Consider the following 72089-nt stretch of genomic DNA (forward strand, 5'->3'; position numbering starts at 1 on the left):
CAAGCATCTTATTTTGTGCAAAGCAAGCCTTTAGGAAAACCAGTGCCTAGATTTAGGAAAACTAGTACAAAATAAAGTACAACTTTTGCATATTAGAAAAAAACTCCATGTTCCAATCAACCCCTGAGCCAAAACATTTTCTCACTAAGCGGTAGCCTAATTAAAAATGTTTCCACTCATTTGTGTGTTCATATGATTTCACCCAGAGCGGTAGGCCAAGGCAATGATCTTCAGTGGATTTGCTCTCTCCCTGTACCTAATGATGATGACCCTCTTCAGTGGAAGCAGACGGGCAGAAATTCAGTGACCCATTGTGACTCAAATTAACCCTACAGAACAGGAACAGAGGGCAAGGCCTCACCTCCATGCAGGCCATAATTAAAGCCTTTTGAAGGGGATGGAATCAGGGGAATTGAGTCAGAATTAGTGCTTTTGGCAGACAAACTGCTCAAGTGGAATCCCAGTTGACTACACTTGCTGGACATCAATGTTACATTTAATGAGAGTCCATTGACTGGTTCAACTATTTCCAGTTTGCTGTTACGAGTAATTTTAAGGGCTTGGGAGATATACAGTTGAAGTCGGAAGTTTACATCCACTTAGGTTGGAGTCATTAAAACTCGTTTTTCAACCACTCCACAAATTTTTTGTTAACAAACTATAGTTTTGGCAAGTCGGTTAGGACATCTACTTTGTGCATGACACAAGTAATTTTTCAAACATTTGTTTAACGACAGATTATTTTATTACTGTATCACAATTCCAGTGGCTCAGAAGTTTACATACACTGAGTTGACTGTGCCTATAAACAGCTTGGAAATTTACAGAAAACTATGTCATGGCTTTAGAAGCTTCTGATAGGCTAATTGACATCATTTGAGTCAATTGGAGGTGCACCTATGGATGTATTTCAAGGCCTACCTTCAAACTCAGTACCTCTGACATCATGGGAAATTCAAAAGAAATCAGCCAAGAACTCAGAAATAAAATGTAGACCTCCACAAGTCTGGTTCATCCTTGGGAGAAATTTCGAAACGCCTGAATGTACCACGTTCATCTGTACAAACAATAGTACGCAAGTATAAACACCATGGGACCACGCAGCCATCATACCGCTCAGGAAGGAGGCACGTTCTGTCTCCTAGAGATGAACGTACTGTGGTGCGAAAAGTGCAAATCAATCCCAGAACAACAGCAAAGGACCTTGTGAAGATGCTGGAGGAAACCAGTACAAAGTATCTTTATCCACAGTAAAAAAGAGTCCTATATTGACATAACCTGAAAGGCCGCTAAGCAAGGAAGAAACCATTGCTCCAAAACCCCCATTAAATAAACAGACTACGGTTTGCAACTGCACATGGGGACAAATATCGTACTTTTTGGAGAAATGTCCTCTGGTCTGATGAAACAAAAATATAACTGTTTGGCCATAATGATCATCGTTATGTTTGGAAGAAAAAGGGGGAGGCTTGCAAGCCGAAGAACACCATTCCAACCGTGAATCACGGGGGTGGCAGCATCATGTTGTGATGGTGCTTTGCTGCAGGAGGGACTGGTGCACTTCACAAAAAAGATGGTATCATTAGAAGGACAATTATGGGGATATATTGAAGCAACATCTCAAGACATTAGTCAGGAAGTTAAAGCTTGGTCACAAATGTGTCTTCCAAATTAACAATGACCCCAAGCATACTTTCAAAGTTGTGGCAAAATTGCTTAAGGACAACAAAGTCAAGGTATTGGTGGCCGTCACAAAGCCCTGACCTCAATCCTATAGAAAATGTGTGTGCAGAACTAAAAAAGTGTGTGCGTGCAAGGAGGCCTACAAACCTGACTCAGTTACACCAGCTCTGTCAGGAGGAATGGGCGAAAATTCACCCAACTTATTGTGGGAAGCTTGTGGAAGGCTACCCGAAATGTTTGACCCAAGTTAAACAATTTAAAGGCAATGCTACCATATACAAATTGAGTGTATGTAAACTTCTGACCCACTGGGAATGTGATGAACGAAATAAAAGCTGAAATAAATCATTCTCTCTACTATTATTCTGACATGTCACATTCTTCAAATAAAGTGGTGATCGTAATTGACCTAAAACAGGGAATTTTTACTAGGGTTAAATGTCAGGAATTGTGAAAAACTGAGTTTAAATGTATTTGGCTAAGGTGTATGTAAACTTACGACTTCAACTGTATACTGATTAACTCTAAGCAGCCAGAGTTACTGTTAATGACAAATAACTAATATGTAATCTGAGGTGACATGTACTGTAACTACAATGGTTAAATGTCATTATTTTTTACATTCATCTAATGAGGCCATGTTGGCACCAGTCATGAGGAGTGACTACAGACCAGAACAAAATGTTATTTATCTGAGGGAAGAATATGAGAATACATATGTTCCCTTAATGATTCAGAATGCCGGATTTATATTTCATGAGATCTAGGCCTATCGAACGTGGTGTACACTGCCAGCACATTGTCTGCTAATTCAGTGATATTAAGGATATCCGAGTCATTAGCAATAACGTTTGGTGTGCTGTGGTTAAACACAGTCTGTGGTTAATTGTCAGAGTGAATTAAGATGAGGCTAATGTGTTGTTAGTGGGGTGTGGTTTGTAAAGGCATTGTGGAGAAGTGGGAAGGAATGTTAGATTTCTGTTGAGAAAAAAACATTACATTGTGGATAGGAATAAAGCATTTAAATAGGGATGCACTTGTGTTAAACAGTAGAACAGTACTGTGTTCAACTGAACGCTAAGCAGTATACCGTGACGTGTGACTGATAACTAGGTACAAATAAGTGGATAACTATTGGTAACACACTGTAGGAATAAGTGGATGGAAAGGTCAAATAAGAATAAGTACATAACTCTGTAGATAGGTATAAAGGCCCAGTGTTTGACCCAGAACAGTACTCCATTACATAATTTGACTGTCCACACACACACACACACACACACACACACACACACACACACACACACACACACACACACACACACACACACACACACACACACACACACACACACACACAGCCCCATGCAGGATAACAAGGTCAGTAATATTGTCAGTGGAGCAAGTCAAGGAAAAGTACCTGTTCAGTACATCTATTGACATGTAAAATACACTCTTCTTCGTATTTATTTGGACAGTCAAGATTTGTTCTTTTTTTGCTTTATACTCTAGCATTTTGGATTTGAAATCAAATGTTTCATATGAGGCGACAGTAGATGATGTCACCTTTAATTTGAGGGTATTTTCATAAATATATGTTAACTAGGCAAGTCAGTTAAGAACAAATTCTTATTTTCAATGACAGCCTACTAGGGAACAGTGGGTCAACAGCCTTGTTCATGAGCAGAACGACAGATTTTTACCTTGTCAGCCAGGGGATTCAATCAAGCAACCTTTCGGTTACGGGCACAACGCTCTAGCCACTAGGCTACCTGCCGGCCCATATCTAAAACGCCCATTTGAAGAAGTCATAAATATTTGGACAAATTCACTTATAGTGTATTAAAGTAGTAAAAAGTGTAGTATATGATCCCATATGTATAGCAATGACTACATCACGCTTGTGACTCTACAAACTTGTTGGATGCATTTACATCTTGTTTTGGTTGATTCTGATTATATTTTGCTCAATAGGAACTGATTGGTGAATGATGACTGGAGTACTGTAAATATGATTTTTCTGAACAGTAAATTAGTCCTGACAATGCCATGACTAAGAAAAATCATAAATGAATCATGAATAATGATGAGTGAGAAAGTTACAGAGGTTACAACAAAACATGCTAACCTCTCACCATTACCAATAACATGGGGTGTTAGCATTTTTGGGGGGGGGTATGATCTTTGCGACCCAACACGTTTGTAGTCACAAGCTTGATGTACCCATTGTGTACTAGGAATATGCGACCAAATACTAAACTGTTGACTAATTTAATACACCGTAACTAAATTTGTCCAAACACGTAAAGTGTTTTCTTTACTAAATGGTAAAACAGATATTTATGAAAATACCTTCAAACAAAAGGTAATACTTTCGCATTGATTACAGAGCCAAACAAATGAAAAACGCTTCACTGTCCAAATAAATACGGAGGGGAGTGTAAATTATATGTTTCAATGAGCCTATAATCTTCTGACTGAAATGACAATGAATGATATCAAATCACATATCACATAATGGCTCTTTTATTTGCAAAAAGCTTAACTTCTATATTTACATTTTGTGCAAAAACATTTAAAGGTTTCAAGGACTTTACATCGTAAGTTAACCTCAAGGCACATACATGGGACAACAACAATATTTTATCATGAGAAAAAAGAAATGTAACTTTGGTTCCTAAGTAGCATATTAGTTTATGTTGTTAAAGTCAAAACAACTCAATGTCGAAATGAAAAGCCATATTAGCCGTGAACCCCAAGCCAAATGACATGCATTGTTAATTTTCAGCATACTTTCTTCTGTCAAATGATACATGAACAAATAACCTGTCGTTGTTCATATTATTTCCATTCATTCGACCCAGCAGCTGTAAGAGAAAGTGTTCATTATCCAAAACACAGAAAGTGTAATTGCTGAAGACTTCTAGTTTGCTGAGGACTTTTATGTTGGTCTACAAGGTGTATTTCACATGAGGGATTTGCCGTCAAACTGAACAAAGACAACTAAAAAATGTATTCAATTTTATTCACTTGGGTGCTTATTTTGATTCGACCTCTCAGTGATTTAACATAATTATTCCAATGAGAATGAATGAGCTTTAAGGAAATTACCATCAAAGCCTGAAACTAATAAACAGAGGTTACAGTCTCTCTTTTTCTTTCACTCTTTCTCCCTCTTTCTCGAATGTGTTCGGTCTAATTCCATTGGTCACGCCATTGCGTTTTGTGTACTTTCTTCAAATGAGGGAGGGAATTAAGAGTAATGTACTGCCACAAATAAACAACAAGGCTTGTCAGTCACTTTGTATCATTACCCAGCACCACTCAAGGCGTCGTTACGAATGAACAGGCTTTCATTATTAACTATGTGTTGGGTCTATTGCCGTCTGTCACTCGTCGTTTTTTTCCACCAATATGAAAATATGTGCTTTCCATACAGTAACTATTCAATTACTGTCATTGTCTCTTTCACAGTTTAAACATTGCTTCTTCTCTGAAAAAAGTCCTTGAACAAACTAAGTGCAGTTAGCCGGTACAGTACTGCATAAAGGTAAGGCAATAAATGGACCTCTATCACTTCTTGGAACATTCTTTAATTTGGGGAATAGTGTTGCAACAGGTTGGCCTGAAAGACTAACATTACATTTAAATCCTAATCACGAGTGAAAATAAAGATACTTTGCTGTGTGGGATTATTGTCAGACAGGCTGACTTTGCCACAGGCAGGTAGGAAGTGTTCAGTGGATACATAACCTGTTAAACCACTCCGGCCATGTAGCAGTCTGACCTTAGGTCAGTAAATGTCGGTGGGATGTTTTACATAACTTGCCATGCAGCAGTGTCAAACTGACCTTAGGTTAGCTTACGCCAGTGGGGATTATTGGACGTAACTTCTAATGTGTATCAAACTGACTTCAGGTCAGCTTCCGCTGGTGGGGCTTTAACACAGGGTGATAAACCGATATGTGTACGTTCGTAGACAAAGTGGAGACACTTTGATAACCACAGAAGAGCAACTGTTATTTATAAATATATATTTGACTCAAAACCCCATGAAAGCTTAAGCATCAACGTGAATAATGGCATTATAGTGTCTATTGCGTCATAAGTTCCCTACCTACTATTTCTGGATCTACTAAAAGGAGTTATTACTAACGGCAGATATGCACTGGCATGGCAATTCTTCAAAGAGAGACAAGACAACAGAGAATTTTGTCCATTAACGCCCGATCGCAAAACGAGCGTTCCACCCTTAAAATGGTGTTTACTATTGATACTTTCAAATTCTAGCCAAACCAATGCAATGTAGTGGTTTTTACGGTGTATTTAAGCCAGTGACTTGGTGCCCTGTGAATGGTTAAACTCTTGTCATTTGACCTTCCCCTCTCTCTCTCCCTCTCCCAGCTTGTGATTCGAACTGCCAAGTGAAAAATAACGTCTGCATATTTTCTCCCTTTTATGGATGAGGATTATGAGTGGGGCAGAAGGGGGGGGGGGGGATTCTTTGAACTCGGTCTGCAAAATAAAATCTTGTCAAAGCAAATAAAGTCTGAGTAAGAAGTGCATGATAAAGAATCCTCAGTGGCACCAGACATTCCTATCTGAGAGCCAACATTGTTTGGAATTGATGATGAATGTGTAGCTCGAACCAATCAATCAATCAATCGACAGAATAGTCCATCCCATGTAGACAATAAAACACATCACATGCTACAGTTGGAAAGTCCTTCTATCAACACATTGTAAAGCAGATAACAGATAAACGCCTTGATTGTTTATTGTGATTCACTCAATTTTCATTTGAGTACTTAACAATGGAGGACAAAAGAAAAGGCAGAGGAATGTACATCTGTGAGTGTATCTCCTACACATTCATCATCACGGCAGACACCACCCGGCAAAGACAAGACACGCAACACAACCTCATGGACCTCGGCCATGATAATATCCGTATCATTTAGCCGCTGAACAACAGAGCTGAGCACTGTTCATTTTAAATGATTCCATAAGTAGCTCCGCGACCATTAATACTCTAAACAATGCCATTTGAGAATGAGTAATGTAATGCATCTGAGGTAATGGACTCATGGGATGCTGGAGGTAAGGGATCTCAGACTACCGCTACCTCTCTCTCTACTCTATACTGACTGAGAAAACATGCCCCCTAGTGGCCACAACTGGGAAAACCTCCTGTATCAATGGAGGCAAACCTATATCCCTCCCATCCCTACCACATTGAAAAGTGTTCACTTAGTCCTGTTAAGGTAGTCTCCCTACCATCCCTTCCACATTCAAACGTGTTCACTTAGTCTTGTGAGGGCAAAAGGGGGTGTTGAAAAGTGTGCCCATTCCTCTGATGGGATTTCCACAAAAAGCTCATTTGAATGGCTGCTTACACTCTCTGTTGCATTTGGAAGTGCACTTTGATTCTTTAAAAAAATACCACCAGTGCTTATTTTCCACTGCAGTCTAATCAGCAGTGTTAGTTTTCCCAGCCCACTGTGTTATCTTAACTAGTGTTTCTGTGAGGGGGTGGCTCTGCACAAAGGCCATATTTTTGCTTCTGTGGTTAGCAAAGAGTCCCAGCCCTCATAGCGCCCAACAACCCAAAAACCTGACAGACAGGACACCGTTCGTCAGAACCAACCCAGCGTGCCGTGATTGTACAAATTTCTATGTACAGACAATACTTGAGCAAAAACCACTTACTGTATTTAAAACCCGCTGATTAGAAAAAACATATGTATTCCTTTTTTACTAAGAATAAAAAAGATTGCAGATAGAATTCCACATTATTGTCCACAGTATAAATTACATCGTAGACAGAACTTGGAAATATATATGGTACAGTATATTTAACTAGTTTTTTTTTCTTTTTCTGTCAGACAACCGGTGTGGGAATATCCTGTGAGAAGCATCACGTGTGGCAGAACTCGGTGCTGGGAACATTGCTGCTCTTGCAGTAGGCTAAGCTATTGTCACTGAGGTGGCAGTCTCTGAAGCCGATGCCTCCGTTGGGTGTGTAGATGGGCTGAATCCTGAAATCCCCTTTCAAAAGTTGCTCATTGTTCAGCGAGACTATCTGAAAGCTGGTCTCAGTCATTTCCAGTATAGAGTTATCCTTTTTGGTCCCTGCCTCGCAGTAGTCGTCTTTTCTCCTGCCCCGGTTGTATTTCCACTTGGACGACTCCGAGCGGCTCTTCTTGTGCATGTGCCAACAAAACAGGCTCAGCAGTATTACCAGGACGACCAGGACGGCCCCACCGATCACCCCGGCCAAAAGGAGGGTGGAGTGGGCGTCCTGTTGGGCTTGCTCTGACCCTGTGGCCTTGTTGTTATTGGAGTTGGATGAGGACGACTTGGTCCTGGCCTCGGAGCATATTGTATCCTCGCCTGGGCGGTAGGAGTTGAGGGTGTCCAGTACGTACACACAGATCCGGTACACTGACTTGGGCTCCAGGTTGGTCAAGCTTAGCTTCCGCCTGTCCCCACTCAGCGTCCTCTCGCGGCTGACGTCGCTCATTAGGCTCTTGCCCATCTTGACCCAGGTCACCTTGTAGGCCGTAACGGTGAAGTAGGAAGCCCAGCTCACCTCGATGCAGGAGGCGTTGACCACGTGGAAGGATATCCGTAGGGGATCCTCGTAAGGGGGCAGGGGTCCAGCGGGGTGGGGAGGCAGGGCAGGGGGAAGGGAGGGCGATGTGAGGTAGGAGGAAGATGTGGAGATGGGGATGGAAGTGGTCATGGCGGTGGTAAGGAAGGTGGTGGAGGCGGTGGTGGGGAGTTGGGGGTGTGGGGGCGTAGAGCGCAGGGTGGGCCAGAGGTCGGGCTGGAGGTCTGTCCCGCCTGAGCACTGGATAGCATCCAGGGTGAGTTCTCTGATTGCCATGCCGCGCACCCTCTCAGGGCTCTGGCACATGAATCCGCGCACGTTGATGGAGCCTGGCAGCGACTTGAGCCACACCACCACCCATTTGACAGTGCAGTCACAGCGCCACGGGTTGTTCCGAACGGTGAGCTGTCTGAGGCTGATGAGGCCGTCAAAGACCCCCTGTGTCAGCGTCTGCAACTGGTTGTTGGATATATCCAGTCTCTCGAGCCTCTGAAGGTCAGAGAAGGCCATCACTGGAATATGGTCCATCTGATTATCCTGCAGGCTGAGCTTGACCAGGGACTGGGTCGGGAGGAGTGGTGGGGGGAACGTCAGAGAGTTACGAGCCAGCGCCAGCTCCCGGAGGGTGGACATCTCCTGGAACGTCCCCGGGGCCACGCCCTCGTCCGTCAACAAGTTCCCATCCAGCAGTAGGCGTTGGAGCCGCGTCACGTTCTGAAACGCTTCCTCAGCGATGACGGCGATGCGGTTCTCGTCCAATCGCAGCTCCTTGAGGTCCTCCGGAAGACCAATGGGGACACTGCTCAGGTGGTTCTTGGTGAGGAAGAGCAGCTTGAGGCTGACGGCCTCCCGGAACGCCCCCTCCTCCACCCCCACGGTAGAGATGGAGTTATCATCCAGGTGGAGCTCCTCTAGGCGGGGAAGCTGGGCCAAGGCAGCCCTGGAGATGGTCTGGATGTTGTTCTCCTGCAGGTGGAGCACCCGGATGTTCTTGGGCAGGTTGAGAGGAAACTCATCCAGCTGGTTGCCGTAGAGAAATACAGTCTCCACGGAGGCCACATTGTGTAGTTCCCATGGGAACCCAGCGTTGTTGATCTGGTTATTGTGGAGGTAGAGGATCTTGTAGCCCTCTGTCACCCCCAGAGGTACCGATGTCAGGCTCCGCTCGTTGCAGTAAACAAATGTTTTGTCGCAGCGGCACTCCTCCGGGCACGAGGCTGCGGGGCGGCTGAAGTGCAAGTTGAGGCTCAGGAGGACTGTCAACCAGAAACGCAGAAATGACCCCCAATTTTTATTCCACAGCCTGACATGAAACTCCATAGTGGAAAAACAGAAGGAGAGGAACGGCCTCAAAAAGCAACAACAAAAAATGTATTAAAAAGGGAAAAGGATTGAAGGCGATGAAGTAAATCCCCCAAAATAGTCGACAAAAACGAAAGTCCTCTAAAATAGTTTGACAATGCTCAGTTCACTTCTTCACGGGGTGGTAGAACAGGAAGCCGTAGGGTTAGGCTTAATCCCCCTGTAATTGGTTAGTCCTCAGCTTTAAGAGGAAGGAGTGTCGCATTAGGAAGAGCAGGTCCTCTGACTGAAGCTGACTCTGACTCCATCCATGCTGATATATTAGACCATGGCAGGGCTCCACAGTCTCAGCTCCTCCTCAAAGCCCAAGCCTGGGCCAATTTAATGCCAAGTCGCAGCTGAGAGCTACCGTGTCCGGGGCCTCCTTCTCTCCTCTCCTCGCCACACGCCCGTCAACGTCACACACTGCTGGTCCCCGCCCGGGGCAGCGTCCAGGTGGTGTGACATTTGGATCCAGAGACCTGTTCCACAAGACAAAAGAAAGGTGAGATAAGTGGGGGGGGGGGGGGGGGGGTTCAGGGCAGGGGTGGTCTGTTTTTCTCCGTGAGAAAAAAAGAGCTGTCTATAACTCACGTGCACACATATTCAGACCCATAAACACATAGATCGTAGACACACACTCACACACACTCTCTCTCTCTCTCTGTCTCGCTCACACACACAAACATACTTAACCCGCACACAGATCCACACACACTGACACTCTCACACCTTTGAAATTTATGCACAGGCTATTTCTTTCACAATTTCAAACCGTCTGATAAAAATGCAGGAGCGTTCTAGCACATCCGGTTTAGCAGACATAAAGGGGCTTTCATTCCTTCCTCTCGGTCAAAGAGGAGAGAATATAATAGCTGCTAGAACAGCATGGACATTCTGCGCTTTCTACAACAACAAGTCAATGCCTCAGTGCTGAACAACACGCTAATACACACATTGCAATTATTTTGAGCTGTCTGAAACATAAATTAGACATAACGGAGACATAAAAGGAGAAAAAGCAACAGAAAGGAGATAAAAATACTGCCCGAAAGCAAAACTACTGCCTGAAAGACTTATTGGGCAGCCCTTTGACTTGTGTGAAAACAGTCTCTTCTTTTTCTTTGCCTTTGTTAGAGCAGACAGTGCTTTGAAGTGAGAGCTGATAAACACATTGTGCTTACAGTAGACAGAGAGAGGTGTTGTTTTGCCTCTTAAGGTGCACCATGCACATTACATAAGTAGGCCAGACACACCACCAACCATCTCCAGCACATATACATGATATAAGGCACCGCAAAATGAAATGAAAGGGGAGTGTGTGGGTTGGCGGGGTGGGGGATGTATAGTGGGACTTTATACCAATCCCAGAGTGACAAACACAGCCTGTCAAATGAAATGGGATTGGAAAATAATTTAGCTCCTCCACCTGCGATAAATGATCGATACTGGACTATTTCTCAACATGGTTTAGAGGTTTAGAGTGGGCACAAGGCCACCGAGTTACAGTAAGGCCTCAGCTCCCCACATCCCAGTATTCGAGTTGCCCATCACACATGTTCCATCCAGAAGACTGAAAGATACTGCTTGTCATCAGTGCTTTTAACTTAACAGGAGCACTGCACATGTCAATGCTCAATAGGCCCATACATTTAATAAATAATGGGTTTGATGGTCTGCATTTTATATAGGTCATATAGGATAGGAAGAATGGGCATAGGGGGAGATTAAGGTTATCTGCATTCGTAGGTTGCTCTGTAGCCTGATGAGTGATGAGATGTGGCACCACTGCTCCTTATAAGGACGAAGCAAAACAATATGAAATAAATCTGTGATCTACTTTTCTAAATTGAAAAGAGCTCAATTTAATCAAATAAGCTTCAGGGGAAATAAGGAGATACCACAAGCTGCAATAAATGTGCTGCCACAGCAAAAACATCTGAAATGATTATAGCTGCATAAATAAAGACTGTGGACATTGGAATTAATTGTGGAGTAAAAATACATCTAAGCACTGAACAAAATTCTCATATGGACACAATAAAGTTGGCCTTGCATGTGTCCAAATCCAAAAATGACATGGACAGAGAGCAAGGTGTATGTGTGCACAGATAAAATAACGTTTTTCGTTTGAGGCCAGGTTCAATCCGATTAGGACTGGATTAAACGACAGAAATGCAATTAAAAGTTTTAAAAGGATAGGCTATTTAAAAGGCGATAAGAAGCGGATCAGGTGTAGGCTACTTCAAAGGCAGCGCAGTGAGTGGTGTTCAATTGAATGAATTATTACAAAAGGGATTGAGAGCCGTGCTGAGCATTGAGATTGCAAATGCAAACGAAGGCTTTGCTTTTCTCTGAAAAGAAACACAAAAATCTAAAGCAGTGCGCTTTGTAGCTAAGCATTGATCTTTGACATCTAATAATGGATTAATAAATTATACAACTGATAAATAAACGATAAAAAACGAACTGAGAATGTACAAATTGACCATATTTCCTTTAGAGATAGCAGAGGGTTGTGAGGAGAATAGAATATATTAGGCAGCAGTTTGGCTGGGAATAAAATTAGCACCATAGCTCTTAACAATGGCAGTGCTTCCATGTATATATATCCATAATAAATCACATCTAGTTCAATCTACTCATACAGCCTAACAAACTAGAACTCTATATAAACTATTTAAATAAGTTGTAGTATAGTTCTTTATATAGCCTTTATGATGCTATAAAACATTTGGGCTACTGTAGCCTACCTTAGACGAGGCTTTATCCATATTCATTGTATGCCCCTTACCATGTTCAACTTTTTTCTTTATCCTTCATGCAATCCTAGAATATGACTGTGCGCAATGATCCAGCGCCATTCGGTATTGTTTGTGCGAATCGCTTCCAAGCGCCCTGCCACCCGTGGGTCTACCGGACAGCATGCTGCCTGAGTCGGGGAACAATCTTCTGCTCTGTCCGCACTTTTCTGCAATTCCGGGGCATGCAGCTCAACCTATGACTACACTCAGCTCAGCCCGCCTCAAAACCCTGGGCAATGCATTCGAGCGGGAGAGTGGGACTATATGGACCAGAGGCAGCACCGACTTCTCTCGAAACAGTGAACACGAACTTGCCAAGGTATCCGAGTTGTTTTGGGGACGCTAAACGTGCCTTCTATGCTCGGAATCCCAAAGAGATGTTTGCTAAAATGAATTCCGTTGATAGTGATGTGTGTGCAGTGCACCGCTCACCTCTGTCTTGCGCTCTCTCTCTCGCTCTCTTCTCTCCCTCTCTCATCGTCGCTCAGGTCCCTCCTACCCTACCCTTCCCTGAATAAAGAATGCGTCTCCCGGTGCAGCTCGGAGAGAGATGGCTAGGAGCCACGTACTGCTCCTCCCAACACTGCTGCCCTCATACTTCCTCTGTTATCAGGGAATTTCAACTTTCTTGTTTTTCTGGAGAACTTTATATTCAGCCTATGCATTTGTCACTATATATTTTTCCTATACACAATAGTTTATTAGCAATGGTCCAAAACGCAACGACTAGACTGACCTGGATAAAGTAGCCTACATTTCCAAGCTCACTTCACATTTCTATTCGGTTTTCGGGACGGCAGACCTCTGCTTAATTCTGTCTACATTTACAGTCAAAGGTTTGGACACACCTACTCATTCAAGGGTTTTTCTTTATTTTGCCTATGTTCTACATTGTACATTAATAGTGAAGACATCAAAACTATGAAATAACAAATATGGAATAATGTAGTAACCAAAAAAGTGTTAATTAAACAAATATTTTAGATGTTAGATTCTTCAAAGTAGCCACCCTTTGCTTTGATGACAGCTTTGCACACCCTTTCATGCTAATTTTTTCTAGTTTGCGATTCATATTTTTTTTATTGAAAGTGAATTACGCTGGTAAACACATTCTTAACTGCTCTGGTGACAAACACTTTTTGCCTTATCTCCATTCATCCACATGGCTGTTGGCTGCCCAAAAACAGAGGCTGTGGGAAAACCTATTCAAGTCAATAAATGCATTTATAAAATGTTATAAAACTATGTATTATTTGCTCGCTAGCTAACTAGATTGCTGGCTACAGTAGGCCACTTTGTAGGCTAACTCAACTGAGGAGCTATTTAGCTAACTAGGTAGCTAACTTCATATTAGCTATAGATCTTGATGTAATGATTGTAAATTAAAAACAAAAATTGCAGCTCCGGCTGTCAGTAAAGGGAAAGTGTAGGCTACTGGATTGGACGAGTCATTTTGTGAGAGGAGATTATGAAAAAATTTAAATAGTCCGGGTGGGCATTTGATTAATTGTTCAGCAGCCTTATGGCTTGGGGGTAGAAGCTGTTAATAAGGAGCCTTTTGGTCCTAGACTTGGCGCCCCGGTACCACTTGCTGTGCAGTAGCAGAGAGGACAGTCTATGACTATGACAATTTTTTGGGCCTTCCTCTGACACCGCCTATTATAGGTCCTGGATGGCGGGAAGCTTGGCCCCAGTGATGTACTGGGCCGTATGCACTACCCTCTGTAGTGCATAACTCTATTACAATTGGAGCAGGCCTGCTATAGATCTGCTGGGTGTGCAGGGTTCTGTTTCAACCCAGCAATAACACACCAGATTCAACTTATCAAATTTAATGAGTTGATAATCAAGTGTGCTATTGCTCGGCTGGAATAGAAGTCTGCTCACCCAGTAGATCACGGATCAGTGGACCAAGGTTGGCCACCGCTGGTATGGAGTTTTATTTTTTCACCTGAAAAGATGCTTCAGTAATAATTGCTTACTTGTTACTACTCAATGATCTATTGTTGTTTAGACTAAGATATCTAATCTTTACATACGAGTTATCTTTTTTTGTACATTTTGAAGTATTGATTCTTTAAATGTGAAGTGTTTAAACTTGTTTTATTTCTTAAGCTATTATTCAAAATTAACTAGTGTCAATGTTGATAAATCACTTATCACAATCCTGCAGTAAAAGGGGTTCTGTCGCTAATGTGTCTGTTTGTGTTGTTTTCTCAAATTAACATTTTATTTTTGTTTAGCTGTAAGATGTCCAATCGTTTTATTTGATTTTTACGCTCTCTCAGTATATTTATTTTTGATCTATGTTTTAAACTCTTACTGACAGTTGTGCCTGCTTTACTTGATGTATTGTTGTCTCTACCTTCTTGCCCTTTGTGCTGTTGTCTGTGCCCAATAATATCTGTACCATGTTTTGTGCTGCTGCCATGTTGTGTTGCTACCATGTTGTTGTCATGTTGTGCTGCTACCATGCTGTGTTGTCATGTGTTGCTGCCATGCTATGTTGTTACTGGCCTATGGGCACCTGTCATCTGAGGCAGAGAATAGCTAAACTCACACATTTACATGTTGAGAATTTACATATTCTTAATGTAAAATGATACCAGTAGACAATGTATATAAGGCAAACCTTACACCAGATTTTGTACATGCTTTTAAAGTGCTGACATATACAATTGTTTAGTGCAAATCCAACCTTGTAATTTAGTTTCAAAATATAAAACATTTGGTTAATTTTATTCTATTTCAATAATTTTTCCAACGTTGCTAGCAAAAAAAATTGCAGTTGTTCCCATAGATAGACAGTACATCGTTTCTCTATGTGTCACTGACCTTGGATAAGCTAGCGACTGGGCTAACACAACTAACCTTTCAGGTCAATAATATGCTGTTTTTATAAAAAAATTGTTGGCTTTAGAATTGTGAGAGAAATTGAACTAGCTAGTAGCTAGCTGGTTATACCTAGCAGCATACAAAGTTAGCAGACATTTCTCAAAAGAAACCTCTTTGTGGCTAGCTACTTCTTGTCCCTCATGCTAGCCTTACAGCCAAATATCACTTCTGAAATGTAAAAATAAAAAATATTGATATGGCCATTATTGTATACCATTTCTCTGCCCTTGCTGCAGATTTAGCTAGTCTCGAAATAGCAGAGAAATGCCATGAAAACCAGAATGCTGCTGTGTTTTGTCACCAGTGCTGGCTGACATTTTTAGTCCTAACGCAATGATGCGCCTACGGCACTAATCAGAAGTGCACCTTTGGAGCTCCGCCCAAACAAGAAAAGTCAACTCGAAGCCAGCAGATGGCGATTCCATTGGTTTTCTCTATTATCGACTCTCCATGAGACAATTTTGTGAGTTTCATTCTGCCTTTCATGTTTAATTTTGTCAGCAACATCCCAAAGACGGACTGCCTTGCCATGTCCTGTCCACAACATGTTATTTATCCATAAATCATGCAACTGTACACAGCATGAATTATATATTAGACATGAAGAATGCAGGGGAAAATAGACCATTTTAATTTGCAGCATGTTTTGCAGCACAATTCCAATGGATGGAATTTGGCATTATGGAGTTGTAAAATGTTTCTTTAAATTCAAGAAAGGTTTTTACAGTTGTTTGATATACATTTGATTTAATGTTTAATGTATGTATGTTTGTGTAGGCCAGTGTTAATACCAGTTTACTGTTAACTACTATTGAGCTACTATGCCCATCTGTGTGAATTAAGGCGTGGATCAGCTTTAATATTGGAAATAGATTTTGGCCTCTATCAATGTCATTGTCTGCATCATTTCCAATCCCCCATATATATATATATATATATTATAAATACATTATTTACAATTATTTAAAAAAAAATATATATATATACACTACCGTCTGTTTCTCAAACTAGACACTCTAATGTACTTGTCTTCTTGCTCAGTTGTGCACCGGGCCCTCCCACTCCTCTTTCTATTCTGGTTAGAGCCAGTTTGCGCTGTTCTGTGAAGGGAGTAGTACATAGCGTTGTACGAGATCTTCAGTTTCTTGGCAATTTCTCGCATAGAATAGCCTTAATTTCTAAGAACAAGAATAGACTGACGAGTTTCAGAAGAAAGTTATTTGTTTCTGGCCATTTTGAGCCTGTAATCGAACCCACAAATGCTGATGCTCCAGATACTCAACTAATCAAAAGAAGGCCAGTTTTATTGCTTCTTTAATCAGCCCAAAAGATTTCAGCTGTGCTAACATAATTGCAAAATGGTTTTATAATGATCAATTTGCCTTTAAAAATGATAAACTTGGATTAGCTAACGCAACGTGCCATTTGAACACAGGAGTGATGGTTGCTGATAATGGGCCTCTGTACGCCTATGTAGATATTCCATGAAAAATCAGCCGTTTCCAGCTACAATAGTCATTTACAACATTAACAATGTCTGATCAATTTGATGTTATGTTAATGGACGAAAAATTGCTTTTCTTTCAAAAACAAGGTCATTTCTATGTGGTCCCAAACTTTTGAACAGTAGTGTATGTATGTATATTTTTTATTTTATTTTTAATCTTCCCCTAACCCTACCATCCCTACTCTAATTGTGGTAAACTAATGGACAACAACACTTACAGTAGGCTTCTACTTCAATCTTATACATACTATATACATTTTCTGGACACAGTATATTTTACATTAGTTAACTTATGTTTGTTTTTAGTCCCATCCTTCAGCTATCCTCAACCCCTCCCATCTATCTCTGAAGACCATCCAGTTGTGATTTCTATTTGACATATATTTTTCACTGTACTGTGATGTTTCACAAACGTTTTTAACCTTTCTATACAGATTATAAATGAAAGATTAACATTTTTGCTAAGAGTATTATTACAGTATATTATTGATTTGATTGGCTGTGACTTTTTAGATCACCCAGCAGTGCTATTTGCAGAGTAAACTCCATTTGAATGTTGCAATTCTTCAGCCATTCCTGAACCTGCGACCAAAAACAAGCTACACATGGACAGTAGCAAAACAAATGATCTAATGATTCTGTCTCTTTGCAGCAAAATCTGCAGAGCTGGGATGGTTGTATTCCCCCATGTATATATTGTATTTGTTATTGGTTGCAAGAGTTTTGTAGAATCACTTAAATTGTAAAAACCTGAAGTTTTGAATCCGGAGTCGTTTTGTGTGTCAGTTCATAAACCATGTGCCATGGAATAGGTACATCGTAAATCTCTTCCCAACTCTTTTGCAATCTGTATGGCACAGCTGTCAATTTTTGGTCCTTAAATTAAACAGGATTCTTTTTTTTTTTTTTTCCCGCAATTTTCTTAAACCAATTTTGGTATTTTTTGCAGAGCTGACAGATTAGTTTCTTACTTTCTCCCCTTAACATTTGCCTCTTCCATTTTTGCAGTAATACTGCAATTCGTTTTTTGTAATTTTGGATAGAGCAGACATTTCAATATGTTTTTGTTAGCTGCATGTGCAACGTAACTCCTCCAGTCCTATTTATGATATCATTTACAAAAGATTATACCGTAATCTTATATTTGACTTTAACCATAATATTTGAAGTAATGTTTGTTCTGTCTTTTCTGGTGGAATAAACTGAAATTGCAAGCAACTTTCTGTTTTGGAGATGATTTAATTTCGAAAGTGAGAGGTTGTAATCTGAATAAAGGAAAAAATGTCCATTCTTGAACACGGGGTGATCCATTCTTGCTAATCTGCTAGAGAACCAGGTCGGATTTAACTATAGCTTTTGTATGACTGAAGCCTTTACTGAGAGTTCTAATGCTTTAACCTCTTAATAGTTAAGAATTTCTTCATATGAATTATATAAATAGGCCTGTTTTAATTTGTGTGGGTTTGATGAGTAGGATTTATTGGTGCAGTGTGGTGGTCCAATCATTATTACTTTCAAAGTAGAATTTTTGACAGATCGTAATTTCAATTTCCAATGCAAGACAAGTAAAACATCTCTAATCTGGGGAAATCTCCTAAACCTAAAGTATTTCCATTCCTCTTGGCAGCTTTTAGTTCTTGAAGACAGATGGAGGAGATCCAGTGAACCCCCACACATCCATTTATTGTTCTTTATAGACTAATCATCATTGATTAGCTGAACCTGCTTAACCTGCTGATATTGTGTTTCACTTCTGTTTAACTTTGATACTTTCAATTCCCGTCACTCTGTGTACCAGACTGTGACCCTGACACAGGTACTGATATCAAGTTGCGTGTCCACAGAACCTAACCGCAAACTTCCTGATATTCGACTGAAGGTTTCTGTTCCATTTGAAACGCAGAAGACTTAAGAGAAACAATGCAGCAGATGGAGAACATTTACCATAATAGGCAGAAAAACTAACTTTGTGACAAAATTTCATCCCCCTCAGGTCTCCTCCTTTATCTTTACACACTCGTATCTGGAATTGTCTTCAATACCATCGTCCATCTCTCAGTGATAGAATAGCATAGAGCCTAACTGGGTCGTGGGTCATGTTGGCCACACATTATAATCTCAACACTGATGCTCAACACTGGGAGAAACGCTGAACACTGTTTCTAAGCTTACAGTTGATAAATACATACATGAATTACATTTTTCCTTCGTCATTTTTATGCCTGTCAATTATAAATGTACCATTGTTACATTTTTACGGCACAACTCCCACCAAAGAAAAGCCCCATTTTCAAAAGTCAACTGTAAAATTCAAAATGTGTGCATGGTACTGCGTCACCACCATATCAGTTGTTGACTGTGTTTCCGTCGATGTACTGCAGGTGTTATATAGGCGCTCCATTAAATGAAATAAAGAGAAACTTGTAAAGCTTACAGTTCCTTTTAAGAGAATAAAGCTGCTTGTCAAACTGTTGGGCGGAGGAAGGAGGAGGCAGTGCTCAAACAGCCTGGTAGTCAATTCATCAGGAGCTCAGCTCTCACATGGACATGATGTGAATTATGGGGGGGAATATAAATGGTAGCTGTAGACCCTCATTGAAGGCTTCCCTGTGATACTGTCACACCGGAGAAACAGACTGACTGATAACAAGCTGGTCCCTGTAGAAGCCTACTGCAGAGAGGGAAAGGGGAAAGAGAGGGGAAAGGGGAAGGGGAAAGAGAGAGGGGAGGGCAGAAAGGGAGGGCAGAAAGGGAGGGAGAGTGGTGGTAGACACAGACAGACAGACAGACAGACAGACAGACAGACAGCCAGCCAGCCAGCCAGCCAGCCAGCCAGACAGACAGACAGACAGACAGACAGACAGACAGACAGACAGACAGACAGACAAAAGGAGAGAGAGAGAGCGTGAAACAGAATGACAGGGAGAGAAATATATATTCTCTAGAGATAGAGAATAAACAGATCGACAGAGAGAGTGATATAGAAAGAGAGATGAAGAGAGAGATGAAGAGAGAGAAAGAGTAATGCCAGGAACAGGTCTTTGGGTCACGCAAAGGATGGGCCTTATCCCACCTCCAATCCCTCTGGATTTCTTTCTGTTTGAAGTCACATCTGGGGTGAATTTCCCCTCCTGAGCTGAGTGGAGAGGAAGTCTTAGTCTAGCTGTTCATAGCCTGGATGTGGATTTGAGCTAGTGCCTACCTCCCAGGCTATAGCTCTCTCTCTGAGTCTCTCCCTGTCACCAGATCAGATCTGCCTGCTGTTGTCCAGACCTCACCTCTCAGTATGTCTGCATGATGGACACATGGCTGGCTACTACTGCCTGAAAGCTGACATTATATTGCTCAGCTCTCATAGGGCCAGGAGTGTTTCCTGTCTTTGTGCAACAAGCTCTCACAGTCTCACTGCAGAATTAGACGTTCAGCCACGTTCTCCAAATGTCACATTTTGAAGTGTTTTTGACACAGTGAGTTGACTTCTGCTGCTTTGTATCATTCCATTTCTACAAAGGTCAACTTTTTAAGATAAAGGTTAAGTTTAGGCACTCCTTCTGAATGGTTAAGGTAAGGGTTACGGTTAAAAGAAATGTGTCCACGACTGGGATTGAACAAGCAAACTTCTGATCCTCAGTCATGGGATTCCAACTATCCTGCATCCCCGTCCTTAGTGCCCTATCAAAACCCAAGCCTACTTGCTAGGAATAGCACTCACTGTTTCCCCTAGTATAATTTCGACATCAACCTTGAACAATCTCCCTGCTTTGTGATCTGACCATAAAGAAACTCTGGACCCAAAAAGCCAGTTGCCATGGCATGATCAAATAAGATAGGCTATAGTCAGGAAATAGAACATCTCTTTGACAAATAGTGTTTATTTTTGGATTGCCTTACCTGTCCAAAGATTTATGCACTAATTCCCAACCCAGAGTTTACCTCTATATTAATACATTTCCCCATCAAACCTGTGTTCAAACTATTTCAATGATTTTATTTACTTTAACTTCACATACATTTCAAAGTAAGTATTTGGATATATATAAAACAAATTACATTACTTCAATATTGTAATGTATTTGGAAATATGCAGACAGGTATATTTTAATGTCCAAATATTTAAACACTATCCATGCATTTAGAAACAAGTATTTGAAAATAGCTTCAAAAAGTAGGCTATTTATCGGACAATATTTGGAAATGCATTCAAATACTTTAAATAAAATTAATTGATTCGGCACCACATCATTTGAAAATATTTAATAGACAAATACTTAAATACTAATGTATTTGAACCCAGGTCTGTTCTCCTGATGAGTTGATTCATTATTGCATTGACTCCTAATTAGGGGAGGGTGGAGAAAGACCCTGTGACATCAATTAAACTAGTGATTTAATTTGTATGGCCAAATTCACTGCTTGCTTATCTCCCGAGAGTATCCCCAGAGGATGTCTGTAGCATGGTGTGTGTGTGTGTGTGTGTGTGTGTGTGTGTGTGTGTGTGTGTGTGTGTGTGTGTGTGTGTGTGTGTGTGTGTGTGTGTGTGTGTGTGTGTGTGTGTGTGTGTGCGTGTGTGTGTGTGAGTGTCCGCGTGTGTGTGCACGTGTGTCTGTGTGCGCATCCTAATTATAGTTTTCTAGTCTTCTGTGTCTTGGGTTTTCCACTCAGCATGACCCAGTAACAGTGGATTAGTTGCCCGGTTTTTAATGTGCTAATTCGCTTGTGTGGGGTTGTAACTGTTCTAAGACTGATTGAAAAGATAAAGTACATTTCTCAGGATACAGTATGGGGCTACATTGTGGGGCTTTGATAGCTCTACCTTCTTATTGTTCTTCGCAATCTAAATCTTCCCTCCAACAAGACAGGACTTTGGGTAGCCCTCTCCTGCAGTCAAATTACCTAATGCCCTCATGGGTGGAATATTAATCATATTTGTCATAATTTCATAATTAATAAACCATTTCAAAAAAGCCGCTGAAAGTCCGGTGTTTCTATGTCAAACGGTTTTGTTATATTTCAGTCTTCTATTATGTATATAAAGTGTAATATTAGGATGCAAACTCAAAATTGAATACATTTTAACTCTATATCTGACATGGTACAGGTGTTTTCTTTTTTGCAGATTACATATTTTCTTTTGATGAGAACAGTGGCGATTTTAGCATTTAAATCTTGGTGGTGAAAAAAATGAATAATAATAATTTAATCAAAGCCACTACACAACACAACACTTAACAATACATGAATTACACTATAACGGTGACAAACGGTGCCCACAAACTGTTAGGGCCTACATAAAGCTGTCCCAACACTTTACCACTGCTACATCTGGCTATCAGCAGAGCCTTGTCTGGCAGCGAAACAGTTAATTTAGCCTCATTTACTACCTTTTAAAAAAATATAGCTGATATGGCTGACTTGTTGAAACAAATGTGATTTCTACTGACAATTGAGATAAGGCAATTGGCATAAGGGGACGACGAGCGGATAAGAGATAATCCGTAATTTCGATTAAGACATTAATGAGCGAGCTAAGACGGACGTTGTCAATATAACTATTTGTTCAGCACTTTTGAAATGTACAGCGGCAGAATTCAGAACATGGGCTGCTCTTACAGTATTCTCCCTGTACACCAAGTCAGAACCGTAGGATAAATAACAGGGCCATATGAGCAGACAATGAAAGCTCTTACAATATTCAATGATTACATTTCTCTAAAACAGGCTATAGGCTACATGTGCATGTGCACGTGCACCACCAAGTCAGAACAGTAGAACAAATTAAGAGCGGTAATTGGACCAAATTATTAGGGTGTGGCATGTGGTCTACTAACATCTTACTACACAACATACACTTCGTATTACTTTCTTAGCTGCAGGATACTTATCTCCCTGGCATATTACATCATTTATGCAGCAGCATAAAATAAATTTTTGAACTCACCTTGTGCTGAGCTCGCTTCCTTCCAAACCACTCATTGTTGAATTTGCGACTTCCAACTTGTTGTGTAATGTTTATGTTCAATGGCCGATGAGCACCAATACAATTTATCAATAATTTCTCTTCATATGACAAAGATTTGGCAGTAGATTGTCGACTTGATTCATGATGATGACTGCTTGCTAAGATTTTGAAAGTATGATGTTGACATGATCAGTCCAATCAAAGCTACTGTACATATAACGTGATTTGACATCATTTTATCTGTGGCCAATGACCTTGAGCCTTCTTGGATGGGCACTTCTAATGTATCGCTATGTCAGCACCCAAAGGGCTTGAATTTTTGAAGTCTCCCCTTAGACTTCGCGGTGACGTAGTTTCCCCATGAGTGACAGAACACTGAGCCATTCACGGCCAACGCGCCATATTTTCTGCTAGCACCACAGAAAGCACTGAGCTGGGCTGAAACCTGCATTTTGGAGCTGCCTTACTCAAGAAAACAAAAAAGAGACCATGTTTGTATGCGGCTTTATTAACTCAATGATAAATATATTTTTTACATTGTTTGCAAACTGATATTTAGCACGTATTAATGACAAAATAACAAGCAAAACAGGCAAGCCCTTCAAAATGTATTTATTGTTAAAAATGTGGGGCATTGGATGAGAATATTTTTTTTTAATCTCATAATGCAGGATTTTGATACAACACAAACTTAATCCACAGTATTTGTGAAATTAGGATAGTTATATATTCTACACATTTACCTCCCTAGAACTTGTTTAGTAGCTGGTATTTCCTACATGAGTTAATGATATGTAATATCTAATTCTTTGTTCACGAGACCTTTACCGCCTTCTCACAACTCCCTATTGAACAAGATTACCGAGATGTGCAAATAAAATGTTTACTCCATATAGCTTTCGCTAAGGCAATAGCCCTCACATACCAATCTGTACCATCTGGTCACTGTGGTTTTCGCATTTACCATTTTCTACCCCTTAGCTTTCACTTACTGCCACAGTGAGTCTTCCCATTTGAAAATAGTCTCGCACACATCCTCAGGCGGTCTCCTATGGATCTCTAACATCAGAAGATTTGAAGCACTACACTACCCAGTTCCCGTTGGGACTAGGCTGGTGAATCACACAGCGCCTTTAGAACATATGCTGCCCTCTTCCAGGTTTATATTAGGTAACACTTTTTGGGGGGATAGTAGATTTTGGGATAGTTGATGTCCTACAGACTAGCTACAGACAATCAGTAACATTTCAACTAACTATCTACTAACCTTAACCCTTAAATGAACCCTTCCCTAAACCTTATTCTAAACATAACCTTAACTGTAAGCAAGCAGCTGCTTATCAGCAGATAGTTTGATGATAGTGTGACCATCTGTAGAGCATCTATCCGGACTATCCAAATAAAGTGTGACCTTCTGTTATTATATTTCTGTATTAGTGTACTCTTTCCAGAGGGAAAGAGGGAGAGGAAGAGGGCAGAGTGAGAGAGAGAGAGAGTAAGAAATAGGCAGAGAGATGGAGAGGAACTGAAGAGGAGTAGGGAGAGAAGGAGGGAATGGGGTTTGTGTGAGTGATTATGTAAGATCTATCGATTAAAAGGATCCCCTTTCGTCCCTCATCCTTCACAGGGCTGCGGTGCCCCAGAAGATAACTCTCTTAACTCGCTTTCTCTCTACACCCCCCTCTCATCTCCCATTTCTCATCTCTCACTCTCTTTCTCTCATCCCTCTCTCGCAGGTGGAACAGGGCCCAACCCTGGCGCCTGCCACCCTGCGCAGATTAATTGAAGCATAGCGCTGTAAATTAATCACATATGGCTAATATCTCTCCTCTCTGCTTTGCAGGAAGAGGGCCAGAATCACCTCGCTCTATTCTTCCGGGAGTCAGTCAGCAGTGACTCTCAGGCCACTCAAAAAAATGACAAAATAAAATAAATGAAAAACTGTATTGCAGCAAAGTTTAGTAGCTGGAGTCCCACTATATAATTTAGGACTTTTCATTTTGTATTACTCGGATCCTCCGGTCCATTCTCTCTCTCTCCGTTCATAATGCAAAACTCTAGATTAATTGCATTGTTCCAGGTAAGTAAAAAACAGTGGGAAAACCTGTCCGATTGCATTAAGATAAAATGTGTGATCATAGAGTGATCATAGTTTTAGTTTCAATAGTTATTTTTAAGGGCCACTGCCCAAAATAACACTTTACTGAGGAAGTGGAAGATGGCTGGACAACTGGTAATCATTAAGGGTTAATGGAGCTCATGGTCTAATGGACTTCAATGAAGTGAAATATGTTCATGAAAGTGCAATAAGAGATGATCGAAGACTAAGCAACACAAGGAACTTTGCAATGCAGTGGCAGCAATAATCATACCATTAGTATGTTGATACAGTTGTGTAGGGTTAAGGTAAATGTAACAGTATAACTTTAGTCCGTCCCCTCACCCCGACCCGGTCGCGAACCAGGGACCCTCTGCACACATCAACAACAGTCACCCACGAAGCATCGTTACCCATCGCTCCACAAAAGCCGCGGCCCTTGCAGAGCAAGCGGAATCACTACTTCACGGTCTCAAAGCGAGTGACGTCACCGATTAAAGCGCTATTAGCGCGCACCACCGCTAACTAGCTAGCCATTTCACATCGGTTACATAAACACAAAGCAACAATGCTGTAACAATGTACTGATTTTCCTCTCAGATACTCAGTATAATCTTGTCAATGATACGGACTGTCAACTCTTTGGAGGTTTAAACTCTCTCCCTTTTTTTCTTCCAGTCATGGGTTTGATTTGTTGCTCCTAGATTAAATTGCAGAGATTTGCGATTGGATAATATTCCTATAACTAAGGTCTGATATCAACAGTCTTATAACTAATAAGAACATTGCTGGCATACAAAGTTCCAGTGCACTGTTGGTTCCCCTTATCGTCTGGCTGATCAACAGTATTCATTGACTTGCCAAAGGCCCTGATTGCATGGTTACAAATTCATGTGGTAGATGTATTGGCTTTGATATGAATGTTATGTGGTTTTGCCCATGGGGGCAGTTCCATTAGTTAGATTTTCCATCTGTCTGAAGCAAGACTGAACTCTTCAGCTTTGTCACATTACATTTTCTTTGCGAATTTAAAGCTTTCAAACAATAGACTAACTTAAAGCTGCAATAGGTAACTCTTTTGGCAACCAGACCAAATTCACATAGAACTTTGAGTTCTTTATCTGTCATTCTCATTGATAGCAAGTCTAAGAAGCTGTAGATTTGTTCTATGTTCGCTATTTCTACGCTTCCCGTTCTTAACTTTCGTTTTGCGCCTTTTACTCTTTGTTTTGTACGCCAGCTTCAAACAGCTGGAAATACAATATTTTTGATATTTCAAAGTGTTTTAGATTATACAATGATTCTCTACACAATGTCTGCTTGTTTTGTCACAAACTGAAATTAGGCGAACTATTAGAATTTTAGCAAACAGGAAATTGTGGAGCAAGTTTAAATATTGACATTTGTCAAGGAATTTTTACTTTCTAAATGATGTTTCTAGTTTGAGCCTTGAAATGATTTCCCTGTTGAATCCTATATCTAGGAGTACGATGCTAAGAAATCCATGCATCAATTCCTTGCTCTTGTACACCAAAAGGAGCGGAGACTTAGTTGTGATATATTTAGATGCAGCAGCGTCCTTGTTCTGCGTGGTGTATTTACTGCTAGTACTGTGTACTATTGTTATCTGTCCGAAAAAAAAAACCTTCTTAGAACACGAGAACAGAATCAGATTTTGTTGAATTGATGTGCCATTCAGCCCATGTGTTCTATGCAATGTTTCGCCACATACAGCAAGCGAGCCTGGTTCTGATTAAACATAATCTTGATGGGTGTAATGCATATACTAAGCGCCATGTCCTCCCTGCTGTGCGTGTGCACACACTGCCCACACACATTTGTCATGCCGAACTACTTGTTGAGACTGTTGTTGTGATTAATGTGGTGGTTTAGGGTGGCTTTAGCGTGATCACTGCACTGTCAAAGCAGTGTGTAATTTCGCTGTGCACGCCGCAGTTTTGCTGAACCACATTCACATTAACAGCAGGCACGAGGAAAACAAACTGAAAAAAAGAGCAAAAACAAACTAATTTAAACCGCAGGTTGGTCGGTTTGCGTCCGCGAAACGGTGAAGTGGTATTCCCACAAACAGTGAACCCCTTTGTTCTCCCCACGATCTTAGTTCCCGACACTTTTATTTGACATCGAGCTGTGTCCTGCCCAACAACTGTTGTTAAAGCATCTAAAGTCCCCTTAACACACGGATATGTCTGCAGTGTGAGATTATGACTGTAATAAAACAACCTTGGCTCTGTTTCCCTGAGAAAATAAAAACAATAGTCAACACGTGTGAGGCATGTCAAAAATTCCCCCTGCGTTATTTAAAACTGTTATGGCAGGTAGCATGGCGGGTAGGAGCGTTGGGCCAGGAACCGAAAGGTTGCTGGATCGAATCCCTGAGTTGACAAGGTACAAATCTGTCGTTCTGCCCTGAACAAGGCAGTTAACCCACTGTTCCCCGGGCACCAATGATGTGGATGTTGATTAAGGCAGCTCCCCGCACCTCTCTGATCCAGAGGGGTTGGGTTAAATGCAGAAGACACATGTCAGTTGAATGGATGCCCCTTTCCCCAATTAGAGTGAGCAGGTATTTCTCATGAGTATCTGTTTTCTCCTGGGTGTCCAGTGACTTTGAGGTGAAAAGCCTGGGATTGGTAGTCAGAACGGGGGAAGGCTCGAGACGTGCACATGGAAGTGTTTTCGAGATATTTTGTGGGGGAGGCGGTTTGCCAGAGAGATGTAGGATCAAACAATGTCCTCTTAAATGTATCTTTTGTAAGGAGAGTGTTAGCACATGTGCGTTCCTCTGTAGCTATCTGTGCATGTCTGGACTTTGTGGGGGAACGATAACTGTCGTGTAGCACAGGGGTTGTGTTAGAAAACCCACCTCAGGACTTGAGCGTTGGCTTCGGTCCAGTTCAACTGACTGGCTAACAAGAGTAACTTATAAATGGAGCCCTTTATGCTGTCTGTACATGCAAACACATACACACGCATGCAAGAATGTAACGCCCCATTCACATCCCAAATTTGCAGTCCGTTGCGTTGCAGTCCGTTGCGTACAACATTGGATGTTAAGCCAATTATATTATGTGACTATAGCCTCACGTTTTAATTACGAAAAGTTTATGGTGATGTTAATGACATTTGTTTATGAGGTGTAGCTACACCATCTTCATCCTAGCCTAGCTTTTAGTTAGTTTGCTATCGTTAGCTGCTCTGTGTAAACTAGCTTGACTTTCTAGAAACTAAGAGAAAGAAGTTGAGGGAAAAGTAACTCAATTAAACATGTTTTATTATCACCTGAAACACTGTATTATCACACAGGCCTCTCTTCCATCTTGCGTTATGAAACCCTTTGCTCATCCGACCAGTAGAGGAACGAGATTACGTGAAAAGGAAGTATGGCCAACTGAATTGTGTCAGTTTGGGTATGGGTCATAAGCTCGCAAACGCAGGCATGCATACACACATACACACATGCGTGCACACAGGTAATCACTCATTCACATGCACGCGTACACACACACACACACACGCACACACACACACACACACACGCACACACACACACACACACTGATGAGTGCAAAGACACACACATGCACGCACAAACCGAAACACACACACACACACACACACACACACACACACACACACACACACACACACACACACACACACACACACACACACACACACACACACACACCACTGCCTGCAGGTGTGAGAGAAAGTAGTGCTTTCAACTCCCCAGCATTCATCACAGCACTTCAGTAACACAGCCAGAAAGTCATTGTTATTACTCTTACAGAGAGGAATCCAAGCCCCTCATAGATAGACAAGCTGAACTATGCCAAAAATAGGGAGAGGTGGGGGGGGGGAGAGAGAGAGAGATCACAATGGTGATAGGGAGGAGGAGAGACCTGTCACTTCTCTTGCTGGAGTTTTTCTTGGCTTCTACACTGGATACAAGACAGGGTGAGGTAGAGCAAACAGTACCGCCACTGAGCGTGCCCAGTTGAGCCTACTAATCTCTCAACGCACTCCGACCTATCCGGCCCACTGACAACATTTAATTACAAACAGGCTAGTGTCAGGCGCAGACACACACACACACACACCAACACATACGCACACACACTGAGTGTCAGGTAATTCCTTGCTCTCCCTCTCTCACACATCTCCTTCCCAGGCAGCAATTACACCCTTTCGTTCTTGTCAACGCAGCAGCGTTTTTTCCTGCTCTGTGTAGCCAAACATCTACCTCTACCCTGCCTCCCTCATCTGTCACCCCCCCCCCCTCCCCCACCCCCCCAAGTAGAACAAAGGCCAACTGCTCCATTACTCACTTGTTCAGTTTAACTTAACAATGAGAGCCTATAGTATTGGCTCTGTTGAAGCTAACATAATACAGTAATTCTACACCTAGAAGTTGATAGATCTAGGATCAGGTTCCCTTTCACAAGTAGTTCATTGGTCTATTAAGGTTTAAAGCACATAATTGACCTTCTGTGTCACGAGCTGATCAGTGTCTCAAGGCATGTTGATTGAGAATACATTCTGTTGCGAAAAACGCCCTCGGGAAGACCATGAAATCATCCACTGGATTAGTTCATTCAGTTTGATTTATTTGAATAATGACTCGTTTATGACTAGCCAAAGCGGTGGATACTGTATCGGGGTGAACGGGAATTCACTTAACTGAGATCAATCAGCAGTGTTTCCATCCGTTTTCTCTGGTTTCATCTGAGACTATAATTATTATTTATGGACAAGATACATTCTGAATGCAAACAACACCTGACTTCTTACCAGATAAAGAAGTTGTAAAAAACTATAAAGCCATTGGATTAATAAGAGCATTTCCTGTAACTAGACAATCAGCTTTTGAAACATCACAACAATTACACTTAGTTTGACATAGCTGTCATCCAGCCGTTTACAGTTATTTTCATATATTTTCATCGTGAAGTATGGCTTCAGGTGAGGATACACAGTAGGCCTTTAGAATAGTGCCATAGCATAGGACCTGATGAATGAAAATATAAATTTCAACAGGGATCCTTCCTGTGGTCATTAAGGGATTTTATGAAAGCTACTTGTCACCTCCTTAATACTCACAGTACTTACCGGGGGAAAAAGCCTGATTTGATTATTCCCTAGCGTTGTTTACCGAGCCAGCCAGAGCCGATAAATACCAAAGAATAACTTCACCCTCAAACTCTCCCTCTTTACCCACAGCCAATTTCCTCCAATGGGAGGTGATTCTTTTTGCTGGGCTTATTGAGGCGGATGCCACTCTGGCTTTTACACAGTGGAGTGAAAATGAGGGATTTCTAATGACTGTGCACTCTGATAGTCTTCCAACGGAACAGGGTCCAAGGCCACTCTGCCCCAGGCCTCTAACTCAGCACAACTCATCACCAGCCCCATAACTCTCCCTACTCTCCACCAGGCCATAGTAGAATACCGGAGAATGGAAGGAAAACCGAGCTGCTCGCTGTACGAGTGTGTTAGCAGATGGAGAGAGTTAATGCGAGTCTGTAACTGAAGAATATGTGGCGTACTCGGCCAAAACCCTAAAGCTTATTATATCTCATTATGGAGATTTCTGTTGTGACAGCAGGAGAATGTTCAGGTTGTTGATATAGCTTTTTTTTGGGGGGCCGTGAACATCTGCAGAGAAAAACTGTGGTGGTGTTGGTGGTGGATGCGTCGGAGAAGACTAACACACTACCATGTATACTCCAGTGTACTGGTACATTTGTTCATGCTAACCTAAAGCACGAGTAATGAGCACTTAAATGTGTAGCGTCAAAAATGCTAATGGACTTAAAAATGTTCACGGTTTTAATTGATGGAGTAATTAGTGGTGTGTTTGTTGAATAACGTCCAAACCTCATAATCGTTTTCTTGAGAAATTAATGTTTCTTGTTCCTAGTTCAAAGATTAAAAAAAAAAAACACTTTTGTCCTTAGTTAAGGGCTAGATAGTTTTGTATATGCTTTTTTTTTTTGTATTTCCGTAGTTATAAGGGAAATGTCAACTATATTTGTTTTATATAGTATGTGGAGTTTCAGTCTAATTTGGATTCAGACGTCTCTCTGTGTAGTGTGTCTAGATTGCTTAAATCCTTTTTTTGTTTATTAATCAAGTAAATTAATGTACAGGCAGCTACTGTATATCTACAGTAAAACTTTCCTACCATCCTAATACTTTTACAATTCTAGAGATAGTGTTTTTTATATAAGGGGGATAAAAAAATATTTAAAATGACAAAGGGGGATGGTCAAAGGCACATTTTTGATAATTTAAACACATGATAAATACCCATTGATTCTTGAAGAATATCGATTAAAAATGCCTTATACATTTATTCAAAGGGCGTTTCAAGCTTTATCGTTTTTCAGTTTCTAATCTGGTTCCAGTGAGAGGTTTGGTATAGTAGCCTATATAGACAGTAGACACTGGGGGACTATTTTCTCAGGGCCAACACTTCATCTCCTCTCCCTGAGTGAGCATTTGCTCTGTGTAAAAGGAGAACACTTGACCCCTATTGTCTCCATGTACAGACATATTCCTCTGTCTGGGTAATAGGCTTATACATATAGATGCCAAGACACACACACACACACACACACACACACACACACACACACACACACACACACACACACACACACACACACACACACACACACACTGGCATGCCTGAACACACACACACACACACACACGTGCACACGTAGGCACATCAGCATGCACATACACACACACACATACGTGGGAGTGCATCCACAAACACAAGCCATATTACAGAGATGCACACACACACGCACAAAGTCACATTTTTTTTCATTGACGTACCACACCCAGGATGAGCGTGTTTTAAAGGCATTCTTTCCATGGCATTTGACTTGCAACATTCAACTGAAGCAAAACAAATTCCACTCATGAGTGCATTTGAAATAGCGCGGCACAAAACAGACACGCCCAGGAATGTCGTGTCAACTTGCAAAGACCTACCGATAAGAAATCTTGAATTGATACAGTATTATGTTCTGAAAATAGCTACAATGGAAGTAGTGTTGGAATTCATAGTCTATGTGGTTGTATGGAGATGAGAGAAGGGTTTAGTAGATAATGATGTGGCTTTACACAGTAAGAGGATAACTTTAAGTTTTAATCCAGTAGGAATTCACTGGTTTTGCTCGAAATGTTCTTTGTAAAAACTGCTTCTGTTTCTTGCCTTTTTGTATCATTTTTTTTCTCTCAGTTTAGTGCACTTTTCCTGTAGGCTAGTGTCTGTCTGTCTGTCTGTATTTTTTCAGCAGTGCCACTAGGCTTATTTTTCCCTCTGTCTGTCTTTCCTCTCGCTTCAATGGGCCATATGCTTCAACAACATGTGGGAGGCAGGGAGACATCTTGGGTGGAAAATTGATTATAACTGGCTGATCCAGGGTATACGTGTAATGGTGGCCGAGACTGCCTCAGTCCCACAGTGCAATGTCACCACAAGCTATCAGCCTTAGCGCTCTGGGCTTTGATGCTGCTCAGTGCATATTCTGAGCCGGTAAACCTATATGCCCCAGGAGACCAGGTCAACCAATGGGCCCACAGCCATCTCCTCTTCTTTGATATTGTTATGGAAAAGTGGCAACAGACAGATTCTTTTAGGGGCTTGATGTTGCAACAGCTAGAGCTCAGCAGAAACAAAAAAGGGTGACTCTTCTAGCTACGCTGAGTGTGAAGGAGATGTAACTGACCGCCGTTGTTTTAGTGCCAACACAAACTCACTCACTTCTTGGAATCTTTTAATGTGCCATAATAAATTGCAGTAGAAAGCAATTGCTGGGCGATATGCTGAGGGGTTTGAAATTGAATCCTGTATCATGTGGGGACGACGAGGCACCCTCAAAGAGAAACGCCGGGGTCCCTGGGGGATTCTGGGAAGGCCATCCGATCCCACCTCGAATGAGCTGAATTAATGGACACGATACAGCTCTCAGAACTACAGGTCTCTGTACTGTCTGACTGAACACACACACACACACACACACACACACACACACACACACACACACACACACACACACACACACACACACAGGGATAGATGAACCTTGACATGTGTAGTCTAACTACTTCATCACGCGATACAGCAAAAAACCCTCCCAGCAAGAAGAACATTCCAGCAAATGACAGCCCTGATCTGCTGTACCCTCCAAGAGAGATGTGAGTAAGTAAGCCCATTAAATATGTCTCTATAACTCTCACTTGCTAAAATCACCCTGGTCAGCCCAAGGCTGAGACACTCCCTCTGATTGGTTGGCTGCAGTTTGTTTGAGTTTAAACGGTGGGTCGTTGCCGTGGCGTTGGAGCCCCGCTGTGTGGCAGTCAGCCCTGTTTACTCTAACTCCAGGTGGCATTAGCGATATGCATTAGGAGCCCTCTGCCCTCATAATGGCAGAATAAAAGTGAGCCCCAGCGCTGTTGGGCTCAGATGTAACTGGATAAAGGCTGTCAGAGGCTTGTCTGCACCGCAAGTGGAAACGCAGACAGGATCTAATAAGGAGGTCCAACCCGCAGCGATTCAGACAGAATCAAAACAAAGGGGCTCTGAATATGGGCCCTGAGGGTAAATTGGGCCCTTCTGGGCCTAAACCAGTGCCGCCTCTAGCCCGTGTGGGGCCCTAAGAGCGATTTGGATTGGGAGCGCCTTCTGAGTATTGGCCCCTTCTGCGTATAGGCCCCCTCTGCGTATTGGGACCCCCCTTTAAATCTGGACCCCCTCTGCATATAGCAGAGCACTGCTGACATGGGCTAACTGAGTGACTGACATAACAAATGGAAAACTGCTGATGCACCACAGATTTTTGAAATGACACCTTTGTATTCCACTTTTTCTGATTCAGTTCGTAAAGAAAATGGTTGTGGGCCACCTAGTGGCCGCATTTTGTTTCATTGAGTCCAGCTAGCCGATTCGGGATGGTAGCCCACTTTAGGAATATAGACAACCACAGTCAGTCAATGTCTTTTTTATCTGTATTCAGACAGAAGGATGTTTTCTCTTCTTCTCTTCTATCAGGGATAACATTATGGGAATAGAAACCACCAAAAAAGGATTGGGGAGGGGAGAGAGGCAGAGCTGGGTCAGCGTGAGGTATCTGATTGCTCTGTGTGTGTGTGTGTGTGCGTTTGAGTGCGTTCATGCGTGTGTTTCTTTAAAAAAAAAATCCCAGTACAATGTGTGGGAAGACAGACACTGGTCTAAAAGACCCATTCATCCTGAGTCATGTTTCACTAGGGCTGCAGTGTCAGGCTGAGATAGAAAAATAACAGAGCCTAATATCCTCCATATGTCCTAGCAACCCCATGCAGGGAAACAACATCCTGGTCCTGGCTGCCTCTCCTACTGCCTGATCAAAACAATACCTCTTCCTCTCATCGCTGCTCCTGTCCTGCTTACTGGTGTTGGATGGGAATAACTAGGAAAATATATGCGTAACCCTCCCCTGACATAGCGCCTCGTTTGATGTGGATTATTCAAACACATGCACTTTCTCTCCGTTCTCGGAGCAAAAACACATCTGACTCATTAAGTTTGAACAGCTCTGACAGAATATGAATGAGGCCAGCCAGTCAACAAGTTTTGTGGACCTGATTTTTAAGCCTGAGATAAGTTGGCTCGTCAAAACCTTTCTCTCAGATGTTGAGCTGGAGGGCTGTCAATTTTTTCAAACGTGGTGTGAAAAGAAGGTGTCTAAAATGACCTCTTTTATTCTTTAAAAAAAAGCCGCTGATCTTTAATGAATTCACAAGCAGAGCTCTTCCACTGTTGGGCTAATGCGTCTAAATGTTTTTCTTGTTAATTTCGATTTTAACGTAAGAGTATACAGCAGTCAGATCATGTCAAATGCAACAGATAAAAGCCCATTAAATTAACAACACCTCTCACTGATAAGTAGAAGTGAATAATTGCTACGCCTCACCAAATATTTTAGATTTTTTGGGAAAGTGATTCAAAATTATTTAAACAAGATATCAAACGTGTGTACCAGCTGACTTATTAAGTTTGAACACCTCTGTTTCTCACAGTGACAGAATATGAATGAGGCCAGCCAGTCAACAAGTTTTTGATACCTGATTTTTAAGCCTGAGCTAAGTTGGTGTGTCAAAAGCTTTCTCTCAGATGTTGAGCTGGAGGGCTGTCCATTTTTTTGCCAGTCAAAAATAAGGTGTGTCGTGGGATATGATAGTTTAGCCTTGCTTTGCTCCAGGCCAGGTCTGTGGGTCATGTGAAAATGTGAGTGGCTTGGCTGGTATTACTGGCTGCTGGAAGACAGGCAGGGAGAAGGGACAGTACTTTCTCCCTCTGGCTGATAAAAGGCAGAGAGGTGATCACACTGCTGCCCAGGCCTACAGCCCTCTGTTGGGCTACTGCCAAAGCAATACACACACACACACACACACACACACACACACACACACACACACACACACACACACACACACACACACACACACACACACACACACACACACACACACACACACACACACACACACACTCCACCCCCACATCACGGGCCACAGGAATAAGAGATCTGCCTGCCAGGCAGCACTGCCACAGCCAGGTCGTCAACTGAGCCTGCTATTGCAATCTGAACGCAGCCGACGGACTGAAACCAGAGGAGGGCAGGTAGCAAAGCTTGGATGAGCATGTCCAGGCCTTTACATTACAAGCCCTTGGCAAGAGAACAACCAAATGTATAGGCTTGCACAAGGTCCACAAAGTTTATCTAGGATATGTGCTAATGTATTTGTTGACTAAACCGCAATGAATTCAGACTATATCCGTGATGAATGATATGGAATGGAATAGATGTTGCAACAGCAACATGAATAATGACTGATGGTTTAGTGTCTGATTGAGAGTGGAAGAGGCACTAAGGCATGAAGGGGGAGTCGGTGGTCAGTGGTCAGAGACGTGATGCCTGTTAAATGAGTCCACTGTGACGGTGGCTGGACAGAGGAGAAAATAGAGAGAGCGAGAGCGAGAGAGAGAGAGAGAGAGAGACTGTGCGGGAAGCCTTGGCTGCTGGCAGCTCGGAGCGCTCTCTTGGCCGCCTTCTGAACGTTCCAAAACAAACAACAATGGCCCGTCCAGCCTTGCTGCTCACAGCCCATAAAATGACTCTCAGAATTCAGTCAGTCACAAACTACTCTGCTCTCTGGATATCCATGCTCCAGCCAAGAGAGGACGCATACAGTGCAGTTATCACGAGAAGGCTAAACCATTTTCAGTGATTAATCTGAAAGTGAGTTAGAATCAGATAAAATAATGTTTTTGTGTTTTTATAGATTCATCTTTATTTTTATAGTACATAAAAATATGTTTTAAAAATCCTATGAAAATATATAAAAATCATTGACGTCTAAATAAAAAAAAATATATATTTTTGAATCTGGTATTGGGCTAAATTTTGAAACAACCCAGTGGGCAAAAACTGGTGGAATCAAAGACGTTTCCATGTCATTCCAACCAAAAAATGCAATGTAATGATATTGAATCAATGTGGAAAACCGATTGGATTTGAAGAAAGTCATCAACATATGAGAGTTTTGTATTTTTTTCACCCAACTTTTAACCTAAATCCAATGACACGTGACATTTTTTGTTGATTTCACGTTGAATTCACATTAGTTGACAACTCAACCAAATGTAAATCAAAACTAGCTATTGAATTGATGTCTGTGCCCAATGGGAACTAATTAAATGTGGCTGATGGTGAAAATGTAAATAATCAAATGATTTGATATATTGTACTATGCTTATGCACTATTTTAGGATCCTACTTTTTCAATTATTCAGACACACGACATTTATATTGTATTTACATTCATCTGTCATCATGTTCCAAGGAAAAGTTAGCTCACAAATTGTAGTAAAGTATATTTTTCCACGTATAGACTTTTTAGGTCAATTACACATTATCCCTTCCTTTAGCACTAATGACATTACCCGCTGGTATTTGGTTCTATTTTTCTTTCATCTGCTGGAGGCCATTTCTCTCTCCCTCTTTTTCTGATGCCCAGAAGAAGGTGAGGGTTGAAGGCAGTAGGTTATAACTCAGTACGGTTCCTTATGCCTGGCTCTCAGTTTGCCATGTATGCTTTGCTCTCCCTGGCCTCCCTCCCCGCATTTCTGGGCTGTGCCCTGAGTCCAAGTTGCTGCTCTAGACAATGCTTGATTCATGACTGAGTTTCCCGACGGTCATCTGACTCAAGATACTAATGGAGATTTAGGTCATGCACTACCGAGGCACCTAAAGCGAGGGTTGGTATGACGTATTCAACGTGGAGACCTGTAACTGTTCTTTGTAGTGGTATCAAACCTGCTACCTAACCTGATGCTCCTATCACGTAGCAAGTAGCAATATGTTGTTCTGATGTCATAGTTACATCATGATTAAATAGTATGTGAATAGAGTTCTGGGTTCTGAGAAATGTGTTAATTGAAGGTAGGGAAAATACAATTTTACATATACATATACAACACAAATATTGTGGGGTTTGTTCAATAATAATCAAACTGCAGTTTTGGCAAGGGCCTTATGAGTTCCTGCTTTTTCACTGAAATGAAAACTGTATAAGAACCCCCAGTGCAAACATAGTGTGAAAAGAAAGTATCTAAAATCAAATCATAACCACTTTTTATCCTTTTTTTAAAAAGCCGCTGATCTTTAATGAATTCACAAGCAGAGCTCTTCCACGGTTGGGCTAATGCGTCTAAATGTTTTTCTTGTTCATTTCGATTTTAACGTAAGAGTATACAGCAGTCAGATCATGTCAAATGCAACAGATAAAAGCCCATTAAATTAACAACGCCTCTCACTGATAAGTAGGAGTGAATTATTGCTACGCCTCACCAAATATTTTATAATATTCATTTGGAAAGTGATTCAAAAATATTTAAACAAGATATCAAAAGTGTGTACCAGCTTTTATGATGTACCATTATCTTCACAATTTCCAGGCTACTCCTAAGAGCCTGTCTTTCTCAGCTACCCAGAATAATACCCTACTTTATCAGGCTATAAAAATACCATAAGTCATTCTAGGTCAAACAAGTTTCATTGGCCAAAAATACATAGCTCAAACTGTACAACAGTCAGTGAACTGGAATTTTTTTTGCCAATGCCTTAAACATGCATAGACTACTGTATCTAATAGCACCATTTACATTTTAGAATATAGCTTCCTTGTATTCAAATCCAGTGGCTCCCTTTCGGGAGTACGTTCTTCCTTCGCTCAAACTCTACCTCTTTATACAGACGCATTGATTGGTTTAATTATGATTGCACCGATTAAGTGTGTCTTCACTGCTCTCCTAAGCTATCTCAGCCTGAATCACAAAGAACCAGGGAGTTTGAGTTTGGAGCTTTGCTTTAAGTGCTGTGGGGTGTTGTTAGTCTCTCTCTCTCACTCTCTCTCACTCTCTCTCTGCTGTTACTTTCTCTCACATGTTGTCAGACACTCATTAGAAGAGGGGCTCTTACCGTTTTTGAGGCAGCTGGTGGTCAGATCAGGGTCAGAGAGAGAGCGGTGACCTCCCAGAGTTACACACGCATCCCAGGACAGCTCCCGGACGGCAGGGTAGTGAGGGCTCGTTATCTTTAAAGAGCGCAGCGTCTGTCGGGCAGCATGCAGCAAGCGGCAGACGTGTGTCGGGAGGAAACTACAGGCACCAGTCAGAGAGGCGAGAAAGAGCTGAAAGAGAGAGAGAGAGACAGAGCAGGACGCCGGCAGTCGTTTCGCTTCCTCCTCTTGTGTGAGGAGTGTATGTAACTTAACCCCTGAGCAGCCTGAACCTTCACACACCGACACACACAACCAGTTCGAACCCGTCCAACAATGGTTGTCTTTTTTTGTTGTTGTTTAACTCCTCTAACTCCTGAGAGTGGCGATGAGCTCACCGTGGTCTCGTGTTTCAGGGCTGGGGTGTCTTGGAGGAATGTGAGAGCAGGCTCACGGAGAGGCAGAGGCGATGGAGAGGTCAGAGGGCACCAGAGGGCACCTGGGGGAGTTATCAGGGGAATGATGGGGGGGAGTTCCAAGAGATTCACTGAGAAAAAAAAAGAGGAGTTAGGGACTGTTCGACATTTCTGGAACTGGGACCCGGAGAAAAATGGGGGAGGGCCATGTTTTTCCAATTTCAGTCAGGGGAAGGGTTTAGTATTTTTTTTACTCTAGTCTAGTAGAGGGTCATGTCATTTGTAATCGATTACATTTCTAAATTGCCCAATTCTGCCTCTCATCCCTGATTCTCTGCTGGTTGCGAAATATCAGGTCTGAATAAAATGAAAGAATGCCTATAGTTGTACTGTAGGCTATACGAAGTGCATGCTCAGATCATTGTTACTTTGCAGACGTCGCTCAGTTCTGCCTCCAGGACTGAGCGAGATTCATCCCAATATTCATCCCAATAATCGTCAACCTGCTCATGTAAAAATACATAGAATTGCATGAATCATATGTTTTCTCTCCTATCGAGAAGATCTCTCCCCCCTGCTCTTGTCCGCGGCGGCCTTCGAAATCCCACCACCTTCTAGCCCACAGCCCTGTGCACTATCAAAATCGCTACGTTGCCATGTAATGCTGACAGGAAGAAGAACAGCTTCTAAAAGTGCATACCTAAGGCTCTGATCTGTCCTAAGAGTGAGGGTAAATGGTAGACATGTTATCGGCTGTCCACTTTATGATTGAATTATTATTTTGGGTATAGGGGAGAGTCACGTTTTTTTTGTGTGTGCAGGGAGGGTTGGGTAAAAATATATTTTACTGAAGGGAGGGCCATCCATAACGTACAGTTCCTTATAGGGGTCAGGAGTCAGACATGCCGCAGGGCTAGAGGAGCGCCCAGGTGGATTGAGAGCTGTAGGCTATGAACATGAGGACGGAGCGCATTTAGCACTCCCTTCACATGCGACAAACCCACTGTCGATTTACCCCTCGCTCAGAAACTGCACAGGCTCCGTGCTTTGCTTTGAACAGAGACCGCAGCCGAGGTGTGTGTTTTACTGTCTAATGCTCGAGGGGGGAAATGACAGGCGCCTGCTAAGTTGGAACTGGGGCCTCTCCTGTCTGACTAAAGGATTTCTATAGTTCTGTTATGTTCCTCCGTTCCACCTGAGGAGAGAGGACAGAGGTGTGAGATTGTTGGTGTTAGTCATTTCTTCCTCAGGCTAAATCCATACAAAAACTTGCCAATTAGGAAAGGAACAAACTGCTTTCTGAAAAAACTTAAATGAACTAACTCATCATCCCATATCAGTTCCAACACAAGCATAACTCACCGGGCTGGTAATAGGGAGTTGGAGCATTAATTTGTTTCTTTTTCGGGGCTTTGTTTGCTCTCCTTGCCTGCTGTTGCTGTTGCATCTTCTAACTGCCAGATCAACGTTGCTTCAGAGCCTCTGGGAACTTCACAGGAAGTGTGTGAATGAACACTGCAGGCCCCACATCCCACATCTCAGGAATCTTGATCCCTTTGTCTCTTGTGGCTGATTCAAGAGCGGGACTGGCTAATCGCTCGCACTGATAGCCTCCTTTCTGAGGCCTTTTGGGACTGTAAACTCCCACCTCATTACGGGATGGAAGTGTGTGTGACTCTCTCTGTGTGTGTGACTCTCTCTGTGTGTGTGTGTATGTTTGTGCAGATGAATGTAAGTTTGTGCGGGATGGGCACACCCTGGTGGGTCCGATCCCATGGGAATGCGGTGATAGCGAACAGCTTGTTTTTGTGTTCTTTGGCGATGCTGCCGCTCCTGGAATTCCGATAGGCACAGGGGAGGTCTAACATTTAAAAACAGTGCCAGTTATAAAAACCTTTTTATTTTTTCACTTAAAGTTTCTTCTTACTTTCCAATCCATGTTTGTCAGATTGCTGCCATATTTTAACTGTATGCTTCTCAGAATATAGTTTTGATGCTAAAAACCTTAGTTTAAGTATCAACTTAGTTTTGAGTCAGTTTCTAGTGGCTCCCATTTTTGTACCTACCTATGTGTTGATCTAATGTAGTTTGTATTCTATGTTAATTCCTTGTCACAGCCTGACAGGTTGAACTTGAGGTTGAGTTTAATCCTCTGGTGAATCACCTGATCTGTCTCAGCCAAATGAGTCAGGTCAGTGTTACACGTCCCGACACGCCCAGTTTACTAACACTGGGCTCTGGTCATGTCCCCTAGGCATCCGCACTACATAAACAGGAAAATAACTTTTAAAATGTTCTCCCCCCTAAATAATAACATCCCTGTATATTTACTCTCAGGTCATTAGCATATAAGTAATTGGAGACCAATCTCCTTCCTGAATCTTGATTAGAAGGGTGAGAGAGAGGGAGCTTTCAAACTAACTAAGATTAGATATGGCAGGTTGCTATGGTGAGAAGTCGTAAACATGTGGTGGGCCTGATTCCCGTTTAAATTGCTTACACTAAAGGTGTTTAAATTATAATTATTAAACTGGGATGAAAACAAAAGTGTTTTGTCTTGGTTTATAGGAAGCAGCAAAGGTTTGATGTTGGATAAACAAACACATTCCCCACAACTAGAAACAAACCCCACTGCACACATCAAAGGAAATTCCATAACCTCAAATTATCAAACGTTTGATTTATACACCGCCTCCCAGCTCTCTTATACATTACAAACATAAGCCACCAGCTGAAACTGGAAGGGCTCAAAATGAAATGAAAGTGTACGTTTATTGTGCAAACTACTACCTCTCTTTATGGTGTTTTGAGTCTTAAATGAAAACATATTCCTGGAAACCCCCGACACTGGCCTCTCGCCGGGAGCCCACAACCTTTAAGTGAAGAGAGTGTGCGTGTGCATGCGTGTGTGTGCGCACCTCTCCACCAATGCAAGCAGGGTCTTTTATTTATTTACTATAAATTATTTATTTATTATTTATTTACTTTTCTGCTCTTTTGCACACCAGTATCTCTTCTTGCACATGATCATCTGATGATTTATCACTCCAGTGTTAATCTGCTAAATTATAATTATTCGATTTATTGCCTACCTCATGCCTTTTGCACACATTGTATATAGATTCTCTTTTTTTTCTACCATGTTATTGACTTGTTTATTGTTTACTCCATGTGTAACTCTGTGTTGTCTGTTCACACTGCTGTGCTTTATCTTGGCCAGGTCGCAGTTGCAAATGAGAACTTGTTCTCAACTAGCCTACCTGGTTAAATAAAGGTGTTCTCAACTAGCCTACCTAGTTAAATAAAGGTGTTCTCAACTAGCCTACCTGGTTAAATAAAGGTGTTCTCAACTAGCCTACCTGGTTAAATAAAGGTGTTCTCAACTAGCCTACCTGGTTAAATAAAGGTGTTCTCAACTAGCCTACCTGGTTAAATAAAGGTGTTCTCAACTAGCCTACCTGGTTAAATAAAGGTGTTCTCAACTAGCCTACCTGGTTAAATAAAGGTGTTCTCAACTAGCCTACCTGGTTAAATAAAGGTGTTCTCAACTAGCCTACCTGGTTAAATAAAGGTGTTCTCAACTAGCCTACCTGGTTAAATAAAGGTGTTCTCAACTAGCCTACCTGGTTAAATAAAGGTGTTCTCAACTAGCCTACCTGGTTAAATAAAGGTGTTCTCAACTAGCCTACCTGGTTAAATAAAGGTGTTCTCAACTAGCCTACCTGGTTAAATAAAGGTGTTCTCAACTAGCCTACCTGGTTAAATAAAGGTGTTCTCAACTAGCCTACCTGGTTAAATAAAGGTGAAATAAAAATAAATAAAAATAAAAAGGGTCGAGGCCGCTGCTACCCTGCCCGGGACGCCTGGCAAATTACATCATTTTGGAGACAGCATGAAAGCACTTTAAAAGCAAGAGCAAATGAAATTCTTTATTACTTGCGGAAATGCCAATTAAAAGACAACACCTGGACACATGGCTGCTAACATGGCCACCATCTCCCTGCTATGCTGAGGAGGCATTTGGTCTTCGTACGAACCCCAAAGGGGCCCACCGCCATCTCGATTCTCTCCTGACAACCCGAGGAGGCATATGGTCTTCGTAGGAAAGCCAACGGGGCCCCCTGAGAATGTTTTTCTTTCCTCCCTCTTTTATTTGTTAAACGTCACCAACAATGTCAACAACCTCTCACAGTCTCACTGCAGAATTAGACGTTTCTCCAAGCATCAAATTTCAAACTTGCTCCAAATATCACATTTTGAAGGTTAAGGTAAAGGGTTTGGATAGGTTTAAAACATGACTTTAGGCACTCATTCCGAATGTTTAAGGTAAGCGTGAAGGTTTGGGATAGGGTTAAAATAATATACATTTTTAAAAAATGAGTGTTTTCCACTGGGATTGAACACACAACCTTCTGATTCAGATTCATGGCATTACGCTCATCCGCCACACCCATCCACAAAGCCCCAGCAAAACCCAAGCCTACTTGATGGTAATAGCACTGACTGTTGCCCCTAGCGGCTCAGGAGATAGGCAGACGTCCAATTTTGAAGCAATCCTTGAGCGATATGCCTGGACAATGTACCTTCACATTCTCTCCCATTGGCCCATAAGTCACTCTTTGACGTGCTCTTAACGGTATTAATAAAGGCTGTTTCCTGGACGAACCATATGGAAGGGATACAAAGTAAACTTGTTTGTGGCACGCTACTGAAAAAGAAAACCCTCCTGATTCTCTAGTCAGCACGCAAGACCCATGCCTAAGCCCTATCCCTCATCAATTTAACACTACCCCCCACCTTAGTCTGAATACACACACGCACGCACACATGCAAACAAACACACACACACATGCAAACATACACACACACATACATAGCCGCGGGAATATCTTTGGGGGTGGGGATGATGGGAATGGGGGGGGGATTTATTCCCGCGCTGCAGACGTCTGTATCGGTCCCCTAATACAGGAGTAGTAAAGGCCCAGTGAACTACTTTTGTGAAGCAAAAAATGTTTCCCGTGCTGCAGAGGGCTATATTGGTCTGCTAATACAGGCATCACTCATTAGGCAGGATTAGGCGACCGCCTACGGCGATAGATTGACGACGGCGCCATTTTCGGAGCATTTTCGGACCAAGACGCATCTCCAACAACACAGAGAATCTCACAGAATTCTGCTGACAAACCATGACAATTTCTCTGATGCCGCCCTGTGATAAGCATTGCCCTCGTTGTCAAAGGCAGGGGCGCAAAATATTTTGCTTCTCCATTCCCAAGCTGTTGGAGAGACGCATCGCTGCCACACTCCACCAAACTTCCGTCAAAAAAATGATCTATATCATAAATCATGTTGCAGATATAGTATATGGAAGAAAGAGCATGTGTTTCTTTCTGTAGCCTACAGCCTGAAGATAAAATGTACGACAACGCAATGAGACGGTCAGACACTTTTTCACCACGCAGGTTTCTCTGATCAAAAAGCCTAATATAAATGGTGCACAATCAAATACAAAATGTGCTGACATGTTTTAACAAACAATATATCCTAAAAACAGGACAGGCCAATGTAAAAGTGACAATACGGAAGGCAGAATCAGGCTACTCACAACTGCTGTCCTGGAGTTTCACATCATGGGATAAATTGTCATGATCAGTGGTTTCAAGTTTGTATCTGTATATTTTTGATGAGCTGATCATACCGAAAAATATAGTACTCATGCATTTCCCAGTGTGTAAACACATTTCAAATAGGCTCTGGATAACTCCTGATGAAGTTGGTTAGCTGATATTTAAATCTTAAATAGACAAATTGATTAGTCACAGGAGTCAGGACTAATAAAGCCAAAGGAACAGCCTGTTTAACAAACGGTAGGCCTAGCACGGATGGGCATTCATATGGTAGGCTACACCCAAGTAAACATGCACTGACCGACGGCGAAGCCTTTTGGATGTCTTTTTTTGGTTCTCTCCGGACCAACAGTCTTTTCTTGGTGCAGTCCAGACCAGCCTTGATTTCCACGTCCACGGATGTTGGTTTTTGGGCTGGTCTTTCATTCAGAACCGAAAATGAACCTGATTTCAACGTCCGGAAATACATATTTTAGACGTGTTTTCAACATAATTTTGCTTACTGGAACTATACTAGTTTTATTTTTGTTATTTTTGTCTCAGAATGGCTGGGACCAGCCCTGAATACAGGGGTAGGAAAGGCACAGTGCACTACTTTTGTGAGAGAAAATGTTTTCCCCGTGCTACAGACGGCTATATCGGTCTGCAGCAGGAGTTGTAAAGGCCCAGTGCACTACTTTATATATATATATATATATACATACATATTTTTTTATTCTCGATTTTTTAAGGGGTGCTGCAGCACCCTCAGCACCCCTACTTCCCGTGGCTATGCACACAGTATACACACACAAACTAGCATTCTAAAACTAAAATCATGTCCAACAGTAGAGCACTGACACGTCGTTCGCCGCGTCACACCGCTTCGTCGCTGTGTCGAAGCTGCAGAAGAGATTAGAATAAACCGCGGTGCCGTGGCGACACTGAGGATGACTACAGTACGTTGACAGGCGGTGCCATGTTGACAACGGTCCTACTACACACACATTGCGGTGTCAACCAGAGCCATATTTACTTTAGAAATGTCTTCACCAGCAGTGGTGAGAGGTTTTTATGGGTTATTACACTAACGGCAGACAGACAGTACATGCTCCCTGGAAATTCAGCAGGACCGCAAGGCATATACTGTATGCGTCTGGAATGTCGCTCATATTAGTTTTCTCTTTGCAGTGTCTTTGTGTGTGTGTGTGTGAGCCAGTGTGATGAGACATGGTGAGTTCTCTGAGAAAAGACGCTATTTTCATGAGAAGGGAGATGAGGATGTCTTAGAAGTACGAGTAGTGCTGTGTAGTTCACTCTGTTGTGTCACTGTAGTTAACCTCGAACAGATTCAGCGTCCTCCGCCAAGACTAATGTACCTCTCATATCCAAATAATTGATGCTGCGCTTTTGTATGACCTCGAGTTTCAGGTCTGGGCTACAGTTTACAAAAGTGTAGTTTTCCCCTTTGCCTAGAATTAAGGAGCCATTATCAAATACAGTATCGCATTCCCTCTTTGTGCATTTCTCTTTCATAAAAATGACATTGCAAAAAGTACAATCTTTAATGCATGGTTTGTGTGAAACTGCCTGTACTGTGAAGGCTTTAGGGCCATTCCTGTTCTAGATGTGTTCCTCCGTGTGAGCGAGGCCAGAGAATCATCTGATACATAGCCATTGTGTTATGTTAACATGGACAGCATATCTGGGTTCAAGTAGTATTTAAGTACTTGATTGAGCTTGTCTGGCGAAATGGAACCAACGAAATTGTCATAAAAATTCCAAACGCTGCCCATCTATCACTCCAGGCCAAGCTCAGACAAACGCTCAAAGTATTCCCCCCCAAAAACAAATACTGTTTGAACCCTTCTGCAAGGCCTGGCCAGTGTGTACTGGTTCTTGCTTATGCCCCACCTGTGGTGTTACTGCCTGTACCAGGTCCACTCAGTCAGATATGATATCCATTTGACTCACTAAAATATTCATAGATGCACCCGGGGCAGCCGGAGGTTGTGTGTGTGAGGTGTGCGTGCGTGTGGCAGGGTGGGAGTGTGTGTGTGTGTATTCATGTGTGTGCGTGTGTGTCTCACAAAAGGGATGTGACAGCGCTGCTCTTTTACCCCCCCCCCCCTCCCCCCCCCCCCCCCGCCCCCTCCCCAGAAAAACACTATAAAGCAGACATATAAAAGAAAAAAAATCCATCTCTATTTGAAAAAAGAAACTTACTGGAGGAGCATGTGCATAATCAATGTAAGGTATTATTAAAGTGGAACATTTATTAAAGTGGAACATATTCGTTTCTTGTTTTGGGATGCAGCAGAAAATAACTTAAAGGAGTTGCAGTCGAGCTCATTCCAGAATTCGATCTTACACTTTGATTAAATGAGTTCCATGATTTCTTGAGTGAGTGAGTAAACGCTGAGTTGGCTCTCGTTCCCTGAGCTCAATCTTTTACCCTTTTCTTCCAATCAGCAGGGAGTCTAATATATATATGGAGCATATGACTGAATGCGTCCCTTTTAAAGTGGCAATCAGCAGTTGAAACAATAACAAAGCATACTCCCCACCCCTGTTTCGGGCAAAATGCTGGGGGGTAGAAATGTTCTTACTGTGGAATGCAGTGTTTAGTTTTGCCAGACATAATGGGACCCATCTCGTCCAAAAAGTTGACTCAAGTTAGCCTAAAACACCTGGTATCACCTGGACGATCATCAAGACTATTGGAAGAATGTTCTATGGACAGACGAGTCAAAAGTATAACTTTTTGGACGACATGGGTACCATTATGCCTGGCAAAAACCAAACACTGTTTTCCACAGTAATAACCTTATACCAACAGTCAGGCATGGTGGTGATAGTGTGATAGTTTGGGGATGCTTTGCTGCCTCAGGACCTGGACGACTTACCTTAATAGAAGGAACCATGAATTCTGCTCTGTATCAGAGAGTTCTACACAAGAATGTCTCAGGCCATCCGTCTGTGAGCTGAAGCTGAAGCGCAGCTGGGTCATACAGAAAGACAACGATCCAAAACACACAATCAAGTCTACATGAAAATGGCTAAAAACCAACAAATATGACGTTTTGGAAAGTCCAGACCTAATCCCAATTGAGATGTGGCAAGACTTGAAACGAGCAGTTCATGCTTGAAAACCTACAAATGTCGCTGAGTTAAAGCAGTTCTGCATTGAAGAGTGGGACAAAATTAATCCATAGCAACGTGACAGACTGATCAACAACTACAGGAAGCTTTTGGTTGTAGTCATTGCAGCTAAAGGTGGCGCAGCCAGTTATTGAATGTAAGGGGGGCATTTACTTTTTCACACGGGGGCATTGGGCGTTGCATAACTTTATTCCTTAAAAACTTCTTGCAACTATAGGGGGTGCTGTTCCGCATTAGCATTTTTTGGTCTCCAAATTAAACTGCCTCGTGCTCAATTCTTGATCGTACAATATGCATATTATTGTTATTATTGGATAGAAAACACTTTCTAGTTTCTATAGCCGTTGGAATTTTGTCTCTGAGTGGTACAGAACTACTTCTACAGCACTTTTCCTGACAGGGAGTCAGATTTCAGAAATTTTGACCCCTGATCTGGGGTCGGTTTTAAGGTGCCTGTAAATGCTATGGAGAGACCGACACTGCCTACGTCTTCCTCTGGGTGTCAGTACGTCATCACGCTTTGAATGGAGTCGATTGCACAATCAGAGCCACTATAAAACAACAAAACGTGGAAGTACCGTTCTTTCCCTTCGCGCGTCTTACGCAAGATGGACATCGGACTTGCCTCCTTCCAAATGGTTGTTTAGCCAGTGATATTTCTCCGGTCATGTTTTTAGTCGTTATAGTTGTTAAAAACATCATAATGTAGTTAATTTGAACCGTTTTATAGCAATTTATATCCGTTTAGTGCGATTTTGAGGAATTTCTTTGTCGTGCACTTTGAAGCTTTGGGCACGTTTCGGGGTCTCGGTCGATGTTAGTGGACATTTCGAAGGACAGAGGACATCTATCGACCAAAAGAAGATTAGACCCAAGAAAGGATACATTGCCCAAGAATCTGATGGAAAATCACCTCATAGTAAGAAATATTTAATATGATAAATCGTTGTTCTGTCGAAATATTTTAAACGCATAATCCGCCATTTTGTTTGTTATCGCTTCACTTGGCGAACCCTGTATTGCACAGTAAGGATAATTTTAGAAATGTAAATCAGCGGTTGCATTAAGAACTAATTTGTCTTTCGATTCCTGTCAACCCTGTATTTTTTAGTCAAGTATATGATTAGCTTTCGATTAAACTAGATCACTCTGAAAGATGACGTCCGACATTTTGAGGCTTGATTTGCTAGTATTTTCATTGTATAACCACGGTTTAGTATGGCTAAATATGCACATTTTCGAACAAACTCTATATGTATGTTGTAAAATGATGTTACAGGAGTGTCATCGGAAGAATTCTGAGAAGGTTAGTGAAAAAATTCATATATTTTGGCGATGATTACGTTATAGCTCTCTTTGGCTTGAATCGATGCTCTGGTAACGTTTGCACATGTGGTATGCTAACTTATCGATTTATTGTGTTTTCGCTGTAAAACGCTTAGAAAATCTGAAATATTGTCTGAAATCACAAGATCTGGGTCTTTCCATTGCTATGCTTTGTCTATTTTTATGAAATGTTTTATGATGAGTAAATTGGTCATACACGTTGCTCTCTTTAGTAATTCTAGTCGAGTTGTGATGACGGTGCAATTGTAAACTGTGATTTCTACCTGAAATATGCACTTTTTTCTAACAAAACCTATCCTATACCATAAATATGTTATCAGACTGTCATCTGATGAGGTTTTTTATTGGTTAGTGGCTATTTATATCTTTATTTGGCCGAATTTGTGATAGCTACTGGTGGAGTAAAAAAAGTGGTGTCTTTTGCTAACGTGGTTAGCTAATAGATTTACATATTGTGTCTTCCCTGTAAAACATTTTAAAAAACAGAAATGATGGGTTTATTCACAAGATCTGTATCTTTCATCTGGTGTCTTGGACTTGTGATTTAATGATATTTAGATGCTACTATCTACTTGTGAAGCTATGCTAGCTATGCTAATCAGTGTGTGGGGGGGGTGGGGGGTGATCCCGGACCCGGGGTAGAGGCTCGTGAAAGGTTAAATAAATAAAAGAAGTATGTAGTTGTTGTGTTACTTGTTCACTCAGGTTCCCTTTATATAATATTAGGTTTGTTAAAGATCTGAAAACATTCAGTATCAAAAATATGCAAAAACAGAGAAAATCAGAAGGGGGGCACTGTCTATCTCTATCCCCATTCCTCTCTCTCTTTCTGTTTTCCCCTGTTCACCCCATCTCTCTCCCTCACACCAATCTCTGTTTCTATTTCCCTCTCTCCCTCCCTCCTTCTCTCCACCTAGTCTCTCTCTCCTTCTCACCTATCTCTCTTTCTCCCTCCCTCCCTCCCATTCTCCTTCTTCCACCCTCTCTGAGTTCAACGCTAGCTGGCAGTGATACAGAGGCTGTCCCCACTGTTCCTGTTCAGAAGCACCCTGAGTGATTTACTTCCATTTGACAAATATTTTCCATAGCCACACCTTCATGAGGCATGCGCCCACTTTATAACTTACACAGTATCTACAACCTCACTTGTTGAAATTGGGCACCTTGTATACAGCTGCTGAAGAGCATTGGTAGAGAGGTGATTGAGTTGCGAGGGAGATCTGAAGTGAGAGGTTTGAGATCGTTTTAAGGCCGAAAATGTTACCGACCTCGTGTCCTGTGTGAACTTAAGTATGCTCCCTCTAATTCTCACATCTCTCTCTCTCTCTCTCTCTCTCTCACCCATTTCCTTAATTCTGTGACCATAAACACTAGAAACAGACAGAAACAGGCATATTTTTTCAGCTACCTGACACCATCCTGGCTAATCCTATGTAAACACAACTGGGTTCTGTTTTCCAAAAGCATCTTAAGGCTAAGCTCATTGTTAGACCCTTTGTAGGAACATTGTTAAATCTCTGAGCTTTTTCCCAAAACCATCATTAGTAAAGTTGCACTTGAAAACACTCGTTATTTACAGACTGCCTCAGACCACTCGCAGAACAGCTAAGTGCGATGTTAGATGCTTTTTTGCCCTTTGGTGTCACTTTATACACAGAAGATATCTGCTAAACGTCGAAACAATATGTTTATCTGTCTCCCTGTAACCGCTGATAACTTAAGAACGAAGTTGACTACCGATGCAAAGTTGGCAATTAAAAGATGCTTCAAATCAAGATGACTGCACTAAATAATAAATAATAAAACAGTCTAGTAGGTATTTATATTTCAAACAGAATGAAATCAATTTCATGTTTGATCAATTGAGATCTATTTTGCTAAAAATAGGCTACTGTCTGCAATTTTTTGTGTGACAATGTGCGCAATGATGTGCCAAATCTATGATTTAATGCATCACTATTGGCATAAGAATAAGCCACCTCGATCCTTGCAGCCATAGGTGGTAATACAGTTGAAGTCGGAAATTTACATACACTTAGGTTGAAGTCATTAAAACTCGTTTTTCAACCACTCCACAATTTTCTTGTTAACAAACTATAGTTTTGACAAGTCTGTTAGGACATCTACTTTGTGCATGACACAAGTCATTTTTCATTCAATTTGTTATAGACAGATTATTTCACTGTATCACTATTCCAGTGCGTCAGAAGTTTACATGCACTAAGTTGACTGTGCCTTTAAAACAGCTTGGAAAATTCCAGGAAACTATGCCATGGCTTTAGAAGCTTCTGATAGGCTAATTGACATCATTTTAGTCTATTGGAGGTTTACCTGTGGATTTATTTCAAGGCCTACCTTTAAACTCAGTGCCTCTTTGCTTGACATCATGGGAAAATCTAATGAAATTAGCCAAGAACTCAGAAAAAAATTGTAGACCTCCACAAGTCTAGTTCATCCTTGGGAGCAATTTCCACACGCCTGAAGGTACCACGTTCATCTGTACAAACAATAGTAGGCAAGTATAAACACCATGGGACCATGCAGCCGTCATACCGCTCAGGAAGGAGACGCGTTCTGTCTCCTAGAGATGAACGTACTTTGGTGCGAAAAGTGCAAATCAATCCCAGAATAACAGCAAAGGACCTTGTGCTGGAGGAAACAGGTACAAAAGTATCTATATTCACAGTAATACGAGTCCTATATCGACATAACCTGAAAGGCTGCAGCAAGGAAGAAGCCACTGCTCTAAAACTGCCATAAAAAAGCCAGACTACAGTTTGCAACTGCACATGGGGACAAAGATCATACTTTTTGGAGAAATGTCCTCTGGTCTAATGAAACAAAAATAGAACTGTTTGGCCATAATGACCATCGTTATATTTGGAGGAAAAAGGGGGAGGCTTGCAAGCCGAAGAACACCATCCCAACCCTGAAGCACGGGGGTGGCAGCATCATGTTGGGGGGTGCTTTGCTGCAGGAGGGATTGGTGCACTTCACAAAATAGATGGCATTATGAGGGAGGAAAATTATGTGGATATATTGAAGCAACATCTCAAGACATCAGTCAGGAATTTAAAGCTTGGTTGCAAATGGGTCTTCCAAATGTACAATGACCCCAAGCATACTTCCAAAGTTGTGGCAAAATGGCTTAAGGACAACAAAGTCAAGGTATTGGAGTGGCCATCATAAAGCCCTGACCTCAATCCCATGGACAATTTGTGAGCACAACTGAAAAAGCGTGTGCGAGCAGGGAGGCCTACAACTGACTCAGTTACACCAGCTCTGTCAGGAGGAATGTGCCAACATTCACCCTACTTATTGTGAGAAGCTTGTGGAATGCTACCCAAAACATTTGACCCAAATTAAACAATTTAAAGGCAATGCTACCAAATACTAATTGAGTGTATGTAAACTTCTGACCCACTGGGAATGTGATGAAAGAAATAAAAGGTGAAATAATTCTGACATTTCACATTCCTAAAATAAAGTGATGATCCTAACTGACCTAAGACAGGGCAGTTTTACTTGGATTAAATGTCAGGAATTGTGGAAAAACTGAGTTTAAATGTATTTGGCTAAGGTGTACGTAAACGTCCGACTTCAACTGTGTCTCTCTAGGAGCTGATCCTTCGTCAGTATTGTGAAATAATTCCAATGCTAAGGTAAGAATTGAACATAGAAAGCTTATCCGACTCTATCTGTGTGGTGTTGTTCTATCTGCGGCCGCTGTTAGAACGATGCGTCGTTAAAACACTCGTAAGACTAAGTTCCATCACTTTTGGGAAAATCCCATTTCTTGTTTTTCGAGCAGTTCATGTATCAAAACCACAAGTGGTGCATTGTCTCAGCATGTCCACACCTGGCCAGCAACGACAGTATGTTGTGAACGCCGGCCAACTTCTCTCTCAGTTTTCCAAAACATTCAGCACATGGGCATAGCACGCAACTATTCTCAGGGCTTCCCGGGAGCCTATTCTACACGAAGGGTGAATGATGCCAGGTATGTATTCATGTACTGTATGTGAAAAGAGGGAGAGGGAGAGGGAGTGGGACAGAGAGAGAGAGAAAGAGAGGAAGATAGAGAGTCCATGTTCCTTCCTCAACATTGTTTTCCCATTTGGCTGCTTGCCTACAGTCAGACATGTGCCATGTCCTGTGTTTTCAAAGACAGTTCCTCTCTCCTCCTACCCCTCTCCTCCCCCTCTTCTCCTCATCCACCTCTACCAGACCTGGGCTCGGCAGCACCAGCTGTTGAATGCATCACTCTTAAAATGGATCCTCAGCTGCTGTGATGGCGGCCGGAGGAAAGGCAGGGCAAGGATGACTGCATGGGCAGCTGGGGGACCATGGCTGCATACTGCCAAACCTGGGTGTAAATACTATTTGAAATCTTTCAAATCGTTTGAGTGTTTGCTTTTGCCTGCCTGGAGTGCCAGACGGAAGCATTTGTATTGTTGCCATTGAAACAGGCAAGCTCAATCAAGTATAGCTAAGGCATTTGAAATCATTTCAAATAGTATTTGAAACCAGTTCTTCCATTACAGTTGACACGCATATGCCTACCCTATGGCAACAGGGATCTGTTTGGGTCTCATCAACAGTTATGTGCCACCGACCCCGTGTTAGAGGATGTTGCCATATAATAAGCCAATCAATGGTGTCAGTTTGGCTATTCTGTGAAGTCATTTAATGTAATTTGTCCATTGTTCTCTTAGCGGAGGATATGAAGGACACTAAGCTAGAAAGGATCTCCGGTTACCCAGTGTTAGAGGACTGATCCCAATTATCAATGTATCCAAAAAGATCACTCACTATTCTTCATGGTGTTTAGAACTATGGATCCGTTCTGTAGATGTTGGGCTTGATTCCCAGCTGATATCATTTGGCCATTGATCTCAAAGATTGTAATCTAAAGAAGATATGAATATATAAATACAGTGTCTATTCGGTGAAAATATGGTTAACACCCTAAATAGCCAGTTGAAAAGGCCGACCACACATGTTCCATTCATTCATTTATTTATTTGGATTGGATTCCCTTACGTTCCTTTTGTAATGTGATGGATATCTTTGTGGAAATTGGAAGCTTCAGAAGCCTTTTAAAACCTCAAGTACACTTAGAAGTTTAAAATGTCCTGCAATGCAATGAAAGTTTTCCTGCAACAGGGTGATCAAAATAAGATCCTATGTGTGTTTTTGTTCATAAGGTCCACGGGTTAAGTGATAACTTTATTGGCTATTGTATTGTGTTTCATTGTTTCGCTGTTAGGAAAAAGCGTCCATTTTAATAGCAGTGAGAGTTAAAGCTGTCAAAGACTCGGCCTGAGGCGAGTTCACCCCTTGAACAAAATAATAATAATAATAATATATGCCATTTAACAGACGCTTTTATCCAAAGCGACTTACAGTCAGACATGTCAGTCTGATTGCGGAAACTCCTGAAGTACAACAAAGGCAGCTTTGTGAACACATCTCTACTGTAATTAACTCTGGATTTACTTTGACAGATAGGCCGTTTTACATCCCAAAGGTTATGATTTCTTAGATATGAATATCTGTAGAAGTACGGTGCAAATTAAAGATGTACATTTATTAGGATTTGCGACTATAACATGTAATTTGTGTTTGCAGGGAAAACCACATGCTATTCAGTTTGATTGGAGAGGAGAAGGAATAGGTTGAGAGGGAATAGGTTGAGAGGGAATAGGTTGAGAGTTCATGTTGCGTGTCGGGATGATTTGATACACTTTCATTGATTTTCAGGTGAGTAGATTAAGTATATCGCTCAGGTGTGCATGTTGTCAGCAGTATGTGAAATCTTTCTGCCCGTATGTTATTTTCCTGTAGGATTTATATCTAGAGAGCAGACAGAGAGAGGGGGGGGGGACTTCTGATTTGAACATGTATTTCAGTTTATATTATACTTTGTCGAGATGTTAGCTTGGGATTTAAGGAAGGAGACAAATATATCAGTTCTATTTCAGGTATGACAAGTCTATACCCCCTCTCCCCTGCCTGCCTCAGTCATAGCACCACTAGTCTGGGGAGCATTAGAACTGCCCTGCAGGTTTTCCTGTCTGTACATTCCTACACTCACTCACTCTCACACACACACACACACACACACACACACACACACACACACACACACACACACACACACACACACACACACACACACACACACACACAGTGAGTCACAGTCATATGAACATAATATCTCTGCTTTTGTGTATCACCAAGGACTACTGTAGCTATAAATGTTGTTCTATAAACATCTGATGAAATATGAATTCAATACATTATCCTAAACTATGTGCATCTTAATCAAGATAAACAGGAAATTAGTTTGGGGGTTACAGAAATGTAAAATTAATCCTAGGTAATGATCTATCATTTTGTTTATCGACGGGGTACATTAGTGTTCCCAAAGCTGCTAATTTTGGTTTTGTCAAGCTTGGGTTTGCTTTCTCCAGACTTTTATCTTGGGTTTAATTTCTGCACACTGTAATATGAGTCATGCTTCATTGGCTTATCATGTATCTTCTCAAATTATATAAAATATTTGTGCTTTTTCACTTGGATAAACAATTTAGAAAGCACTGATCTGCCACACTGAGACAAAATTGCATGCAGAGAGACAGAGAATGAGCGAGAGAGAGAGCGTGAGAGAGAGGGAGAGAGAGAGAGCGAGCGAGCAAGCGAGAGAGGTGTGGGCGCTGTCTCAAATAGAACCAATTACATTCCTCTGTGGTACACACATTTTTCTAAAAACATATTGATTCGGACTGGACCTATTTTATGCCATTATATCCCCACGTAGAGCCAGCCACCTGTTGAAAATGTTTTGCACTTTTGCTAGAATGTGAACCATGCAAGTACCGCAAGCCATACGGCAGAAAGAATAGAAGAACTAAAATGCTAAAGTATGTGAGATGCCAACATTCCTGAATACTCTGAAATATTCAACCTGATATCAATAGGATATAGGATATCAAGATAATGTACATTTGGAATGGGAACATTGACTATCACACACAAAAGACTCAGTCAGTCCTCCCATGAATTGTTTGTTTTCAGTATAAAATCAATTGAAATCTCATGTTTTCTACTATTTTTCTGCTCAAATGGAGAGAGAGAGAGAGAGATACTGCAGAATTCATCTTACATGCATAATATGCTTCCTATGAAAGTAGAGTTTAACAGCTACATGAGTACATCTTAAGTGTAAGCCATAGGAGATAAGCCATAGAAGATATAGGATATGTGAGTCAACGATGCACATTTAAAGATGTGGAGCTCTGTCAGAGTGACCATTGGGTTCTTGGTCACCTCCCTGAACAAGGCCCTTCTCCCCCGATTGCTCAATTTGGTCGGGCGGCCAGCTCTCCGAAGAGTCTTAGTGGTTCCAAACATCTTCCATTTAAGAATGATGGAGGCCACTGTGTTCTTGGGGACCTTCAATGCTGCAGAAATGTTTTGGTACCCTTCCCCAGATCTGTGCCTCGACACAATCCTTTCTCGGAGCTCTAGGGACAATTCCGTCGACCTCAGGACTTAGTTTTAGTTCTGACATGCACTGTCATCTGTAGGACCTTATATAGACAGGTGTGTGCCTTTCCAAATCATGTCCAATCAATTGAATTAACTACAGGCAGACTCCAATCAAGTTGTACAAACATCTCAAGGATGATCAATGGAAACAGGATGCACCTGAGCTCAATGTTGAGACTCATAGAAAGTCTGAATACTTGTGTAAATAAGGTATTTCTGTTTTCATTATTTATTGCATTTGCAAAGATTTCGAGAAATCTGTTTCCACTTTTTCATTTTGGGGTATTTTGTGAAGTCTGATGAGGATTGTTTTGTATTGAATTAATTTTGGAATAAGGCTGTAACGTAACAACATGTGGAATAAGTGAAAGGGTCTGAATACTTTCCGAATGCACTGTAGCATTGAATGCATGTCATTCAGGAATAATACCTGAAGCTCAGCTCATGCTAGGTCAATGACCTGTTTTATAAACTGTGAAGGCTATTTAGCAGAGTTTTTAAAAAAATCTATAGAGCACTATGCTGTCCTATAACACAGCAAGGAGCCTATGCAGAGAGAGAGAGAGAGAGAGAGAGAGAGAGAGAGAGAGAGAGAGAGAGAGAGAGAGAGAGAGAGAGAGAGAAAGAGAGAGAGAGAGAGAGAGAGAGAGAGAGAGAGAGAGAGAGAGAGAGAGAGAGAGAGAGAGAGAGAGAGAGAGAGAGAGAGAGAGAGAGAGAGAGACTCATCCCTCACTGAGCTCTCATTGTATTCTGTTGAGGAACATACCCTCTGGGAGTCCTTTTGCTAAAACAACAGTTTCTATTGCATGGCTTCTTCCTCCGCAGTGATACATAATTGAAGAGTACATCTAGTTCAAATCATATCAAATCACATTTTATTAATCACATGCGCCAAATACAACAGGTGTAGACCTTACAGTTAAATGCTTATTTACGAGCCCCTAACCGACAGTGCAGTTTAAAAAAAATACGGATAGGAATAAGAGATAAAAGTAACAAGTAATTAAAAAAAAATAGCAATATATACAGGGGGGTGCCGGTACAGAGTCAATGTGCGGGGGCACCGGTTAGTTGATGTAGTATGTACATGTAGGTAGAGTTAATTAAAGTGACTAGGCATAGATGACAACAGAGTGTGATGGTGGTGTGGAGAGGGGAAGGGGGGCCAACGCGAGTAGTCTTGGTAGCCATTTGACTTGATGTTCAGGAGACTTATGGCTTGTGGGTAGAAGCTGTTTAGAAGCCTCTTGTACCTAGACTTGGCGCTCCGGTACCACTTGCCGTGTGGTAGCAGGGAGAACAGTCTATGACTAGTGTGGCTGGAGTCTTTGACAATTTTTAGGGCTTTCCTCTTGACATCGCCTAGTATAGAGGTCCTGGATGGCAGGAAGCTTGGACCCTCTGTAGTGCCTTGCGGTCGGAGGCCGAGCATTTGCCGTACCAGGCAGCGATGCAACCAGTCAGGATGTTCTCGATGGTGCAGCTGTAGAACCTTTTGAGGATCTGAGTACCCATGCCAAATCTTTTCAGTCTCCAGAGGGGGAATAGATTTTGTCGTGCCCACTTCAAGACTGTCATGGTGTGCTTGGACCATGTTAGTTTGTTGGTGATGTGGACACCAAGGAATTTGAAGCTCTCAACCTGCTCTACTGCAGCCCCGTCGATGAGAATGGGGGGCGTGCTCGATCCTCTTTTTCCTGTAGTCCACAATCATCTCCTTTGTCTTGATCACGTTGAGGGAGAGGTTGTTGTCCTGGCACCACATGGCCAGGTCTCTGACCTCCTCCTATAGTCTGTCTCGTTGTTGTCGGTGATCAGGCCTACCACTGTTATGTCATCTGCAAATTTAATGATGGTGTTGGAGTCGTGACTGACCATGCAGTCATGAACAGGGAGTACAAGAGGGGGCTGAGCACGCACTTCTGATGGGCCCCTGTGTTGAGGGTCAGCGTGGCGGATGTGTTGTTACCTACCCTTACCACCTGGGGGCGGCACGTCAGGAAGTCCAGGATCCAGTTGCAGAGGTAGGTGCTTAGTCCCAGGGTCCTTAGCTTATTGATGAGCTTTGAGGGCACTGTGGTGTTGAACGCTGAGCTGTAGTCAATGAATAGCATTCTCACATAGGTGTTCCTTTTGTCCAGGTGGGAAAGGGCAGTGTGTTAGTTAGCTTACACTGCTATTGAAGAGAGAGCCGTCGGCCTGGGGAGGAACAGAGAGAGTGATGGAATTATCTCTCACTAACTGGGCCTAAAATAGTGTATAAAGATCATACAAAAGATTGTGCTATGTGAATGAATGATGTTATAAATATGTATTGGTCTAATGTGATTAATAAGGAGCATCCAGACGCTGCACTTGATGGATTTATGAAATTGTTTCTTCCAACTATTGATAAACATGCTCCTGCTAAGAAACGGTCTGTTAGAACTGTTAAGGCTCCATGGATTGATGAGAAATGTAAAAACTGTATGGTTGAAAGAGATGTGGCAAAAAGAGTGGCTAATAAGTCTGGCTGCACATCTGACTGGCTGACTTACTGCAAATTGAGAAATTATGTGACTAAACTCTACAAAAAGAGGAATAAACTGTATTATGAACCAAGATCAATGATTTAAAGAATGATGGATGAAATGACTTGGGAGTACTTTAAATGAAATGATGGGCAGAAAGACAAATTCAACTCCATCTTTCATCGAATCAGATGGCTTATTTATCACTAAACCATTTGATGTTGCCAAATATTTTAATGATTACTTCATTGGCAAAGTGGACAAACGTAGGCAGGAAATGCCAACAATGAACAGTGAGCCATCGTATTCATTATCATTCCAAATTATAATGAAAGAAAAACATTGGAAGTATGATTTTAGTAGTTAGTGTGTGTGAGGTGGAACAAGTATTGTTGTCGATCAATAATGACAATCCTCCTGGTATTGACAACTTAGATGGAAAGATACTGAGCATGTGGCCACTCCTCTCTGTCATAAAGAATGGTTAATCTTAGTCTGGACGAAGTTGTTTGTCCTCAGGCCTGGAGGGAAATCAAAGCCATTCTGCTACCCAAGAGAGGTAAAGTGTCCTTTACTGGTTCTAACAGCAGACCAATCAGCTTGCTGTCAGTTCTTAGCAAACTGTTGGAAAAAATAGTGTTTGACCATATACAATGCTATTTCTCTGTAAACAAATTAACAACAGACATTCAGCATGCTTATAGAGGAAGGCACTCAACATGTACTGCACTGACACAAATTACTGATTATTGGATGAAATACATTGATAATTTGAAGATTGTGGAAGCTGTACTGTTAGATTTCAGTGCTGCCTTTGATATTATTGACCATGACCTGTTGTTGAGAAAATGTATGTTTTATGGCTTTTTAACCTCTGCCATATCGTGGATTCAGAGCTATCTATCTAATAGAATTCAGAGGGTTTTCTATAATGGAAGCCTCTCTAATGTCAAACATGTAGGGTGTGGTGTACCGCAGGGCAGCTCTCTAGGCCCTCAAATCTTTTCTATTTTTACCAATGACCTGCCACAGGCATTAAACAAAGCCTGTGTGTCCATGTATGCTGATGACTCAACCATATACGGGTCAGCAACCACAGCTAATGAAGTCACTGAAAACCTTAACAAGGAGTTGCAGTCAGTTTTGGGATGGGTGGCCAGTAATAAACAAGTTGAGGGGACTAAATTACTTGGTGTTACCTTAGATTGTAAACTGTTATGGTCAAAACATACTGATTAAAGGGTTGCAAAGATGGGGAGAGGTACATCCATAATAAAGAGATGTTCTGATTTCTTGACAACACACTTAAAAAAAAAGTCATGCAGGTTCTAGTTTTGTCTAATCTTGATTATTCTCAAGGGCTGCAAAGAAAGACCTAGTCATTAAGCTGCAGCTGGCCCAGAACAAAGTGGCACGCCTTGCTCTTCATTTTGAAACAGAGGGCTTATATGGGTCTCGACCCCCCCCTGTGCAACTGGGTCCTGGACTTCCTGACGGGCCACCCCCAGGTGGTGAGGGTAGGTAACAACATCTCCACCCCGCTGATCCTCAACACTGGGTCCCTACAAGGGTGCGTTCTCAGCCCTCTCCTGTACTCCCTGTTCACCCACGACTGCGTGGCCACGCACGCCTCCAACTCAATCATCAAGTTTGCAGACGACACTACAGGGGTAGGCTTGATTACCAGCAATGACGAGACGGACTACAGGGAGGAGGTGAGGGCCCTCGGAGTGTGGTGTCAGGAAAATAACCTCACACTCAATGTCAACAAAACAAAGGAGATGATTGTGGACTTCAGGAAACAGCAGAGGGAGCAGCCTCCTATCTACATTGACGGGACAGTAGTGGAGAGGGTGGAGAGTTTTAAGTTCCTCGGCGTACACATCACGGACAAACTGAAATGGTCCACCCACACAGACAGCGTGGTGAAGAAGGCGCAGCAGCGCCTCAGGAGGCTGAAGAAATTAGGCTTGTCACCAAAAACACTCACAAAATTTTACAGATGCACAATCGAGAGCATCCTGTATCACCGCCTGGTACGGCAGCTGTTCCGCCCAAGGCTCTCCAGAGGTTCTCTCAGCTCCACAGAGTAACTCTGCACAACGCATCACCGGGTGCAAACTACCTGCCCTCCAGGACACCTACACCACCCGATGTCACAGGAAGGACAAAAAGATCATCAAGGACAACAACCACCCGAGCCACTGCCTGTTCACCCCGCTATCATCTAGAAGGCGAGGTCAGTACAGGTGCATCAAAGCGGGGACCGAGAGACTGAAAAACAGCTTCTATCTCAAGGCCGTCAGACTGTTAAACAGCCATCACTAACATTGAGTGGCTGCTGCCAACATACTGACTCAACTCCAGCCACTTTAATAATGGAAAAAAATTATGTAATCAATTTATCACTAGCCACTTTATATAATGTTTACATACCCTACATTACTCATCTCATATGTATATACTGTACGCTATACCATCTACTGCATCTTGCCATCTTGATGTAATTAAATGTATCACTAGCCACTTTAAACAATGCCACTTCATATAATGTTTTCATACCCTACATTACTCATCTCATATGTATATACTGTACTCTATACCATCTACTGCATCTTGCCTATGCCGTTCGGCCATCACTCATTTATATATGTTTATGCACATATTCGTATTCATTCCTTTACACTTGTGTGTATAAGGTAGTTGTTATGAAATTGTTAGGTTATATTACTTGTTAGATATTACTGCATGGTCGGAACTAGAAACACAAGCATTTCGCTACACTCGCATTAACATCTACTAACCATGTGTATGTGACTAATACATTTGATTTGATTTGATATAAATACTATGCATGCCAGTTTCTCTTGGCTAAGAGTTGAGCAGAGACTGACTGGATCACTTATTTTTATAAGAAACATTAATTTGTTGAATATTCCAAATCGTTTGCATCGTCAACTTACACACAGCTCTGACACACACACTTACCTCATTAGACATGCCGCAAGTCCACAAACCTTTGAGTCCCAGTCAAAAGTTTGGACACACCTACTCATTCAAGGGTTCTTTATTTTTACTATTTTATACATTGTAGAATAATAGTGAAGACATCAAAACTATGAAATAAGATGTAGTAAACAAACTAGTGTTTAACAAATCAAAATTATTTTTGGTAGCCACCCTATAAGTAGCCACCCTTTGCCTTGATGACAGCTTTGCACACTCTTGGCATTCTCTCATCCAGCGCCATGAGCTAGTCACCTGGAAAATGTGAAAAATGTCAAGAACTTTGAAAGTTTCTTCAGGTGCAGTCGCAAAAACCATCACGTGCTATGAAGAAACTGGCTCTCATGAGGACCGCCACAGGGAAGGAAGACCCATAGTTACCTCTGCTGCAGAGGATAAGTTCATTATAGAGTTACCATCCTCAGAAATTTCATCCCAAATAAATGCTTTACTGAGTTCAAGTAACAGACACATTTCAACATCAACTGTTCACAGGAGACTGTGTGAATCAGGCCTTCATGTTCGAATTGCTCCAAAGAAACCACTACTAAAGGACACCAATAAGAACAAGAGACTTGCTTGGTCCAAAAAATATGAGAAATGAACATTAGAACCGGTGGAAATCTGTCCTTTGGTCTGATGAGTCCAAATATGAGATTTTTGGTTCCAACCGCCGTGTCTTTGTGAGATGCAGAGTATGTGAACGGATGATTTCCGCATGTGTAGTTCCCACCGTCAAGCATGGAGGAGGTGTGATGGTGTGGGGGTGCTTTGCTGGGGACACTGTCAGTGATTTATTTAGAATTCAAGGCACACTTAACCAGCATGTGTTCCACGGCATTCTGCAGCGATACGCCATCCCATCTGGTTTGTGCTTAGTGGGACTATCATTGTTTTTCAACAGGTCAATGATCCAACACACTTCCAGGCTGTGTAAGGGCTATTTGACCAAGAAGGAGATTGATGGAGTCCTGCATCAGTTGAACTGGCCTCCACATTCACCCAACCTCAACCCAATTGAGATGGTTTGGACAGCAGAGTGAAGGAAAAGCAGCCAACAATTGCTCAGCATATGTGTTTTTCATAGTTTTGATGTCTTCATTATTATTCTACAACATGGAAAATAGTAAATATAAAGAAAAACCCTTGAATGAGTAAGTGTGTCCAAAATGTTGACTGGTACATACATATATACATATACACTGCTCAAAAAAATAAAGGGAACACTTAAACAACACAATGTAACTCCAAGTCAATCACACTTCTATGAAATCAAACTGTCCACTTAGGAAGCAACACTGATTGACAATAAATTTCACATGCTGTTGTGCAAATGGAATAGACAAAAGGTGGAAATTATAGGCAATTAGCAAGACACCCCCCAAAAAGGAGTGATTCTGCAGGTGGTGACCACAGACCACTTCTCAGTTCCTATGCTTCCTGGCTGATGTTTTGGTCACTTTTGAATGCTGGCGGTGCTCTCACTCCAGTGGTAGCATGAGACGGAGTCTACAACCCACACAAGTGGCTCAGGTAGTGCAGTTCATCCAGGATGGCACATCAATGCGAGCTGTGGCAAAAAGGTTTGCTGTGTCTGTCAGCGTAGTGTCCAGAGCATGGAGGCGCTACCAGGAGACAGGCCAGTACATCAGGAGACGTGGAGGAGGCCGTAGGAGGGCAACAACCCAGCAGCAGGACCGCTACCTCCGCCTTTGTGCAAGGAGGTGCACTGCCAGAGCCCTGCAAAATGACCTCCAGCAGGCCACAAATGTGCATGTGTCAGCATATGGTCTCACAAGGGGTCTGAGGATCTCATCTCGGTACCTAATGGCAGTCAGGCTACCTCTGGCGAGCACATGGAGGGCTGTGCGGCCCCACAAAGAAATGCCACCCCACACCATGACTGACCCACCGCCAAACCGGTCATGCTGGAGGATGTTGCAGGCAGCAGAACGTTCTCCACGGCGTCTCCAGACTCTGTCACGTCTGTCACATGAGCTCATGTGCTCAGTGTGAACCTGCTTTCATCTGTGAAGAGCACAGGGCGCCAGTGTGGCGAATTTGCCAATCTTGGTGTTCTCTGGCAAAGGCCAAACGTCCTGCACGGTGCTGGGCTGTAAGCACAACCCCCACCTGTGGACGTCGGGCCCTCATACCACCCTCATGGAGTCTGTTTCTGACCGTTTGAGCAGACACATGCACATTTGTGGCCTGCTGGAGGTCATTTTGCAGGGCTCTGGCAGTGCACCTCCTTGCACAAAGGCGGAAGTAGCGGTCCTGCTGCTGGGTTGTTGCCCTCCTACGGCCTCCTCCACGTCTCCTGATGTACTGGCCTGTCTCCTGGTAGCGCCTCCATGCTCTGGACACTACGCTGACAGACACAGCAAACCCTTTTGCCACAGCTCGCATTGATGTGCCATCCTGGATGAACTGCACTACCTGAGCCACTTGTGTGGGTTGTAGACTCCGTCTCATGCTACCACTAGAGTGAGAGCACCGCCAGCATTCAAAAGTGACCAAAACATCAGCCAGGAAGCATAGGAACTGAGAAGTTGTCTGTGGTCACCACCTGCAGAATCACTCCTTTTTTGGGGGTGTCTTGCTAATTGCCTATAATTTCCACCTTTTGTCTATTCCATTTGCACAACAGCATGTGAAATTTATTGTCAATCAGTGTTGCTTCCTAAGTGGACAGTTTGATTTCACAGAAGTGTGATTGACTTGGAGTTACATTGTGTTGTTTAAGTGTTCCCTTTATTTTTTTGAGCAGTGTATATATATATATATATATACACACGCAAATATTACATACACACATTACATGTTGAATAAATAGTACTCAGACATCTTCAGTATATATTATATACAGTATAGTGTTTTCAGCAATAACTATTACCGATCATGAGCTTTATAATCCCAACCCTCAGCTACTCTCAGTCCAACCCACCTACAGTATATCAAAAAAGTGAGTACACCCCTCACATATTTGTAAATATTTGAGTATATCTTTTCATGTGACAACACTGAAGAAATGACACTTTGCTACAATGTAAAGTAGTGAGTGTACAGCTTGTATAACAGTGTAAATTTGCTTTCCCCTCAAAATATCTCAACATACAGCTATTCATGTCTAAACCGCTGGCAACAAAAGTGAGTACACCCCTAAGTGAAAATGTACAAATTGTGCCCAAAGTGTCAATATTTTGTGTGGCCACCATCATTTTCCAGCACTGCCTTAACCCTCTTGGGCATGGAGTTCACCAGAGCTTCACAGGTTGCCACTGGAGTCCTCTTCCACTCCTCCATGACGACATCACGGAGCTGGTGGATGTTAGAGACCTTGCTCTCCTCCACCTTCCGTTTGAGGATGCCCCACAGATGCTCAATAGGGTTTAGGTCTGGAGACATGCTTGGCCCGTCCATCACCTTAACCCTCAGCTTCTTTAGCAAGGCAGTGGTCGTCTTGGAGGTGTGTTTGGGGTCGTTATCATGTTGGAATACTGCCCTGCGGCCCAGTCTCCGAAGGGAGGGGATCATGCTCTGCTTCAGTATGTCACAGTACATGTTGGCATTCATGGTTCCCTCAATGAACTGTAGCTCCCCAGTGCCGGCAGCACTCATGCAGCCCCAGACCATGACACTCCCACCACCATGCTTGACTGTAGGCAAGACACACTTGTCTTTGTACTCCTCACCTGGTTGCTGCCACACACGCTTGACACCATCTGAACCAAATAAGTTTATCTTGGTCTCATCAGACCACAGGACATGGTTCCAGTAATCCATGTCCTTAGTCTGCTTGTCTTCAGCAAACTGTTTGCGGGCTTTCTTGTGCATCATCTTTAGAAGAGGCTTCCTTCTAGGACAACAGCCATGCAGACCAATTTGATGCAGTTTACGGCGTTGTGTCTGAGCACTGACAGGCTGACCCCCCACCCCTTCAACCTCTGCAGCAATGCTGGCAGCACTCATACGTCTATTTCCCAAAGACAACCTCTGGATATGACGCTGAGCACGTGCACTCAACGTCTTTGGTCGACCATGGCGAGGCTTGTTCTGAGTGGAACCTGTCCAGTTAAACCGCTGTATGGTCTTGGCCACCGTGCTGCAGCTCAGTTTCAGGGTCTTGGCAATCTTCTTATAGCCCAGGCCATCTTTATGTAGAGCAACAATAATTTTTTTCAGATCCTCAGAGAGTTCTTTGCCATGAGGTGCCATGTTGAACTTCCAGTGACCAGTCAGTATGAGGGAGTGTGAGAGCGATGACACCAAATTTAACACACCTGCTCCCCATTCATACCTGAGACCTTGTAACACTAACGAGTCACATGACACCGGGGAGGGAAAATGGCTAATTGGGCCCAATTTGGACATTTTCACTTAGGGGTGTACTCACTTTTGTTGCCAGCGGTTTAGACATTAATGGCTGTGTGTTGAGTTATTTTGAGGGGACAGCAAATTTACACTGTTATACAAGCTGTACACTCACTACTTTACATTGTAGCATAGTGTCATTTCTTCAGTGTTGTCACAGTTCATACACCATGTGCCATGGAATCGGTACATTAAAAATATCTTCCCAGCTATTTTACAACCTGTATGGCGCAGCTGTCAACATTTTTGTCCTCAAATTAAACTGGTATATTTCTGCTAATCTTTTTCAGCCAATTTTGGTCAGTAATATATGACAGACAAACAAGTTCCCTACCCTCTCCTGCTTAGACTTGCTTTCTACATGTTTTGCAGTAATGCTGCAATCAGTCTGTTTGGGTTGAGGATTGAGGAAACATTCCCATATATTTTCGATAGCTGCATGTGTGAAAGAACTCCACCATTCCTATTCATAATATCGTTAATAAATATACCTTTATATTCCATAAAGAAAGGTGTTTTAATCAATCAGTATATTTGAGTTCAACATTAATATTTGTTGTGATTATTTGTTCTGTCTTCTCTGAAGGATAACGTTTAAGTTGTAAACAGCTTTGTATGGATTGTGAAAGGAAGGGTGATACTTTGAACAAGGTTTACTTTTCAATGAACCCGAAAATGGGAGATTGTAATCTGTATAAAGGCAAAAGGCAAATTTTTAACAATGAATGAGGCTTTCATAATAATCCCTGGGGAACCATTTCGAAATTTAAGTATCATTTATGTATTAGTAAAGCTTTTAGTGAGAGGTTTAATGATTTAATATTTCATAATTTCAGCCCCCACAAATCATATTCATTTTATAAATAGGTATGTTTAATTTTGTCTAGTTTAGCATTCCAAATAAAGTGAAATACTAAAATCATTGCTCATATGATTTTAAAACAAGTCATCTAGAGTAGGCAGCGCCATAATTAAATACATAAATTGTGATATAACTAAAGAGTTAACCAGTGTGATGTTTACATAAATAGACATGCATTTACCTGTTCATGGTTGCAGGATCTAGTCTATTTTTTTTTATTTCTATTGAAATTTCATCTGTTAAATTCATTTATATCTTCAGGTATATAAATACCAAGTATGTTTATTTCACCATCACCCCATTTTATTGGTAAGCTACAGGGTAATGTAAAAGTTGTGTATTTTAACGATCCAATACATAATAGAGTAAACTTACCATAATTGGGGTTTAGTCCAGAGAGGCTAGAGAAATGTAATAAGCATAATAATGAAAATCCCCATCAAAATCCTAAAGCTAGAGATATCTTGGTTTTTTGTATGGGCTACCTTCCGCATCTGCGTTGGAAGCTGGCCGAGCTACAGCAGTGTTTGTCAGACTATGAGACATTCCAAAAACCGGTCTTCTCACAAAAATGTCTGTTGCGTACGGACGGTTTGGCCTACTCTATGGAAAGATGAAACTCTCATGATGGTGTCCTCCGTTTTGCTCTATGACCCCCACTAGCACCGTGGGACTTGTCTGAAGTCGGTACCGCCAATCTGCCTACTTCTGTAGCGTCTGAACAGTTTGTGCTACACACTGATATGACCCCTCTACTGAAAGGTGAGACTCTCACAAACATGTACATGTCAGGTTGTTTGGCTGTAGGACGCTCACAATAATGAACTTTAACCCACTGTATAAGACATTCACCGGATTTAAAACAGTCCTGACATGTATATATAAATTCAAGACATACTTTATCAAAAGTGTTTTTGAAATCTGCTATGATGTTTCACCTTTGTTCTAATGTTTCAAGCAATTGTCATATATTATCTCCAATGTATCATCCATGTAAAAAAAACTGTCTGATCAGAATGAACAATATCTGGTCAAATCTTTTTCATTCTGTGCATTTTGCCCGGATTTTTGCTTCACAACATTGAAGTGTAAAAGGCCTCCAGTTTTATCTTTATACTTACCACCTGTGTCCTGTTTCAGTAATAGGGAAATGAGACCTTCTTGATAGTCTACCATTTTTATAGGAGTTGTTCAAACATGCTAATAATGGATCTTTGTGTACATCAAAAGAGGTTTGATATACCTCTACTGGTATGCCATCAAGCCCTGGGGTTTTTCCAGACTGAAATTATTTAATTGCCTTTGTTACGGCTGTCGTCTTCCTCCTCCTCCTCGGACGAGGAGAGGAGAGAAGGATCGGTGGACCAATACGCAGCGAGGTAATTAGACATAAATGATATTTATTGAAACACGAAGACGAAATACGAAAACACTTGGAAATTACAAAATAACAAACACGACGTAGACAGACCTGAACATGGAACTTACATAACTACACGCAGAACTCACGAACAGGAACAGACTACATCAAACGAACGAACAGCCAAGACAGTCCCGTGTGGTACACCGACACGAAAGACACAGGAGACAATCACCCACAAACAAACATTGAGAACAACCTACCTTAATATGACTCTCAATCAGAGGAAATGCCAAACACCTGCCTCTAATTGAGAGCCATACCAGGCAACCCTTTAACCCAACATAGAAACACAACACATAGAAATGCCCACCCCGCTCACGCCCTGACCAATAAACACATACAAAACAAGAGAAAACAGGTCAGGAACGTGACAGCCTTAATAAGTTTTTAATCTGTAAATTGGCCTTCACTGTCACGATCGTCTATGGGTGAGAGAGAGGACCAAGGCGCAGCGTGTGAGAAATACATCTTCCTTTTATTTTGATGAAGACGTAACATGAAACGAAACACTCTTACAACAAAACAAAACAAACGACCGTGAAGCTATAAACGAAAGTGCACACACAAGCTACTAACGTTCAACATAGACAAATACCCACAATCACCTAAAGCCCATGGCTGCCTTAAATATGGCTCCCAATCAGAGACAACAATAAACAGCTGTCTCTGATTGAGAACCAAACCAGGCAACCATAGACTTTCCTAAACCTCTCTACTGAACTCAAACCCATACACTCAACAAAAAAACCCTATACAATACAACCACCCAAATAGGAGACAAAACACAAAACATCTCCCCTGTCACACCCTGACCTAACTAAAAAATACAGAAAACAAAGAATACTAAGGCCAGGGCGTGACATTCACACAGATCTCACTGTACATTTGTGACCGACCTGCTTGATTCTTATGTAGCAAAATTTGAAATTGTGTTTTTTTACATTGGATAAAAGTAGAGACTCAGAGCTAGAAAATGGCATATCATACACTACGGTTGATAAACAATGGGAAAGTAATTCTGCTTTGAAAGTTGATAAAATTGTAACCACACTTTTGAAAAAATGGCCTTGGAATGTTTTGGTACACCTACTGGAGAGCTCTTCTTTGTCTACACCCATTCAGGATCGTTCACACCCTCTTAAAACCTCTTAATGTTCGCTAGCTTGCTAGCAACTTCCAGACACAAATGAGGAAATAGCCTTGCAGAGCTGGTTAGGCTGTTTTTATGTTATCCAGAGCATTGGTGACTGCAAGTGTGCTCCTGGCAATAATTTAATTATGCTTATTTGCCAATGTTTACTGACACCGGCCATATTCAACGGGTGTTGAGTGTACGTACATTTTTCAGTTATTCTGCGCTATGGTACACTGAGACGAGTGCTCTGAAATCTGAACAGATAGCCAGAGTGAAATTACCAGATACATATAAACAGTTGTCGCAGTGACATCATGAATATTCTATTGAAATGGTTACTTGCATATCGGAACCGTTTGTTTAGACATGTAGCTAGCTAGCAATTTTTTTACCATAATCCCAATTCATAACATTACTACCCTGCATGAATCTGCAGGTAGCTGACCAACCAGGTTCAATGTTAGCTAGCTAGTTAAGAGATGCAAATAATATTACTACACAGATCATACACGTAACTTTAGCTAGTGAGCCAGCTAGCTAACAGTACGCTTTAACTTCAAATGAAAATGACTTTCTGACAAAATTAGAAACATGTCATAGCTGAAAATGTAGCTAGCTAGACGATCATACCCATATACATGGATGGACAGTTCTCCCTCTCTGTCACGGATGCCATGGTTTGAAGATGTAATCTGGAGAGAGGTGTTTTATACAACAGCCTTCTGTGTTCTCTTTTCGACTCCGTCTGCATATTTGTAAACAAATGCCAGAATTTTCTCCATCTCCTGAGCTATCATACTCTAATTCCACCGTGCATTCCACTGGTATCAAAACTCGGTTCTGCAGAAAGTGGAAAGCAACACCTTTGCGGTTATACGACGTGATGTCTTTCAAAAAAGCCGAGTTAGAAAGGATTATATACACATAGTGACCAGCTCATGTTGTAGCCTGAAGCATGCTGCATGCCATGCTACATGCGCCGAATACAACAGGTGTAGACAACAGGTGTATACAACCTTACAGTGAAATGCTTACTTACAAGCCCTAAACCAACAATGCAGTTCAAGAAATATGGCAAAGGAAAAAATGAAGTAAAAAGTAACACAATAAAATAACAATAACGAGGCTATATAGTGCTATATAGACTAGTGCTACCACTACCATTACTACTGTAGTGACCAGGAGATTGGTTGACGTCACTTCCTCTTGAATTTGCAGACGTGTTGCTGTGCGTTTTGTTGCCAACCTTACTTTGCTAGCTGACAACTTTACGTTTTTTTTCTTTTTACTTTTTAATTACCGTTTATATTTTTAGTTTTTCCATCACAACTCTTTTCCCTCATTCAACTTTTTCACTCCGGACGCTTTATCTGGACATGGTTCGTCAGCACTTTCAACAGCCGAAGCTAAGTAGTAACATTAACATCATGTCTTTTAATTGCAGTCGCTGTACTCATAATATACAGGAGAACGATCGCCTTACGGCGAGGATAGCTGTGCTACAAGCCCAGCTTCAGACGCAATCATTAGGCAAGGGTAATTTCAGTGTAGGAAAGGAAGAAACAGCGTCTGTGTCACCAGTAAGTACAGATACTAACGTTAGTATAAATCCCCCCGCACAGTCCCCGCAGCCGGACAACTTTCTCATGGCTTCTGGAGGGAAATGCTGTAGGGATGCTCAACTGGTGTCGCTCATTCAGCTGACAGAAACTTTCAACCAGTTTTCCCCATTAAGTAGCGAGTCGGAGTCTGAGGCCGAGTTTTCTCTTGTCTCTACTCCTCCCGTTACGGGGTCTGAGACGCCGAAGGCTCCCACCATTAGCTCTGACAAATTGAAAACCCTAGTCATTGGCGACTCCATTACCTGCAGTATTAGACTTAAAACGAATCACCCAGCGATCATACACTGTTTACCAGGGGGCAGGGCTACCGACGTTAAGGCTAATCTGAAGATGGTGCTGGCTAAAGCTAAAACTGGCGAGTGTAGAGAGTATAGAGATATTGTTATCCACGTCGGCACCAACGATGTTAGGATGAAACAGTCAGAGGTCACCAAGCGCAACATAGCTTCAGCGTGTAAATCAGCTAGAAAGATGTGTCGGCATCGAGTAATTGTCTCTGGCCCCCTCCCAGTTAGGGGGAGTGCTGGTTGAAAACTGTTTTCTGCCCCTCCCAAAAGATAGAATTTGTAGATAATTGGCCCTCTTTCT

The 72089-nt window shown here is 41.9% G+C and overlaps 1 protein-coding gene across 4 annotated transcripts; it reads right to left on the reverse strand.

Annotated features, from left to right (window-relative positions):
• Positions 1-4193: 4193 nt before the first annotated feature.
• LOC139556559 (leucine-rich repeat transmembrane protein FLRT2-like) lies at positions 4194-38914 on the reverse strand. 4 transcript variants are annotated; one of them, XM_071370651.1, is made up of 2 exons: positions 38466-38914; positions 4194-10119 (listed from the first exon to the last, which is right to left on the reverse strand). In XM_071370651.1, exon 2 carries the CDS (start codon positions 9614-9616, stop codon positions 7601-7603), a length of 2016 nt encoding a protein of 671 aa, XP_071226752.1. In that variant the 5' UTR covers positions 9617-10119; positions 38466-38914; the 3' UTR covers positions 4194-7600. The 4 variants fall into 4 exon arrangements, with proteins under 4 accessions (XP_071226752.1, XP_071226753.1, XP_071226751.1 ...); XM_071370652.1 differs by lacking the exon at positions 38466-38914 and adding an exon at positions 12874-13024; XM_071370650.1 differs by lacking the exon at positions 38466-38914 and adding an exon at positions 12432-12863.
• Positions 38915-72089: the final 33175 nt, after the last annotated feature.

The sequence above is a fragment of the Salvelinus alpinus genome, chromosome 27 (assembly GCF_045679555.1).
Source record: "Salvelinus alpinus chromosome 27, SLU_Salpinus.1, whole genome shotgun sequence".
NCBI classification, from domain to species: domain Eukaryota; kingdom Metazoa; phylum Chordata; class Actinopteri; order Salmoniformes; family Salmonidae; genus Salvelinus; species Salvelinus alpinus.

Coding starts and splice junctions, on each gene's coding strand:
- LOC139556559 (XM_071370651.1), bottom strand. CDS start 9,616: ATGGAGTTTCATGTCAGGCTGTGGAATAAAAATTGGGGGTCATTTCTG.